The sequence below is a fragment of the Mobula birostris genome, chromosome 13, assembly GCF_030028105.1.
Source record: "Mobula birostris isolate sMobBir1 chromosome 13, sMobBir1.hap1, whole genome shotgun sequence".
In the NCBI taxonomy this organism is placed as follows: Eukaryota; Metazoa; Chordata; class Chondrichthyes; order Myliobatiformes; family Myliobatidae; genus Mobula; species Mobula birostris.
The window spans coordinates 68,991,594-69,063,682 of record NC_092382.1 but is presented as its reverse complement, the minus strand read 5'-3'; the positions used below and the strand labels follow the sequence as shown (position 1 = coordinate 69,063,682).

The window sequence follows — 72,089 nt, the reverse complement described above, 5'->3', positions numbered from 1 at the left end:
GCAGTTGGAAGGCGGGGCTGAAGGGCCTGTTTCCATATTATACTGTTCATCATTGATTGATAACACAGATATCTGGATTAATGTCTAAATAAATATCATAAGTTCAATTCTTCACAGCTGAATTCTCCCAAAATACTTTAACAGCGTGCTTATGTTGTGAAGTCCACTCAAACTGCCCACCTGTTGATCCCACACACTCCCTCTCGCCGATCATCCATAGATATTGTAATACACAAAATGATGGAGGAACTCAGCAGGTCAGGCAAAGTCTATGGAATTGAATAAAAATTCGACTTTTCGAGCCGAGACGCTTCAGAGAAATTAGAAATGAAGAAGCAACATTGATTGATCAGGAAGGTTTTGGTTGTTGTTCTGTGAGATTCGCAGCTCAGTGTCTCTGTGCAGTCAGCTGCCTGGACACGCAAATGTCGTTCTGCTGAAATCAAATCCACCGTCACCCTTGTTCAGTTGTGAATACTGTGTCTTTAATACATTAAACCATTTCTACTAAAGTGAAGACCGATAGAACTTTTAACAATCTAAAGAAGGTGACCAGGGCCCAGAAGCTGCATAGTTATTTTTAACCCTAATCCAATCATCCGCAGTTGTTTTAAAACATATTTTTTTTTGCCATTTGAACAAATCAGACCGTATCATCCTTAACCTTTGCCACCTTTTAACTGATGTTGCTGTGCGGCTGAGAGTGCGATGGGGAGTGCGGGTGAGGGGAAGGAAGAGGCAGAAGGAGAGTGCATGGGTGAGCATGGAGAGGGGATGGGGCACGGTGTGTGTGAAACGTGCAGATAGGGAAGCTGAAGGTGGATGAATATGTGGGCAAGAAGAGGGATTGAGAGTGTGTAGAGTAGAGAGAGAGAGGAGGGGGTGAGATAAAGAGATATAGACAGTACAGACAGAGCGAAATTGTGAGAGAGGGGGAATAGGAGGTAGAGTGCACGGATAAGTGAGACGTACAGAGCGTGGGATGTGGGAAAGGCTCACAAATCAACCAGAGAATTATAGGCCACACTAATATTTTGAAGCAACGACTTATATTTCGTTTTCGAAACAAAAGAGTGCAACAAGATTTACAAATAAATGACTCCGAATTGCTTTTACATAGACGAAAAACAAAATGGGCCAGTGACTCAGAATGTAAATCCGGCCCAATGTGATGACAAAATATAAAGCGTGGAGGTTTCTCCTTTTCCGCCGGGTCACCTGTGATATCAATCCACAAATAAGAGCAAAAGCCCAGGGCGAATACTGTACCATCATGTTTCACTGTTATCTTAATCATTCGTTGGTAAATATCTCCTATGAAATGTTTATCAGGTATAAGCAAGTCCATAACGTTATGTTGAAAAGAAATCCGGTTCACATCACTTCAGACATATCCCCCGGTGCAGGGCGCTTTAAATATCATTGATAACAGCACATTTGTGATAGTGATTCTGCAGTATGTCAGTTGTGACGGTTTTATTTGCTACAAATGGCGAGCACTAAGAAGTAAACATATGGCCAATATTTTCTGACAACCAGTGACAGTGTGGTGGGTTATGACTGGGCATTATCACTGGCAGTGTGATGTGCTGACGAGCATTTTTATAAAGATGTGTGTCACGCCCTGGAAGAAGACTTTATTGCTATTGTAATGGTTTATATGGAGAAACCGTGTTTATAGAACATAGAACATAGAATAGTACAGAACAGTACAGGCCATTCGGCCCACAATGTTGTGCCGACCCTTAAACCCTGCTTCCCATATAACACCACACCCCACCTTAAATTCCTCCATGTCCCTGTCCAGTAGTCTCTAAAATTTCGCGAGAGTATCTGCCTCCACCACTGACTCAGGCAGTGCATTCCACGCACCAACCCCCTCTGAGTGAGGAATCTTCCTCTAATATCCCCCTTGAACTTCCAACCCCTTACCAGAAAGCCATGTCCTCTTGTATTGAGCAGTGGTGCCCTAGGGAAGAGGTGCTATCTGCACACTCTATCTGTTCCCCTTAATATCTTGTACACCTCTCTCATGTCTTCTCTCATCTTCTTTCTCTCCAAAGTGTAAAGCCTTAGCTCCCTTAATCTATGATCATAATCCATACACTCTAAACCAGGCAGCATCCTGGTAAATCTCCTCTGCACCCTTTCCAATGCTTCCACATCCTTCCTATAGTGAGGCGACCAGAACTGGACACAGCACTCGAAGTGTGACCTAATCAGAGTTTTATAGAGCTGCATCATTACCTCGCGACTCTCAAATGCTATCTCTCGACTTATGAAAGTTAATACCGCATAAGCTTTGTTAACTTCCCTATCTAACTGTAAGGCAACATTCGTTTAGTTTATAGCTGGAGATTTCCGATACGTCGGAATGTGAGCCGTCCAATGAGCGGGGTGTGCTTTTCTGTTGTGTCCTGACGCTGTTGTGAGCCGGGGCCTTTTGTTCGGCGGGAGACGAAGAGAGAAGACGCAGGGGAGAACCAGTGTCGGATAGGGCCCGGTGGGAGACCATTTGTTCGAAATGGATTGCGAGCGACGATCGGAAGGTGGTGAGAGCTTCCACGCAGACCGAAGTCCAGCGCGTGAGTGACAGAAAAGTTCAAGATGAATTCCAACGTGTTCACATCTGACTGGTTAATTATAATACGCCCTTTTTCTTTCTGTATTTCATTTCTTTAATGACCTTTTAGTTAAGTAACATTAAGTAAATATGATTCCTTTAATCACATGCAGTGTGTTGACTGTTATTTCTTTGCACTGATATACAACAGCGTAGCAAATTACACCGCACCCACACAAACCAGGGTTTGGGGTGGCAGAGCCATCTCACGGGATTGACGGGAGCAGAGTGTGTATTTCGTAGACTGAAACAGACAAAGAAACAGGGTCGGTCAGTGATATTGTTATCGTTTTATGGGTCAGGGTTTTATATGTAGTTTAAACTTTGTCCATCGTGAGACTCGAGTAGCAATGGAATTACCAGTATACTAAGAGAATGTTCTGAATAAGAAATGGTATTCTCTGTGCGAGAGACCGGGTGACCGAATAAGCTGTGATAATTACATTGCAGTATTGATGGAACTGGATAAGCAATGACATTTTCTATGTTGCCGGTGGCATGTCAGAGAAAGCACTGATAACACCAGCGAGGTCTATGATGGCCCTGTAGGACAGTGACAGATTTTCTCATTGCTGTAATGGACCCATTGGAAGGAGGAACATACGGCACTCATCTCCTCACGTCGCACAGAAATCATAAAAGCATCTGTCTCATATCTCTTGTGTTTCTCAATCTATGGTGAAGTATCATTATGTTCTTTGGAAACGTCCTTCTCATTTGAACAATATATCTGTATGAATTATTGTTATTTTAAATGAACATGAACCGGCATAACAGAAAAAGAACAGATATTTTTGGGAGTACTCGACAGACATCTCACCGCCACTACTACTCCACTGCCCCTCAGTGATCATATTGGTTATTGTACCAGAGAAAGTGTCAGACCTGGTGAGAAAACACTCAGAGGATGCGCAATTCAAAAAAAAAAAAAAACGTTAATAACTTCTTAACGTTTACCTTTGACGCGTAAGGAGATGTGCAGAAGAATGGGAAAATATTGAATTTGGGGAGGGAAGGGACTATGCTATTGCGTAAGATCGTGAGATCATAAATTGGGAACAGATGTACGGGGAAATGCACTTAATTAATATAGAGATTGTTAATGGAGAACTTGTATTGGGCTTTTCATAGATTTGACTCAATGGAGAAGGAAAAGAATGATAGGATATGGAGACATGGCTCATAATAAATATGAAAACCCTACTCATGAGGAAGACGGAAGCGAACTTTACGAAGCAAGGGTCAGAGAAGACTCGAGTATTACAAGGCATCTAGGAAGGGAGCTGCAAATGGACTTAATATTGCTCGAAGGGAATAGCAGAAGGCATTGGTGAGTAGGATGAAGGAAACAATCAGGAGTTATAGACGCACATGAGAATAGGGAGGACTGTTCATGGATAAAACCGGGAACGTGCTGGAGTAACAGGGAAGAAGCAGCTCTCAGTAATGAATAATTTGCTTCAGTATTCACACATGGAAGGGGCATTAACCGCTGGGAAAGCCAACTTGTAAGGTGTTTAAAGCAGGCGTAAATAGGATCTGATTAGACTGGACGTCCAAGGGGACGGGAAGAAGCTGGCAGAATGGAGTTGTGGGAATGGTAAATCAGTCATGATGGAATTTTGGAGCAGAATGGTCCGAATTTTCTAATTCTGCATCAATTAGAGGAGGACTTGGAAGTTTTCAAGACAATGCAGAATAGATTTACCGAGATGCTACTCAGGTAAGAGATCAAGTCTAATGAGGAAACGCTGAGGGTTCTCTGGATTTTGGATTTTGTGCGAAGGAATATGGCAGAATTCATGATAGAAGAGTATAAGATGTAAGCGGTATTGAGGGATTGTGCAGCAAGACATTATCTTGGAAGTAAGTGGCTAATAGGAGGGACATAACATTAAGATAATCGGAGGAAGTTATAGCGCACTGTGAGATGTAACCATTGTTTTCTACACAGAGAATGCTTCGAGCCTGGTGTTCGGTGCTGAGACATTAGCGATATTTCAGACATGCATGAGTGAAAGCAAAATAGAGGACTAACCTATGGGATTCATTATGTTGAACTTGGAGTATGGTCTAAGGAAGGTGGTTTGCACCTGAACTGAAAGGGGACTGATATCCTTGCGGGAACAGGACTGCCCCAGAGCAGAGAGTGGAGAGGTTGTAGAGACAGATGTTGTTATGACGATAGTCAAAGTCAGGAATGAAAAGGTTCAGCATGGGTCAACAACTGTGCTCAGCTGCAGATGTTCCAATACAAAAAGCATTGCATGAAAGCCAGCTGAGCCCAGCCAGCTGAGGCCAGGACTCGTGTAACTACTGTATTTAACCATTAAGAAGCAGAGGGGGACGCATTAAATGAGATTGTAGGGCACTACATAACACCCATCAGTCACCCATCAGTTGATTTAGAGGATGACATTTGAAGAGAAAATGCAGAAAAATGCAGGAAACATAGGTTGTGATAACAGCTGATTTTAACTTTCCAATTTTTGACTGCGACTTCCATAACGGAAAAAAACTAGATGGAATATTGGTTGTGAAATATATTGTGGATAGTTTTTTTTTTTGAAGCACCAGATAAAAGTCCCAAATGAACGACTGGACGATACTTGATCTGCATTTAATGAACGAGACAGGGTCGGTGGCAAAAGTTTTTCTAGTGGAACACTGTGTATCCAGTCGTCCGCAGGCCATTAGTTTGAAAGTATCTAAGCAAAAAACAGGCCTTGTTCTTGGATTGCGATTTTGGATTGGACATATTCCAATCTTGCTGGTGTCAGAAACGATTTTGCAAGTGTCAACTGGGACGGGCCGTTTTCTGTCAAAGGTGTACGTGGTAGGTGGGAGTTCTTCAAAAGTAAATTTTGAGAGAACAAAGTTTGTACGGGCCTATCACAATAAAGAGTAAACCTAACAGGTGTCGAGAACTTGGAATTTCAAGTGATATGGAGGCTCAAGTGAAGAAAAAACAGGAGATGAATTACAGGTGCAATGAGGTGTTTATCGAGTGCAGGGAATGCAAGAGAAAGAGAGCAGAAGAGTCAAGAAAGGATGATTTTGCCCTAGTTCAATCGTAAGGAATACTGCACATAATTTCAGAGCAAAAGGATTTCAAGAGACATAATTAGACCACTGGAAGGTGAGAATTGGACAATAGCGAATCCAAATGTGGTGCCAAAAGTGCTAATTTTTTGCATCTGTATTTATCTAGGAGTCGGATGCAGTTTATCGAGGTAAAACAAAACTGAATCAACTTCCCGGACTCTATACAGATTACAAAGGTGGAGACGTTTGGATGAGGCACATTAGAGTGGATAAATCACCCGAACCTGACAAGGTGTTCCTTCGGACCTCGCGAAAGGAAAAACTTGCAGGAACCCTAGCAGAGGTATTTACATCATTCTTAAACAAGATAACTGGAGGGTAGCAAATGTTGTTCCGTTTGTTTAAGAGATGCTCTAAAAATAGTCTATAAATTTATTGTCTTGTGAGCCTGACATCATTAGTGGGAAAGTTATTGGAAGGCATTTTAATGGGCCGGATACATGAGTTTCTTTTTAGATATTGACTGATTAACGATAGTCTACATAGCTTCGTTTGTGGCAAATCCTGTCAAAGAAGTTACCAGGAATGTTGTTGAAGAAAAAATATAGGCTGCTGTCGACGTGGAATTTTGCAAGACATTTGACAGTTTCTCGCAATGTTGAGTCATTCTGCTATGAAAATGAGGCACTAAATTTATGAGACATTTGCTTTGTGAAAGGAACCAGAGATTGGTAGCAGATGGTTGCCTCTCTAACTGGATACCTGTGACAAGCGGAGAACTGCACAGACCGGTGCTGGTTCCTTTGCTGTTTACATCTGTATCAACGATCTGGATGATAATGTGCTAAATTGCATCAGGAAATTTGTGAATGCTGCCAAGACAGAGAGAATGATAGACAGAGAGGAATAGTATCATGGTGTGTGGTCGAATATAGAGCAGCTGGGAACAAATTGGTTAAGGGTAATACTGCCGTAAAGAAAGCTGTTGGCATATTATCCGTCATAAATCAAAGTGCAGAGTACAGGTGATAAAATGTCATCTTCAAGTTGGACAAAACATGGCTGAGGCCACACATGAATTATTATGCAGTATGGTAAACTTCCTACAGGGAATATGTACGTAAATACGTTGAAAAGGGTGCAGAGAAAATTTACAAGGACTTTGGCCCGACAGGTGGACCTGAGATACAAGGAAATCGATAATGAGTTTTGACTTCAATCCCTGATGCGTAGAAAATTAAAATGAGACTGCTTTCATTACTCTCTATATCTACACCCATCTTAATTTTATATACCTCTGTCGCTTCTTTCTTCTATGCTCCAGGGAATAAAGTCCCAACCAATTCAACCTTTCTCAGTAGCTCAGTTTCTCAAGTCCCGGCAACATCCTTGTAAACCTTTTCTGCACTCTTTCAACCTTAGTAATATCCTTCCTGTAATTTGGTAACGAAAACTGCAAACAATACTCTAAAATTGGCCTTACCAATGCATTATAAAACCTCACCATAACCCTCCAACTCTCATACTCAATACTTGGAATGACAAAGGACTTTGAGATAAGGTGGGAAGCTCTCTTTACGACCCTATCTATCTGTGACACCACTTTTAGGGAACTTTGTATCTGTATTCCCCGGTCCCTCTGTTCTACAGCACTCCTCAGTGCCCTACCATTGACCTTGTATTTTCTACTTTGGTTTGTCCTTCAAAAGTGCCATACCTCACACTGGTCTGCATTAAACTTCATCTGCCATTTTTCAGCCCATTTTTCCAGCTGGTCCAAAGCCCTCTGCAAGCTTTGAAATCCTTCCTCACTCTCCACTACACCTTCAAACTTTGTATCATCAGCAAAGGATACTTTAGATGTGTGGGTATGGAGGGCTATGCCGACTGAAGGAGGCTAATTTAAATATCTCGGCCGAAGGGCCGGTTTCTGTGCTGTTCTTTCCTAAGGGGCCATGACTACCTGACCACTGATTCATAACACAGAAACAGGTTGATTATATCGAAATCCGAAATGACTATAGTTTGATTTATTCACCGAGAATATTCTAACAGCGTGGATAATTTTAGAGGATCTCAGCAGGTCCTGTAACAACAACAAAACGAATAACATATAGAGGTTTCGTGCCGTCACACTTTAGTGCAACTGGAATGTGAGGGTTGTTTTTCTGTGAGAATCTGATCTAAGAGTCTGTCTACAAGCAGTCACATTCCTCAGAATAAGGAGTGTACGTTCTGTTAAAATGAAATCGAACTGGTTCGACATTCCAATGTGACCAAAGTAATTTAAATTATGCTCAGCGACAGCTAAGGTACCGGAGGATTTGAGTTCGCTTACGAAAGGCTCAGAGACTCAGCCAAGTACTTACAAGCCAGTGCTCCTGACATCAGTGGTGGGAAAGTTATTTGAAAGACCGAATTTGTGAGAATTTCAATAAACAGAATGGATTGGGTATAACTTTGTGTATTCATGGCAATCTTATAGAGTGTTTCGAAGAGGTTACGAATAATACTATTCGGAACTTTGATGAAAGCAAGGCAGGGTACATTTACCATAGGGTAAATGGAATAGGGGAGTGGAGAGAGAGGTATCGATGAGGGCGAGAGAGGGGATAAAAGAGAGGGAAGACAATGGAGCGAGAGCGAGATAAAAAGTATAGAGGTGTATGCAGCCGTTGAAAGAGGGGTGCAGGACGAGAGTTGGAGTGTGACAGGATAGTGTGAGGGACTTGAGCAGGGAGCGAAAGCGAGGGAGACGTGCAAGAGTGTGCTAACGAAGCTTACGGAGTGGCAGAGTCGGGGAGATGGCATGCAGATGGAGAACACAAGTGTGATGACTGTTTTAATCATCTTCTCCCTCTCCTGCCCTTCTCTTTTCACACTGAACCTTACCTAGATTCTGACTGCTCTCCCCTCTCCACTCGCCGTGCCCCAGGACAAGGATGGTGATTATCGACGCTGACCAGTCCGAAGGCTTGGCCCTCAACACCAGTTTGTCCAGAAAGCCAGCCAGCTACTCATCTTCCCTTTGATGCGGCCTGGTTATGACATCTTTCCAGTTCTATGGCCTGTAAGGGTCAGTGCTCCATTCCATCCCGGGTGCCATTTTAAAACCACGCGTTACTTCTACCCTGATAACCATTTTAAATTGGGATATCAATCCTTTGCCGACTCCCATTTGTGATCAGGACACAATTCCTTCCCTGGTGATCATTTTCAATTAGTACGTCATTCCATCCCAGTCGGACATTTTAACATAGGTGCAAGTCAGTGAAGAGAATACTTCAGAATGAAAGTAGAAGTGTCATCGAAGGCCTGCTGTTGCCTTAGCAGACAAGTTGAAGGAGAATCCTAACGGATGCTACAGGTATGATCAGAGCAAAGGGATTTCAGGGTCAGAATGGGTTCTCTGGAATACCACAATGAGAGTATAGCCAATCCATATGTGGAGACAAAACGGATGATTATTTTTTGTACATCTGTATTTACTCAGCAAACAGAGACAGAGTCTTTAGAAACACCGTTTTCACAGAATCTATACAGATTACAGAGAAGGATGTGTCTACTTTCCTCAGGCAAATTCCCTGGGCCTGGGGAGGTTTTCACTAGGACACTACGGGAGAAAGAAGTTGCCGGATCCCTAGCAGAGATGTTTAAATCATCCTTAGGCCAGAGGGCTGGATGATAGCCAATGCTGTTCAGCTGTTTAAGAGCGGCTTCAAAATAATCCAAGAAATTATAGGCCTCTGAGCTTGACATCAGTAGAGAGAAGGTTATTGGGATGTATTCTAGCGGACCAGAAGTATGAGTGTTTGGATAGATAATGTCTGATTATGGATACTCAGCAATTCTTCGTAAGTGGTAAGTCGTGTCAAGGAAGGTACCAAGAGTGTGGATGAGGGCACGGCAGTGGATGTTGTATACATGGATCTTAGCAAGGCATTTGACAAGGTCCTTCATGGAAAATTTGGTCTCTCGGCTTTGAGAATGAGGTAGTAAATTTGATGAGACCATTGGTTTGAGGATGAAGCCAGAAAGTGGTAACAGATGGTTATCTACCTGATTGGAGACCTATGAGTAAGGGCGCACTGCTGGGATTTGGAAATTTTAAACACTATGCGGAATAGATTTACCGAAATGCTACTTAATTAAGAGAAAAAAAATTGAGGAAACGATAAGGGATCACTGGTTTCTGTCCTTGGAGAAGACTACGATAAATTTCTTGATAGAAGACTATAAGGTAATAGGAGGTATTGAGAGATTGGACAGCCAGAGATGATCGAGGGCTGAAATGGTTAATAGGAGACACGTGAGTGAAAGAAAATAAGTAAAGGGTTAAACGGAGACAATGGTTTCGTTGATCTTGGAGTCGACTGCAAAGAAATGAAGGTACTAGTCGCTTTAGCGGGAAGGTTTACTAGGGCTGCTCGAGGTGGGTGGGCGGGGGTAGTGGGAGGTGGGAGGGTAAAACTCCATTGGAGTTTGGACAGGATCAACCTCTCTCTTCCTCACTGGGGGAGGGAAGGAGGGAGAGAGAGACGGAGAGAGAGAGAGAGAGAGAGAGAGAGAGAGAGAGAGAGAGAGAGAGAGAGAGATTGAGATTGAGATTTTCTGCCCAGTCGTTTTGATAGAGTCTGGATCAACTACCTTTGCGTCTTGACCTATTTCTCACATGGTGGGGTGAGAGAATTGCTGCTTCTGTTGGTGCGGGTGTCGGGTGGAGGAGGGTGTCATGCTCTGTGAAGGCCGGGGTGCGGTTAGCTTCGGAGATTTGTTCGTTTTATCATTTATTCTACTGGGGTTCTTGTTTCGTTAGCGTATATTGTACAGATACTCTGATATTAAATTGATTTTTGAAGCTTCAAACAATTTCTCCCGTCCCGTTAATTAGAAGCTCCGGGTAAAAATCCTACCTGTACTAATAATTCACAAGCAGAAGGATTTCAGCAGACTATATGTATTGCTTTCCTTACACAAGCAATGCAAAATTCAAACTATTCGGATGTATTGCAGCTTGGTCTGTCATTGCTCCACCCAAAGCAGCATGAAATTACAGATAGCTATGGTTACGTATATTCCACGAAAATCAGCCTCTCTTCTATTTACATAGTTTTTTTTTATTTTCTGGAGATCGAGCACGTAATAGGCTCCGCCGGATCACCAAGTGGCGCCGACCAGGGAGGCTCCAATTTAACCCTCGGCTATTCACAGGGCAATTTAAAGTGACGAATTAATCTACCGTCGCTTTAACAGTTACACTATCCTGCCGCTCTGTTGACCCTGTCTGCACGTTCTATTCTCCCTAAGTAAGAGCAGTCCGTTCACCTTGCTATTTCTCTCTTCAAACCCCCTTCTCCCCACGACGACCACAACCTTTCATCTGACAGATGACACAAAATGTCTGTTTCGCTGTTGTAAGGCACTCGGTTGGACGTGCTGTACGATGAAAATGAGCTCTGGGATCTCTCAATCTCCCTCAATATGACCCTTTCAGATTACTTATTCTCCTTCTCTACACATTCAGCTGGAACTCTCATTGTTTACATTTTGCCTCTCCAAGTGTCCGTACTCAATGCTTTTGACATTTGTGCAGGTTCATTTATCAGAAAAAGATAGAAGATTATGAGACAAGCCTTGATAAAAGGATGACCGATGACCTTGCATAAAAATTATGTGTCGAACCACTTCATGAAAATTTTGACCTCCGTTACAGAAGAACTTGAACCAGCCACAGTCACTGTGCTAGTGTTGGACACCTCTGAATATTTTTAATTCTTGAACTATGATAGATACCTGCAGCCTGCGCTATTTAGCCACTAGCGTCAATTCGTCACGGCAACAATGTGAAAAAGATTTCCGCCAGCGCTTCAAATTCAGATTGAATTTACCGTGATTAGGTTTGCAGAGGCCGGACAGTCAGTAAGACAAGGATCAAAAGCATTCGGGAAGCAATGCGATGTTGAGGAAAGCGAGGTAAACCTGAAGGATCTATCAGTTTTACTACTGAGAGGTGCTGAGCGAGCGATTGCATTTTTCTCTGATATTCTGTTGTATAAGTATAGGTGCTTCCATCGGTTTAAATATAAGCGTGCTCAGTACCTGTGAGAGGGTTTGGATATGTCCTCTTGGATTGACCACTTGCAATATTACAGTGAAATCTCCACTAGCATTCGCAGAGTGTTATCGTCACTCATGTTGGCAGAGGCCCCGACTCCATTGCCACTTATGTTGAAATGAACCGTAATTGATAATGTTAGGCAGGGACCAGCAGACAAAGTTAGGTTGGAAGCATAAGAATAAATGCTAGAGAGGATTAACCCTTTAAGTATAGAAGGAATATCAGTAGAAAAAAACAATTCATCACCGATAATCGCCAGAGTGTAAACCAGATCGAATTACAGAACGGGGGATTGAAGTGTTCATTCTTTCTGCAGTACACGATATTCTTTGAGGCCATGGCGTATATGATGCTCATCAGTCTGGATCTGTCAAAGTGGTACCAGCGCCTTCACTTTATGTTGCTATGTGTTGTCCAAAGTATAGCAGAGTGAAAGTTTTGAGAATGTTTTCAGCATTAATTCTGATCCTACTTTCTTTAGAGAACATCCCCAGTCTGTTTGTATATCAATCTCTGCGAATAACTGGAAACAGCTCATAAGCTGTTGGCTTTAAACTGGGTGTCATAAGCTCGCCAGAATTTGTCGCGTTCACCCGATTCAAAGCTTTCCTGGGTTCACAAGGTTCTATTTAATGGGTTGACCGGGATCCAGCGTCACAAAAGTGAAATTATCGTGACACAGATAGAGAAAGCAAAGGAAATTATATAATTTTACTCCTCAGTCTATCGGGTTGCTTCATATTACTCAGTTTAGCAACGGTTCTCTGATTTCAACATGCTTTCTGATCGCGACTATTATTCGTCCGTATTTGTCCCTGCTCACAACAAATATCAGCTCACCGGCCTGAAATCCTGTATAAGCACCTGTATTTATGCTGTGGACCAAACTAAATTCAGGGGGGAGCTGAATTTCGATAATGTCTCCTTGTAGGATTATTCTGGTATTGACCAAGAAGCTGTAAGGCAAGCCAAGCCAACCTGTCGTACGTTGTACTCGTTCTCATTCCAAGCTCGCTGTTCCAGCAGGCAGAATTCTGAACGGAATGGAATTTGTTATCAACAAAATGGGTTTAATGTCACGTTCTGCAGTTAATTGACATTTTTTTTGTATTTTAAAATTCAAATGGCTGAATGTGCAGAATCGCATGATTTTAGACTCTAGACCAGAAGTTCCATCAGGAATTTCAGCTTTTATATTGTAAACTATTTGAACCATCTCACTCTCTGGACAACAGGGCCGTCTGTCCCACAGACTCTGTCGTCATTTATTTATAAAAAAAACACAATGATGTGTGGTCCCAGTTGCGTAATGGTTATTGAGAAAATAATCTCGTTTTCCATTTCAGAGTGTTTCAATATTCCTCGCAATTATATTCTGTGAATCAGATCTGGAGAACTGGCTGCCTGATTTATTTCCCCGTCATTGGAGTAAGATATGACGTGTTATAGCACTGAAATTGACACTTCACACCAATCGTCCGTCCAACAAGATACGGTATCTACCTGTTGAGTCCCGTATGGTTGCATTTTACCCAAGTATTATCCAGACATTCCTGTATATGTGCATGTCCGTATGTCTACTAACCTTCAGCATTTTGTTCTGGTGACGTATTCCGCAGAATCACGATGTCTGCGTTGGGGAAAAAAAAATCATCTTGCACTTCAAGTTCCCGTTACTACCTTGCCTTCTGAACGTAAATGTCTGGGCGCTTGTTTTAGACATCACTGTGTTGAATGAAATATTTCACTTTCTAACCTATGTACGTCCATGGAATATTATAAAATTATTAATATCCACCTGCCAGCCGCCTTCGCTGAGATGAAAATAGCCCCACCTCCCCTTGTTCTACGAGACTTCCAGTCCCGGCAATAATTCTGTGATTCTTTCGGGACCTGCACAAGTTAACTAGATCTTTTCTGGAATATTTATGAATGAGATCTGCCGATATGCTACTCGTATGCCACTGGGACAGTCCGGGTTCCCTGTCCGCCGCGAGTGGAACTAAGTCGGCCGTTCCACTGAAACTGTGCTGTTCTGTCCGATGTGTTTCCCTCTGTCAGAAAGACCAGATGTAAGCGTATGAAGCAGTTTATGATCTATATCCCTTTGATCCAGAACATTAAAATGTCCCTTGTCCTCCAGCTGTGAGTTCAGGTTTGGGAATGAACGAGTTTGTTGTCGCGGAATGCAATTGACCACAGCTCACTGATGGAAGAAAGAAAGTTTATCAAAGAATCGAGCGACGAGAATGGATGGATTGAGAAGGACCAATGATAGACAGTCAAACCCAGAATTCGGAACCAAATATGCAACTGATGGAAGCAATGATGAAAATTCGATTCTGCTACCTTCCCCGTCCGAGAACCACATTAACCACTACCAGGGTTTGAAGCATAACAGAGTTACAGGCAGAATTCACAAGAAGCCGATGATACGCCTGTTTTCTGGCTGACTTGGCATATGAACAAGTGAATATGGGCATTTTGTTTCGGATGTCTGAGTGCCTTGAGAAAAGGCTCGCTTTGTAGGACGGATTAGATGCCACCACCGGAACCCACACTCTTTGGGATTAGATTACACGGGTCAGAAAATACCGAGAAAACATGTCTATGTAACATGAGTCAGAATGCAGCTCTGGCGCACCGCACTAAATTCTTCGTAGACAGTGTGTATGGGTAGCGAGTCGCCGTTCCCGATGCCTAACGATTCACTACCGACAGACAGTCGTTTCAGAATAAATTGATTCTGTCTTTGCGGGAGTGTACAGTAGGGATAGGTACATCTGTGCCAGGGCGGACATGAGGAATGACCGTTACGGAGGCTGTGAATACACCTGTTCAGCTGGTGGACGAGTACAGTTTTAAGCTAAAGGCCCCAAGAAGCGAAATCAAATGCATGGTGAATGAATAATAGGAAATAGTACAGATAAAAAGTTAAATTTCCAGCAGGGAAATGTTCATTTTTCTGTTAAACGCCAAGGCAGACAACAATAAAATTGGTCGCATTCTGATTTGGACTATATATACCCACTGAGGAAAAGACTCCGGACGCCGACAGTGGTGGAGAATGAAAACGAATCGGCTCAATCAGAAACCACGAAGGTGAGGGGACGTTTATCCATGGATTTGCAAAACATTATATGTAAATGATGTAATCCTTGCATAATTCTTACGTCACAATGCATTAATTTGAATATTCTGCATGCAGTTTACGCAAGTACTGATGTGCTTATCTTATCCCTGTGCCAAGACAGGGAGTTCGGAATAATTAAGGGCCACCAACTATCCGTGCCACTCAGCGACATATAGTTTAGTGTGAACTGTAGTCAACAAATCAAAGTGGCGCAATGTAATTCAACAATTAAAATGACCTGTCTTCTAGCATCTCCTAGGCCGAGAAAGCAGGCTCGCTTAGGAAACAAGTAGATCGTGAGGCTGTGAATTACATAATCTGAAAAATGCGTGAATGCGTTCGGGTATGATAAGCGTGTTTACGGCAGGAAGGTAGTTCTGACCGACGTTGTCTCTGTGTGAGTGAAGACAGCTGTTTTCTTATTGTAATTGCTAGATGGGTGTGTTATTAAAAATGATTCAAGTACAGGCCGTTTCAATGTATGTGCGTAACCTATAATCGAGCTCACGGGACTTCAGCTCCGCTGCCCCGTTCCTCCAGGCTAAAGAACTTTTTAGCGCCTACGTTGTTCGAAAAGCAACTACAGGAGGTAAACTTACCTTCAAACACCGAGCCCGCCGCCCTCAAGTCAGAGCTCTTCAAGAGCATTTCTCACTGTTGTCTAAACGTGACGGAAAAATCAGCCGATGTGACCTTCATGGACGCATGGTTCCACCTAAAATCTATTCCCAGAATTTCCTTTCCAGCTCCAACGTTTCCATTAACTCCTCGGCTCTTCTGATTTAGTTCCTTAATAAGCTCAAAGGAACCAGATCTGTTTTGCTAACGAGCTCACAGTGTAGCGAGGACCCAGTAATCAGTCCCAGGACTAGCAATAACGCATCATTTCAACTCTGACACAAGCACGAGGAAATCTGCAGATGCTGGAATTTCAAGCAACACGCATCAAAGTTGCTGGTGAATGCAGCAGGCCAGGCAGCATCTCTAGGAAGAGGTACAGTCGACGTTTCAGGCCGAGACCCTTCGTCAGGACTAACTGAATGAAGAGCTAGTAAGAGATTTGAAAGTGGGAGGGGGAGGGGGAGATCTAAAATGATCGGAGAAGACAGGAGGAGGAGGGATGGAGCAAAGAGCTTGACAGGTGATTGGCAAAAGGGATATGAGAGGATCATGGGACAGGAGGCCTAGGGAGAAAGAAAGGGGGGGAGGACCCAGAGGATGGGCAAGAGGTATAGTGAGAAGGACGGAGGGAGAAAAAGGAGAGAGAGAAAATGAATGTGTGTATATAAATAAATAACGGATGGGGTACGAGGGGGAGGTGCCCTCAACTTTACCTGGACCATTTCCGACACCTCTCTCCACTTTCTAGAGCTTTCTGCCTCTATCTCTGGAGGCAGCTTATCTACTGATATCTACTATAAGTCCACTGCCTCTCACAGCTATCTGGACTATTCGACTTCTCACCCTGTCTCTTGCAACAATGCCATCCCCTTCTCGCAATTCCTCCGTCTCCGCCGCATCTGCTCTCAGGATGAGGCTTTTCATTCCAGGACGAGGGAGATGTCCTCCTTTTTTAAAGAAAGGGGCTTCCCTTCCTCCACCATCAATTCTGCTCTCAAACGAATCTCCCCCATTTCACGCACATCTGCTCTCACTCCATCTTCCCGCCACCCCACTAGGAATAGGGTTCTGTTGGTCCTCACCTACCACCCCACCAGCCTCCGGGTCCAACATATTATCCTCTGTAACTTCCACCACATCCAACGTGATCCCAACACTAAGCACATCTTTCCCTCCACCCACCCTCCTGCTTTCCGCAGGGATCGCCCCCTACGCGACTCTCTTGTCCATTCGTATCCCCCTCCCCATCCCTCCCCACCGATCTCCCTCCTGGCACTTATCCTTGTAAGCGGAAAAATTGTTACACATGCCCTTACACTTCCTCCCTTACCACCATTCAGGGCCCCAGACAGTCCTTCCAGGTGTGGCGACACTTCACCTGTGAGTCGGCTGGGGTGATATACTGCGTCCGGTGCTCCCGATGTGGACTTCTATATATTGGTGAGACCCGACGCAGACTGGGAGATCCTTTCGCTGAACACCTACGTTCTGTCCGCCGGAGAAAGCAGGATCTCCCAGTGTCGTACTCGATCCGACCTGATGCAATAGCAATTGTACCACAAGTACACTAACACGCGTAATTCTTTTCAAACCTTCATTCTTTACTCAGAGCGTGCTATGGGGGAAGTTACAGACTGATCTCCCAAAAGAGTCAGTCCAGACACTGACCCCGAATTACACAGTTCTCCACAATCTATAACATTGATAAGGTAGCAGGAAATCTTACGATTACAAGTTTAGATAATATTAGAATCATTTCAATCACATGCTGAGATACAATTAGATGTAAGATAATTAGTTATAATTGCTATAAGCCAAAGCTAGCCCATGAGTTCCTCATTCGGATTCTTCCCCTTTTCTCCGGAACATTCTAGCCCCTACACTATACTTCCCATATTTAGCTCTACCTTGAGCTGCTTCTGCAAGATCAGATAGTTCCTGATTTGAGCCTTTGCCTGTCTTTAGAGGACAATGACTAGTACGTCACCGGTTGCTGGGTAAAGCTTATTTTTCACTGTCCAAAACACTAAGCTAAGGCGCCCACAAGGTGATTGACCATTAATTAATCATTGCCTCTGTTTTTCTCCCATTTACCTGTCCCTTCATTCTATCATTCCTCCTTTTTATTACTTTATGATGAACAATTAAACAGGGACCAAGCGAAGCATCATCAGTCTCTCCGTGCAAAGTCAGCAGCCAGCATTCAGGCAGGTCATCATCACACAGCAGGCAATAACTATAACAATAAGAATAATCAGCCCATGCAGCAAATAAGATGCCCATGATCCTCCCTGTAACCATCCTAACCAGCCGTCCCCCTTCCCCGAACCTTGGCTGAAATCATCCAATTGTTTCTTCATTGACTAAATGGCATGGGTCACGTTGTATGATTCGTCAGTGACATGGGTGATACATTTGTCTCTGACTATGGCGCACACCCCTGCCTGTGGGGGCAACTGATAGTCCACAGCATACCTGGTCTGCTGTGCGTAAAGCCGCAACTCTACCAGTTCTCTGTTAACAACCTCCAGACCTTCCATTGTACTGTTCCCCAATGCCGCCAGCCAACAAATGATGTATTTGCGGTTCATCGTTGCCATGGTTCCTGCCGAACTTCCTAGAGAGAGAGAGCTCTCAGGAACCCATAGCCCACAGAAGAGCCCAGAGCGACGGGACTCCTCCAGTCAGCACAGAATTCCTTACTCACGGCTCGAGCTGTCAGTCGCCGTCGAACGTGGGCAACCTGAGGGCAGGGAACAGAAAGTGGTCCGATCGTTCCCATTGCAAAGAGGTTAGGCAGTGTGATGGTAGCTGGAGCATAGGTGCCATTGAACAATAACACATATCCTCTCTTGGCCCTGTAGCAAGTAATTCTGTAACTTACTATTTTATCATACGACAAGTGCTTCTGAAGATTTAGGAAAGATTATTCAAAAGTCTCTGAACCTGCTGACACACGAGTCCCATTGCAATATCCACACACAAACTGAGTTCCCTTAGAGAGGGGCACGCATTGTTCGTGGATACATTCACAAGAAAATATTCCCTGGATTATCTTACATCGGCGGTCCGAACAATGTTTCTTCAGGCAAGGTATCTCCCTGGGTACCCTGGCAAGGACGCATCCCTCCCCTTCTCCTGCAAAACAGAAGGGATAATTCCCAATGCCCTTACCCGCATTCTTATTCCCCACTCCCCAACGACACTTTCCCCTGAACCCCCTTTAGATCCAGCCCCTGATCTATCCTCCACTATTAAGTCATCTTCTGCCCAATTTAGCACTGATGGGTTATCAACAAACAATGCTTCTCCAGATTGTACCAAAGGATAACATGCAGTACGGTTTCCATGCAAACTCATGTGAGCTTTATAAAAGAAATGTCCTCCAGGCTTCATGCCACGGAGGCAATCATACCAGCGAAAAGTCGAATAACAGTCTTTAGTCCACCTGCGGAGCCCATCGTTTGCAATCACTTAGGTGGATCCAGCGGCTGTGCTTTCGAACCTTAACGGCCGTCGGTGTTTGCAGTAGTATCTGGAATGGCCCTTTCCACCGGGGTCCAAGCTTGGAGCGCTCCCAATGCCGGATCAGTACCGAATCTCCAATTTTCAACTCCGGCCACTCTGTTCCCTGACCTCCAGGCTCATTAAGGGTATTCTGTACTTGGGAGTGAAGAAACTTTAGAGAGGATATTAGTTGGCGAAAGTACTTCTGCAATTCGTCCCCCATGACATTTAGATCAATTTGGGCGGGAGGCTGCATGTCAGCGTCCCACGGGGTCCTCCTTCCAGGACGCCCATAAACAATTTCAGCTGCAGATACCCCTGTAGTGGAGTACGGGGTAATTCTCATATGGTATAAAGCCAGCGGAAGGACCTTCAGCCAACTCAGTCCGGTTTCGGACATTAACTTAGACAGCTTGTTTATCAGGGTGCCGTTGGCCCGTTCCACTGTTCCTGCAGCCTTCGGGTGGTCAGCACAATGAAACTGCGGTTCGATGCTCAGCACCTCGCATAGTTCCTTATTTATATTTCCTGCAAAGTGAGAGCCATTATCCGAAATTATTTGCCGGGCACTCCGAATCTCGGTATAATCTCTGTCAGCAACGACCTTACCACCGTGGAAGCTTTATTATTGGTGGTCGGAAAGGCTTCAATCTATCAACTGAACGCATCTACAATCGCTAAACAATGCTTATAACAGTGTACACGCGGTACTTCGATAAAATCAAGCTGAATACATTCAAAAGGACCACTTGGCAAGGGGTTTTCCCTGCGGCACACTTTACTCCCCTTCCCGCGTTTGTCTTTTGGCAAATCAAACAGGCTTGTATTTTTGCTGCAGCAGCTTCCCCCAGCCTGGGGTGTCACCATGTACGGAGCAAAATATTACTCATTCCGTCCTTGCCAAGGTGGGTGTCCGTATGCAAGCAATCGAGCATCATAGGCAGCAATGCATCAGGAATACAGACCTGGACAACTGGGGTACGCCAGAAGCCCGTGGACACCGAATGCGCACATCCCTGTGTCTTGCAAAGTTGTTTTTTTTTTCTGAATCAGGGGCGTCCCCCTGGAGTCTTTGAACTGTAGCCCTGTCTGCAGAACACAGCGCTCGTGGTGTTTTAGTCAGGGTGAAGGCCAATCTCTCTGCAGTTAAAACTATCGCAGTTGCCTCCTGCGCAGCCTGCTTGGCTGCCAAATCGGCCCTGTTATTTCCTTTAGTCACTGCAGATTCATCTTTTAGATGAGCAGAACATTCAATAATGGCTATTTTTTCGGTGGGGGGGGGAGTATGGCCTGAAGGAGGTTCCTTACATACATGACATTCTGGATGGGGGTCCCGGAGCGGGTGAGGAACCCTCGTGGCGCCCAGAGCTGTCCAAGGTCATGGGCCACCCCAAATGCGGAGCGGGAATCTGTATAAACATTGGCCTTTTTGTCCTTGGCTAAGATGCAGACTCGTATGACAGCAACAAGCTCTGCCTTTTGGGCAGAAACTGGGGGCTGGAGAGTGCCACTCTGGAGCGTGCGGTCGTCGTCGGCAACGGCGTAGCCGCAGAGGCGCTCCCCTGTCTCAGAGACCGTGAAATGTCATCCACGTACAAAGTGAGCTGTGGCCCCTGGAATAGCTGCATCTGAGAGGTCGGGACGCGGTTAGGTGAGAAAATAGTTCCATAGCAAATAGTCATGAGGAGGCTCAGTCAACGCAACGGAGGCCGTCTCTAAAAATGCAGCAGGGTTTACGGTATCACAGTATGCAAAGTTGAGGAGTGGGTGATTAAGTAATGCTATTTCATAACGGCTTAGTCTGGACTGAGTAAGATGTTGGGTTTGGTGGGTGGTCAGTAGCGCTACAATGGTATGGGACGAGTACACTGTAACTGGCTGTTGGAGGGTGATGTTGGAAACAGCCGTAACTAGGCAGTGAACGGCCGGGAGCGTCTGCGAACAGGGGGGTAATCCCTGCGCTACGGGGTTTAACTTAGTGGAATAATAGGCACCGGGCCTGCGTCTATCTCCATTAATCTGAGTGAGCACTGCGGTGGCGCAGCCATCAAAAACATTCACAAAAAGCTGGAACGGACGAGCCGAAGCTCTCGAGAGGGATTTTTTCAATTCCTCGAAAGCCTCTCTCTGTTGCTCAGTTAGCCCTAGGGGCCCTTTAAGCGTACGGGAAGCCAGAGGACTCAAATGTTTTGTATACAGAGCAACATTGGGAATCCACTGTCTGCAAAAGTTTACCAGCCCAAGGAAGGCACGCATGACTTTCGGCGTAGATGGCAGGGGCGTCACAGGGATTGGGGTTACCCTTTCTGGGGTGAGCTGCCTTTCGGTTGCACTCAAAAGGGTTCCCAGAAATCTCACTTGCCGCTGGGCTCTCTTTACATTTTGGGACGGGATCAGGTATCCTCATGAATGCAGAGCTTTCAGAAGCGTATTGGTGTCCTGCACGTTTGAGGTTTCTGACGGACTTGCCAGTAGGAGGTCAGCTACGTACTGTGTTACCGTAGAGCCCCCGGGTAATTGTAAATCTCTAAGCTGCCTGTGTAATACCTGTGAGAAAAATGGTGGGGGAGTGCACAGGTCCTTGGGGTAACCTAGTCCAAGTGTACTGCTGGTCTTGAAAGGTAGATGCAAAAAGGTGGTGTGACTGAGGAGCAAGGGGTATTGCAAAAAGCGCATGCTGCAGATCAACTATAGTGAAAACTTGGTAATCCGGTGGAATATTGCTTAAAATCGTAGGGACCACCGGTTATATAGGCTGCACAATATCATGCCTTCGGTAATCATTCTCTCTCTCCGGGTCATCTTTACAAAGTTTAAACAATGGCGTGTTATTTACAGACCTATCTAATGTTTGCCCCATGTTTCCTAATCGGATGGTCAGCCGCCTCCTTTTCTCACTCCCATTTCAGGGTCCTGACCTTCGCGTGGGGGATTTCGTCTCTTAACAACCGGTCTGAGGCTGCGTGCTGATACTCCACAGTGCGGTTATACCACCTTATAATCTATAACCCCTACTCCCCGTTAATCTTGTGCTGTGTCTCTCTGCATCCACTTCAACGTCCTGACCTTCGCGTGGGGTATTTCCCCTCTTAACAACCCGTCTATAGCAGGGTGCTGAGACAGGCAAATTGTCACAATGTTCCCCAAAACGTATTTACAGCATCCGGACAGATTGCAGAGGAGAACCACTTCCCCTGTGTTTGACCAAACGTCCGCTCTGCCCTCTGCTGGTCAACTTACTGCGCTACACGCCCCGCACCCACCGCCCCCGCGCCAATTAGAATGGTTACCAGCTCCAAAACGTAATAGGTTACTGCCACTAACCCGCTGACCAATTTGCTGTAACACACTCAAAGAAAATGTAACAGATCACTTCCAATGATCCGCTGCCCAATTTGTTAGCACCGGCAGGCTTTAATATTCTCAATACTTCTTTGGGGACTCTAGCCCCTTACCTTACCTTTGTCGGGGACTCTAACCCCTTACCTTACCTTATACCTCATCGGGGACTCGAACCCTTCTTTTAAACTGTGGTACTCGGACGATCCTCAACTCAGGTTTCGAAAGGATTCCGTCAGATGATTAGCCGCCAGATGAGGGGATCGTCAGAGTGGGCAGTTAATGAGAGAGGTCAAGGTAAATCTTACCTTGTGGGCCCACCTGTCTCACGTCACCGCCACCGAGTCGACCGCTGACGCCGTCTCACGAGAGCTCTGATCTCGTCTTGGACTCCTGGCTGGCTCGCCAAATTGTCGTACTCGATCGGACCCGATGCAAAAACAAATGTACTACAAAAAACACTAACACACGTAATTCTTTTTCAAATCTTTATTCTTTACTCATAGCATGCTATGGGGGAAGTTACAGACTGATTTCCCAAAAGAGCCACTCCAGACACTGCCCTCGAATTAAACAATTCTCCACAATTTATAACATTGATAAGGTAGCAGGAAATCTTACGATTACAAATTTAGATAATATTAGAATCATTTTAATCACATATTAAGATACAATTAGATGTAAAATAATCATTGGTCAGTTAGTTATAATTATTTTAAGCCAAAGCTAGCCCCTCAGTTCCTCATTTGGACCCTTCCCCTTTTCTCCAGAACATCCTAGCCCCTACATTATACTTCCCATATTTAGCTCTACCTTGAGCTGCTTCTGCAAGATCAGATAGTTCCTTATTTGAGCCTTTGCCTGTCTTTAGACAACAATGACTAGTACGTCACCGGTTGCTGGGTAAAGCTTCTTCTTGACTGTCCAAAACAGTAAGCTAAGGCGCCCATAAAGTGATTGATCATTAATTAATCATTGTTCTTCGTCTATACCCGTATTTACCCCTTCACCCCAGCAGAGGGTTGTTAGAGATTACAGCAGGGCATTGATAGGATGCAGAATTGGGCTGGGAAGTGGAAGGTGGAGTTCAACTCAGATAAATGTGAAGCGGTTCATTGCGGTAGGTCAAATTTGAAGAAAACATATCATTAATCATAACAGTCTTGGCAGTGTTACGGATAAACGAGAGCTTGGACTCCGTGCCCATAGGACAGGCAAAGCTGCTGTGCAGGTTGTCAGTGTTGTTAAGAGGGTGTACAGCGTGATGGCCTTCATCAACCGTGGTATTGAGTGAATTCAAGAGCCTTGGGGTAATGTTGCAGCAAGAGACGTCTATAGTTGGATCCCACTTGGAGTACTACGTTCAGTTCTGGTCACCTCACTACAGGAAAGATGTGAATACTATGGAGAGAGTGCAGAGGAAACTTACAAGTCTGTTGCCTGGATTGGGGAGCAGGCCTTATGAGAACAGGTTGAGTGAACCCGGCCTTTTCTCCTTGGAGCGACGGAGAAGGAGAGGTGACCTGATAGAGGTGTAAAAGATGGTGAGAGGAATTGATCGTGTAGATAGCCAGAGACTTTTTTCCCCCAGAGCTGAAGTGGCTACAACGAGTTCGCATAGTTTTAAGGTGCTTAGAAGAAGGTACATGTGTAATGTCGGGGGTATGTTTTTCCACACAGAGAGTGGCGGGTGAGCAGAATGCACTGCCAGCAAAGGTGGGAGATGCTGATGAAATAGGTTCTTTCAAGAGAGATGAGTAGATGAAGCTTGGAAAATAGAGAGCCTTGCGGCAGGGAAATTCTCAGCAGTTTTTACAGCAGTTTATATGATCGGTACAACACTCTGGGCCAAAGACCCTATAATGTGCCGTAGATTTCCGTGTTTCTCTGTCTTTATCAATACGTCCGTTAGAGGGAATAGAGCAATAGAAAATAACAATATGAAAATCTGCAGATTTATCTTTCTGGATAGGAGGAAATGACATGCTATCAGGTGTTGTTCGTTTTATTTAATGTAAAATCAATACTCTCAATAGTAGAAGAAGTTGTGCACTTTTTTATAAATTTGACCTGACAAATACTTCGAAGTTATTTCTTGTTGTATAAAAGGGATTGCAATTAAATGCCAACACCGATAAGAATATTGTTTTCGTGAATATATTAAGGTATCTAGATTTTAAGTAGCAAAGTAATCGCACTGAAAGTAGCAATCACTTTAAGATGGATTACAAGCATCGCCAAAGTATGCTACCTCAATATAAATGTACAATTTAATTCAAAACAATCATATGGAATTCTTCCCGCATTTATTATATTAGTTCCATAGTCTGCTGCTAATATTTGAGCACCGCACCCTTTATTGTGTATATATTGAACAATTCTACAACCGCGTACTTTACAGACAATAACATATAGAAAGTGCAAGCAAAAGAGAGCACATTTAGTTTTTTTTTGGTCTTCAACGGGCTGATGTGAAGTATGGGAATGAACCGTCGACGATTCGAGCTGCAAGTGATTTGGAAATCCTGGTGTGCTGTCGGTCATTTCATCATTGCTGTCAGTCGAAGAGAAAACATGGAAAGCCAGATGCAAGCGAATCTACGACTGGGCCTCTGTTCGAGCGAAAATGAGGGGCATCAAATTGAATAGAAAAACACAGTTTCACCAAACAAAGTAACTTTTGGAACAATGTTCAATGTGGAGTCAAAACAAACAATTTCTTTGAAACATCCATTGTTGGCGACAGATTGTCTGCAATATTTCTGGCTTACACAACCAGTCCGCTTCGACTTTTAAAAAGTAGCATATTAAAAGAACATGTGGAGTGTGCAATGTCACAAAATTCGCTTTAACCTTGGAAATCATATTCTGCACGCATAAAAACAGAGCTTCTCATAGGCCACTGACGGAAACTTGATGTATTTTTGGAAACAGAGTGTTAAACAGACACAAAAATACATCAGAAAATACAAAGCAACCAATGAATATATATTTCTGGTTACTGTGGATAGGCTAGAAGAAAGGAAAGAACTCGTCTTGTTCGTTCTGAACAATATCGGCAATTCAGGGTAGCAGAATATCAACACAACCACTGTCCGTCACGTTCACACAGTCTGAGCAATAAATTATGTCACTCACAACATCATTGCGATCGTCAGGAACCAGATCATGGAGCGATCATATATAAAACTTTATTTCTGCCGATTGCCGCTGTACAACAAATTACTTGGGATGATGAACTATTTTCTCATACTCCGAACATGCTCATTTATTTCATTTTTAAAGGACTATAATTCAAAGTAATTTAAAAGGAGGAAATCAATGATTTATTAAATTGAATGCTGACTACAGACTTCATTAACACTCTTCCTGTAACGCAAGATCCTCACAAAACCACGAGATTGTTCAATCACATCAATACACACATAGAAGGACAATTTTCTTTGCTGGGTTATGATTACAGACTGATTGAACCAAAGTAGAGCAAAATGAAAATAAGTGGACTGACCATGAATATTGGAAAACAACCCTTCAGGGTCTTGTAGATCATGACATGCACTATATAGATAGTCGTTGGTGTAATATTCGGCTTCATTAATGGAAGGAATGGATCCAGTAACTAAAATTCAATGAAAGAGATCATCAAGGTATTTGTTTGGTATTTTTCTTGTTTTTGTAATGAACACATCATTCAATCATCGCGTCAATGACTGTATCATCTTTACCTTAAATGGCATAATCGTTGAATACCGTTCAATAGAAAGTGAAAAGGAAGATGCGCGTTCCGCCTTCAATTGCTAATGAAACAATCGATATGTGTTTATGGAATCGATTTTATTGCTAACTCGTTTGTGTATTGCTCTTGTTAACGCTTTCATTGACGGATGAAGGTGACTAAGACAAGCCTGCTGGAGGAGAATGAGGAAATATGTAGATAGAAAGACAGATAGATTGATAAAGTAATACAATGCAAAGGTATTTATCCCGGCCTTCCTTTAAGTGGAGACAGTTAATGTTATCGGTTACAGTTCAGTCGATATATTAAGCAAAAATAAAATCAGCTGAAGTGACTAAAGTCGTCATCCAATTAGCAGAACATTTTTATAGGGAAAATAGTTCAAGTTCCTAGTTAAATGTCTTCGTGCAAGAATGTGAGTCGGTACGTCCTTGGAAAGTTTGGTAGAGTGAACCATAGTTCGTGGTGGGTAAAGTATTGGAGAGGATAGTCAGCGACATAATTTACCTGCTTAAACCACACTCAGAATATCACGCTCAGTTCTGGTCAGCTCATTTTAGAAAGGTATAAATCCTCAGAGATAGTGTAGAAGAGATTGAACACAATGATTCCCGAACTAGGGGCAACAATTTATAAGTATAGATTGTTCGAGCTGGACCTTTCCTCCTTAGAGGCTTTTCCCAGATCGGAAGTGGTTAATATGAGGAAGCTACCTTTAACCTGATTCGAAGAAAGAACGCAGTGTTGTCAGTGGTAATTTTGCTAGATAGATAGGGGTGAAAGCGTGGAACGCCCTTTCGCGCTGGTATTGGAGATAGATATATTAGGGCCATTTAAGAAACTTTTATGTGGCCACATGTGGTCCATTGCTTTATGTGAAAGCAACTAAAGAATGTGTAGGAAGGGAGAGCAAAATTGATCCCGTGTAAGTTAACAGGTCGGCACAACACCGTGAGCATAAGGAACCGTACTGTGCCATATTGCTCGATGTTCAATGTTCTCCGTTCTGCATTCTACTGGCGAACAGGGAAAAGTTCAGAATTCGGAATTGCTGAGAAAAGTGCGAGTTATTTCAGGAAAGAAGAAAGGAAATGCCTCTAATACTCTGAAATATTGGAGACTATATCAGCAGATGCTGGCAGAGTATGCTTCAGATTTCTATTATCCATTGAGCTTCCGTACGTTGATCGTGAGTAATATCATACCACTCCAGACTCCACACTCAGACAGCTGATACCTGGTTCTCAGCATCCTTCATAATTCATATCTATTGTGCCGTCGAACAATCTATATGGCTTTTCATCATCTACTTACCGCATCTACTTATGTCCTCGAAGCTTCTGACTTAATTTCTCACGTGCCATAAGGTTTCCTTTCCCCTCATCCGGTCTCGCCTATCACCTGCCAACCTGTACTCCTTCCCCATGCTCCATCTCCTTATTTTGGCTTCTGTAACTCCTTTACAGAGCTAATAAAGTGTTTTGGTTCGAAACGTTGACAGTTCATTCTCCACCATAGGTGCACCTTGATCTGCTGAGTTCCAGTAGAACATTGTGTGCTTTGCTCAAGATTTTCAGCATCCGCAGAATCTCTTGTGTTTATTGTATGACATCACACTATTATTTTTCTTGTTACAATTTCATTTCTGAAGTTCCTATACAGCCATGTGTGTGTGTGTGTGTGTGTGTGTGTGTGTGTGTGTGTGTTTTATTATTATTGCTTGATTTTGTTACCAATATTGGATGAATTGAGACGGTATCAATTTGTGCATAGCGGATTCCGTGTCATACTACACACCTGAACCTTGCATCTCAGTAAATTTCTTGAATGGTGGAATATTCTCAATTTCCTCGTAAATTGCTTGGTAAAAGTCAACAGGTGATCCATAGCCACTCATTAGTGCATCTAATAAAGAGAGAGTGGGGATGAACATCAGCATAAACGAATTTGTACATGAACATTATGCTTAAACTAAAATTAATTAAAATGATCTTAGTCAAGGTGAAGAGTTAGTGAACGTGATCGTTGAATCAACCGATGTGTGGATGATGCCTCTGGCCAATCAACCGAATAAGTTTGGCATCAGAAAGATGAAAAGAAGGGTACGGAATAATGAGCATATTTCCGATTATTGTTTAATAGTGAATACACATCACATTTGAATCGATGACAAGTTTAATATTATGATTAGATAGATGCGAATGCCATCATTAATGGTAGTGGATGAAGACAGGATGGAAATTTAGAGGTCACTCCAGAACATGACAGAGAAAGCCTGGCTGTGTTGAAGAAATATAACAGCATCGTGAATATGGAATGATGAAATGATAAGATGATGAAGAATGGGGAAAATGCCTCCTCTTACTTCGATTGGGAGAACCGAATCAGAATATTCGAGGATACAGAGCAGATTCTTGAAATTTATACTTCCAGGTGTTCAGAGCATGGATGTATTACAGTGAGATACACAGTAAGGTAGCCACTTAACAAATCAGATTTAACCATTTTCCATTACTACATAATGAAAATTTATCATAACTCCACGATCACTAAGGGCCAGTGAAAACCACCATTACAAATGTCCCACGGAAGACAAATAAATTCCCAACAAAAGCGATGAAAACATATTTAAGTTTAGTCATGTTTGCACAAAGATCATGTTTTGGGAAACCCCAAAAAAACTGAAAACGTCGATGTGAAGATTGGCCCTCACCACTGATTGCTGACCGTCTCCTTGCTATCGTCACCAGTATCAATAACTCAATGATGAATACAGATCCAAGGGTTATGCAGACAGTGACCATGATGGATGGGGTCCAGTTTCCAAAATCTTAAAACGAAAAATAAAAACATGTATTTCGATAAACACGAAACAAACACTATACATCCAATGCAACGAAATTTTGAGCGATCTTTAATGAACTTAATCATACATTCAGTTATCACGATTTTTAAAAGTTATATCCCTATGTATTTCAAGACAGAAAGAGCGGAGCGGAGACACAAAGACTATTTCACAATAAAGCCTGATATGTCAAAAGTATTTCCCAGCACAGTAAACCTTCTCTCCTCCACCTGGTATCAGATCAGGATAAACACCCCAAGTAACGTCGTGTTCAAATTCCATTTCCCCGCACATTGCTGGATTGAAACAGCAAGAAGGAAGGTGAGTTTAATTATAAGAAAACATTTCCAGGAAAAAAAAATATTTCATCGTACTTATCCTTGCATTTCTTGTTAACCGCCTCTAATCAGCACAGAGAGATTTAGCTAGTAATGGTGCACGGTTAAGTGTACACTCAATGAATTCAGAAAATATTGGAAAGCTGCCGATTATTATCACTGACACTCTGTTTGTAACCAGCAGCTGCGGAATTATTTTCATTCCAATTATGCACTTATACGCCAGGCCCACATAGCGAGATTGGTCTTTATGAAGGCAGAGCAATACTGAGGAAATGGGATCTTATACCCTTACTATTTCTTCCTGCACGGGTGCATGCAGGGTCCAAAAATAAGACTGAGCACTTGCACTGTTACAAATCGTCACCAAATCTCGAATACTATTTCGGGTCCGACATATTATTCAACTCTATTGCCGTTGAGCACACATTATATGCAGCGCCTTCGCAGGATAACTAAATAATCATCAGACCATGCTCGCTTCTCACTGATGCGATGTACCGGAGCCTTGGGTCCTCACAACTGGGCTCAGAAATAATTATTACCTCTCAACCACCATGCTCCTGATAGGGTGCATAACTTCAATTATTCCAGTGGTAAACTGATTCCACAACCTATAATTTCTTTCAAGGGTTACATAACTCTTGTTCTCAGCATTAATTTTTACTGATCAACTTGTTGACATTTTTTTCTGATTTTGCATTTGCGTACTTAGTTGCTTTTTGCTATTTGTTATTTTTCCGCGCTTGTTTCTGAGTAGTTCTTTAAAGATTCTGTTGCGTTTCTATACATGTACAGTGAATGCCGTAAGAAAATGAATCTCAAGGCAGTATATGACGATATATGGATATTTGGTAACAAATTTCCTTTGAACTTTAATATTTAGTATCTGCAAACACCAAAACTTTCTCAAGAGTATTGGACGAGCAACTAGTTGATTCACAGAAAATGTCTGACCGGGAGTGGAGATCATGTTTTTAACAATTCTGCATATTCCTGCTTAAAATATTTGAGAAGACGATTAGGATCCCATACAGTTTCTAAAGTATCCATTGTGAACTCAGCAATTAGGAAATACGAATAATCAATTCTTGATATCTGCAGCATAGATGCGAAATGTAAGCGTCAAAATCCATACCTGAATTGTTGCGTTCAGTAGGAGTCAGTCCGGAACCTGTGTACATATTGCAAAGAAGTTTCAGAAAACGCATCTCTATTGGTGTTTATATTGGATATTTCTCATTCCGAAATTAACAAATCATTTGGAGGGAAATTGGAAATGTCAGTCAAAGCATAGAGCATACCAGAACAAAGAACGATGACATCTTCTTTGTGATCACAGTCATGTTGACCAAATGATGAGGAACGACAGCTGGACAGAAAAGATTCACTTCCCGTGCATTTGACTTCATCAAGCCAGACAGGACCGGCTGCCTGGGTCATTTTAACATCTTCTGGAGCCCAGAGAGCAAGGCCACACCTTAGCTGTCTGCAGACGACATTGGCATCAGCCAGATCCCAAGAGTCGTCACACACCGTGCCCCAGCTGTCATTAAACCAGACCTCAAGCTTTCCGGAGCAGTTGTGATTGCCGTTAACAAGACGCAATGGAACATCTAGGTATGAAACAATAAAATTGAGATTTATTTAATAATTAGTCTGGGAATCAGAAGTTCGTCAGAGAGAAAATAGAACTAATTATAGAACGCAAGGGCAGGCACCTCGGCCCACCATTTCTTTATACAACACTGCCAAATTATACCACCTCTCTTCTGCCTCACATAATCGATATCGCTCAAATACTTACACTTGCCTACTCCAGCTGAAAGCCTTTTAATCACGATAACTGTAAATATTTCTATTATCACTCCTCAAAACCTGCTCCAAGCAATATCATTCTCAATTTACCAATAAAGGTTTTCCTCTACTACTTCATTTAAGCCGTCATCTGTCACCTTAAATACGTCCATTAATATTTGATTTTTTTTTTTACAATGGTTCAGACTCTCTACCTGGCCTGTCTCACCTAATGATACGTATCTATTAGGACTCATTTTAGGTGCAGAATGAGTCCCAAGTGTTTCCATTCCTTCTTATCCAGGCAGACTCTGAGTAAATCTCTTTTATAAACCCCACATGCTTCTTGAAATGCGACGAATGGAAATATAAATGATATAAAAGCATTGCTTTTCATATCCACAAATAGTTTATGAAGTCCATTCATTGTTGATCGAACAGGCAACATATTTTATTCTTATCACTAGTGTCCGATTAATGAAGGCATTACGTCACAGACCTTGCTCTTCAACTCATACTTCATCATGAAATGCTGAAAGACATGATGAAGGACAAAACCAATTTCACTGTCAGCCAGTTTGTTTTTTGTCTTCAGTTCATACCGGCGAAACAAAAAACACTCGAATACAGCTCATGCACATCTTTCAACTCCAACCATAAATTGTGGGCGTTATATATACGTCGTCCTATGTTCTCTCTAGTTAACCACTTGTGTTATTTTGGTTAAGTAATACAGAATGCCTTGCTCTCTCATTTTCTCATATTTCCAACGAAATAGATATCTTTTATCTATTGATCGTAGCCTTTATTCATCTTTCTATATTGCCCAATAGCCCGACCGTCTTTATGTATCCTGCGGTTTAGATATATTTACTTCATTTGTTTTATCCAAATCAACAATGTCTCTCGCCTTTGACTATCTCCATACTTTCCCTCGTTCACTTCCCTCCTTCCAAGGTAATACCGATTCCCAAGTCCGTCCAGCTGGTCAGAAGACAATTCCTGCATATCATTTATAATCTTGCCTGATAACAAATGTTCCCGAGGAATTCCAATTAACTCCCTCTATCTTCTGTCTGGACATGGAATTCGTCACAATTCACTCCCCTTTGGCAGTGCTCAACAGAGTCGTGGGAAACCAGGATTCTGGTCAATGCGCGCCCAATTTCGTAGAGGGCAAGAGGAACGAAATTTATTTTTCTGATAGCGGCATTAATACAAGGTTTTCTGATTTCAGCAAAGAAGTTTTCGAATTCGTCACCTTTTAAAGGGAAAGAGGAGAATGCGTTTTCTTGCAAGCAGCCTCTTTCAGTGATTCCTTCCGTCATATTGGTTTCTGTTGACAAAATAAATATTTTGACGAATTTATACATAAATATGTAAAACGTAAATAGATATAAGACTGTCTTATTTACCTTCGCAAGCAACTCCTGCATCCTCAGTATGGTCACACTGGTGTTTTCCCCACGGTTGCGACTGACACTGCCAAAGGGTCGATTCGTGTGAAGTACATTCAATCTCATCCAACCATATAGGTCCACGTCCCTTTCCAAATTGATATGAGCCAGGATAAATATTATTCATTGGTCCACATTTCATTTGTTTGCAAATCACTTCTGCAGACTTGCCATAAAGGTTCGTGGAACAGACTGTTCCCCAGGTCCTGTTGTACCACACTTCAATTCGTCCTTTGCATCGACTACCTCCGTCCTGCAGGCGCAACTTTTTGTGCTCTGATAAGGATGCATTTGAAGACAAAAGTTGTCGCAAAATTAGCATACAATGGGAAACGCGTTTTTTTTCTACTTCTGCAACAGAAATTAGCCGTGTGTGTGTGTGTGTGTGTGTAGAACAAAGATAAAAAAATAAAATGAGCACATTCAGTAGGAAGTTATTGATTAGCAAAATTAAACGAACCCAGGAAGCACGGAGTGATATATTGTGCTGAATTACTGAAAGGAGGGTACGGGTTAGTGACGGAACATTGAGGAATAGAAGATCGAGCGTCTGATACTGGAATCTTATCGGATTCACCAACAATTGAGAATGGTAAATATTTGAATTCATTTAAGGAAGAAGTATGATGAGCAGGGAGAATCTGTCCATCCTCTGTCCTTAACGAAAAGTATGAATTGAGACATTGGAAATATGTTGACCGACAGAAACCGCCACTTGCTCTTCAGGGCAAAAAAAGACGTGGTTAAGTGTTTTGACTGTCCCTCAGTACCTCATTCTTAAGACCGCACCTACTAAATCCAGACTAGTAACAGACTGTGATGAAATAAAGGCGAAATTACAATATTATTTTCATTTATTCTATCCCCCGATTCGATAAGAGTGTTTAAAACTGATTTTAGGATTTATTTGTGTATATATATAATATATATTCCAGGCATTATCTTCGGAGATTCTAATGTAATCACCTACACTATTTAATCGCATGCAAATCACCTTGTTTTGAATTCGGAAAAGCTGACCTCACATTAGCTTCTGGCTTTTTGCCACTTCATTTAGCCACAGCTACTCTGATTGTGTTATCTGTCTTTTATTCCTTTCTGCGGCAATACAACTCAATAGAATATTCGTCTTCTCTGGACACACTACAGCCTTCTAGTCTCGGTATCAAATTTCTACCGTTGGCTCTTTTAGTTGATTTTGTTTACAGATATTATTTTACTCCTGACTTTTTTCCCAATTAATTCAGTAAGTGAGAAGAAGAGGTAAAGAAACATGGGGAAAAAGAAACAATGGGAATTGAAAGACAATGCTATGTTTTTGAATCTTTTTTTTTTGGATTTTATTATACGGAATTTCCATCGATCCGATTTGATAAATTGTATTATTCTGTCTCTCTTGATTTGGACTGCTATGTTATTTCTAGTCACTAGATGGCCCTGCTTACTCGCATGTTCACAGCAACTTACTACTGCTTTGCTAAGTAATTGAATTTCATCATAAGATCAGGTATTTAAGAATCGCTTGCATATTTTAGTCTGAAACACTTTGCTACGGGTCGAAGGAACTTGAATCAATATTTGAATCTATCTTTTGTAAGAACGCCTAGCAGTATTTTTTTTTTTCACAGCTCCTCGAGTAGTGTAACGAGTTGGTGAACAGTCAGTCAACCATCAAACTACACCGATACATAGACTGGAGATTATTTATTTGCCTCGCTTGAGTAAAGAAAACGGGGAAGCACTTGAGCGACGGCAGAAGAATTATCAGGCAGAATCAATACTGAAATCAGGATGATTAATGTTATGACATTAGTAATGGGAAATATAAACATTCCAGATACATAGGGAATAAGTTTAATGTTTCTGCGTACGTGTGCTCCACACATTATAAACATTTAGACAGTTCATTCTGGCCCAATCGTCTCCTGTCCAGTTTTACATTATTTATTACATCTCTGTAGTCATGGCGTGCTGCACAGACAAAGAAAAGTAAATTTAAAGAAAATTGAAATGTTCTTTACCAGAGCATGTCAATGTCACAGCTTCTTTTTGACTGCAGTCATGTTCGGCCCATGGTGCTGATGGACATTCCCAGAGAAATGTTTCATTACCCGAGCATCTCACTTCATCTAACCAAACTGGGGGAGGGCGTCTTCCGCAGTAACCGAGAGTTTTATACTCCAAAGCATATCCACAACCCAGTTGTCTGCAGACCACGTTAGCGTCGACCAGATCCCAGGAGTCGTCACAAACCATGCCCCAAGATCCACGGTAATAAACCTCTAGCTGACCAGCACATGGATCTTCACTTCCGGAGAGTCGTAACTGCAAGTGGCCTATCGAACAGTAATATGGAAAGTAAATCAATACATTGGAAAGTAGAAACATCACCGGCTTCTCGTTTCTAAGGATGATTCTGAGATTATTATTATTGCTCTTAAAAAGAGCTGTGCCATGATGTAACAATTATTCCAGAATTTGAAAATGTTTGAAATCCAAGTATAAAATGTAAAAGTTTGGATGAATACAACATATCAAGAAACGCAGAGTTGCTTCTATCATTAAGGACGGAACTCAGAGGCTGGTAGTTGGACGTTTTCCCACATCTGCTATCATTCCATTTTCCTGCCTTTCGCACAAACGAGGAAACTACAAGCGAGTTAGCCGGATCTCAGTGTTTGTAAATGTATTGGGATCTATTATCAATGAGAATGCAGAAGACAAACACATGTCTGACAAATGTACTTGCCTGACAAATCTGTTGGAATTATTTGAAGAAATAATAAGTAGGATCGACAGAGGAGAAGCGGTTGATTTTGCGGTACTTGGATCTTCAAACGGCCATCGTCAACCTGCCGCACATATGGCTGCTTAACGAGTTAGAGCCCGTGGTATTAAAGGAAATATTCTAGGATGGACAGAGCAGTCGCTGATTGGCTGCAGGCAAAGATCGGGAATGAAGGGAACCTTCTCCCGTTGTCCGCCGGTGACACGTGGTGTTTTTAGTGGTCTGTGATTGGACCAATTCCTTTTACGTTATGCGTCAATGATTTGGATGATTGTGTTGATGAATTTGCTCAGAGGTTTGCAGACAATACGAAGGTAGCTGGAGGGACAGTCAGATTTGTGGAGGTGATAGGACACAGAAACACAAATATAGTTTAGGAGAGTGGACAAAAATGACAGATGCAATACAGTTTTGGGTAGTGGATGCTCATGCACTTTGGTAGAAAAAAAAAGAAAGGTTTGACTGTTTCCTAACTGGAGAGAAAATACAAAAAGAAAAGAAGCGCAGAAGGGCTTGGGAGCCCCTGTGCAGGATTCTCCAGACGACAGTTTACTGGTGTGAGCCGGTGGATAACAAGACAAGTGTAATGGATGTAATTTTGGGACTATGTGAAGCACTGGTGAGACCTCACAAGTAGTAATCAGTGCAATTTTGGGCCCCTTATCTTAGATTGGATCTGCTGAACAAGGAGGGCGTCAAAGGAGGTTCACTAGAATGTCTTTTCATAAGAAGACCGTTTGATGGCTCTGGGTTGTGTTCACCAAAATTCAGAATAAATACCATGCCGAATCCTCGAAACTAGATTAGATTAGATTAGTTTCAATTTTATTGTCATTGTGCCGAGTACAGATACAAAGCCAATGAAATGCACTCAGCATCTGACCTGAAATGCAAAGAATAGTGTTATTTACAAAATAACTGCGAGTAAAATAATTGCTACAGCACACAAATATAAAAGTACTGAGACAGTACAATATGGATTCAATACTGCTTAGCGCCGTGATGAGAGGTTCAGCAGTGTCACAGCCTCAGGGAAGAAGCTCTTCCTGTGCCTGCTGGTGCGGGAGCGGAGGCTCCTGTAGCGCCTACCGGTTGGGAGGAGAGCGATAAGTCCATGGTTGGGGTGAGATGCATCCTTGATAATGTTTTTCGCCCTGCCCAGGCAGCGTTCATTGCAGATGTTCTCAACAGTGAGCAATTGCGTGCCGATAATCCGCTGGGCAGTTTTGACCACACGCTGGAAAGCTTTGCAGTCCGATACACAAATCTCCTAAGAATCTCTGGACTCCGCTGTGCTTTCGCTATAATTGCAGTTCTGTGTTGAGTCTAGGACAGGTCGTCAGGTAATTGAAATTGCTGACCCTCTCCTCATCTGATGCGCCGCTGAGGCCTGACTCATGGACCGGTGGTTTCCTCCACCTGAACTCAATACCTCCTCTTTGTCATGCTGACTTTGAGAAAGTGGTTGGTGCTGTGACACCGCTCCTCAGGATGTTTAATATCCCTTCAAAATGCTATTGTGTCATCAACTTTGTCAGTGGTGTCGTCAGCAAATCTGAGTATGGCAGAGGTGCTGTACTTTGTCATACAGTGTAACGCGAAGGAAACACGGAGCTGTGCTCGCAACCATTTGGAGAACCTGTGCTGATGGAGATTTTAGAATAGATGTTGTTGCCATTCGGAACATATTGACCGGGTCTGCAGTCCAGGATACAATTGTATAAGTAGTTATTGAGGTACAGACTTCGAGTTTTTGATCAGTTTTAAGGGGATGGTGGCATTTTATGCTGAGCTGCAGTGAAGAAACAACCCTGCAATGTGTGTATCTTTGCTGTCCAGATGATCCTGGATAGTATGAAGAGCCAGTGAGATGACCTCTTTAGTGGACCTATTGCTCCGGTAGGAAAATTTGGGCCGGACAACTCTCCTCTGAGGCAGAAGTTGATATGTCACATTAGCAAATTCTTAAAACACTTCCTCATTGTTGCTGCCATTGTAACTGACAGATAGTTATTCAGACAGATCATCAGGTTCTCCTAAGAAACCAGTATGTGAAGTATACTTGAAGTTGGTGGCCACATCAGACTGCCGAAGCAAGATGCGAAAGAGCACGATAGGCAGTTGATCAGCTCAGTTCTGAACTGGTTGGCCAGCCATCCCTTCTGGGCCGTATGCTTTTGGTGAGTTTACCCTCATGAACGCTAATTGCATGTCAGCCTCACAGTCTTGAATCACAGAATTATCGGGGGCTCCGGGAATACTTGATGGCTCGCCCATGTTTTGACAGTCAAAGCGGGCATAAAGTGGATTGAACCCATCTGGAAGCGAAGCTTTTTTCCACTACGTCGCTTGATTTTACACTGTGCAAACCCGTCCAAAATGGTCGAGCTTGCTTCATGGATTTCAGCAAGGCATTTAAAAAAGTACACGATGAAAGGTTTAATGAGAAAATAAGGAGACAGGGGATCCAAGGGGACATTGCTTTGTGGATTCAGTGACCAGCGGGGTGCCTCAGGGATCTGTTGGACCCCTACTCTTCGTGAATCTTATAAATGCTGTGAATGAGGAAGTGGAGGGATGGGTTAGTAATATTGCTGATGACACAAAGGTTGGGAGTGTTGTGGATAGTGTGGGGGGTTGTCAGAGGTTACAGCGGTACATTGATAGGATGTAAAACTGGGCTGAGAAGTGGCAGATAGAGTTCAACTTAGATAAATGTAAGATGGTTCATTTTGTTAGGTAGTTCGAATACAATAGCAGAATAAAGTATTAATGGTAAGACTATCGGCAGGGCCGAGTATCAGAGGGATCTTGGGGTCCGAGTCCATTAGACAATCAGGGTGCTGGGCAGTTTGACTCTGTGGTTAAGTAAGATTACGGTGCATTGGCCTTCATAAATCGTAAGACTGAGTTTGGGAGCCGACAGGTAATGTTGTGGCTATATAGGAACCTGGTCAGACCCCTCTTGAAGTACTGTGCTCAGTTCTGGTCGCCTCACTACAGGAAACATGTGAAAAGCATAGAAAGGGTGCAGAGGAGACTTACAAGGATGTTGCCTGGGCTAGTTACAGAGGAGATGACATGGGTAAATGGTTTTTTGTTTTTTTTTAACGCAGAGAGTGGTGAGTGTTTGGAATCGGCTGCCGGCGACGGTGGTGATGACGAAAAAGATAGGGCCTTTTAAGAGACACCGAGACAGGTACATGAAGCTCAGGAAAATAGAGGGCTATAGGTAACTCAAGGTAATTTCTAGGGTAAAGACATTTTCAGCACTGCTTTGTGGGACGAAGCAGCTGTTATTATGCTGTAGCTTTTCTATGTTTCTATGTTTCTATGGTTCATGCTTAGTGTGGAAATCCCCTTCACCTTTTACATTTCTTCCTGCATAAAGTACCACGGCCACCTGTAACTTTCTTGTTCACCGGTCTTGTATGCCTCTTTTCTGGTCCTCGCCAGATTGCGAATCTCATGTTTCATCTAATTTTTCGTTTTGCGAAAGATTCTGAGTGATTCTGTACGTCCACACTCGTCTATAATTAATTATATGAAGTATGTGAGAACCTCGGTGTTTTCATTCAGATACATAGATATGTTCTTCAACTCTGCTCAGTCCTCCGAAGAGAAGCATCCGATACCCGTCGCTTTTGTCTTCCCCGACGTCCCCTTTGCTGTCCAAATATATAGAGCTTGTCTGCTCGTCTGCAGGTACGAGAAGGGCGACCAAGAAATCAGATTTACCGAAATCCGGTCTGGTCATGCAACGACAGTTTTCCTCAGTTATGCATCCGGATATATAAATTACACGAACGACAAATTAAGAATTGCGCAGATGGATCGGAGGAATGTTCTGGCGGCGATGACAGCAGATGAGAAAAGGCTGAAATTTCAGGGCAGGACAGCCAGGATAGATATATCACACAAAGGAAGAAATACTCAATTCGCAGGAGTAGGCAACTGTGTCTGGCAAAAAGAAGTTATAGACTGCATAAAAGCCAAGGAAATGGTATATGAAGTAGAAAAATTGAGTCGGAAATTGGATGATTGGGAACTCTTAAATTCCAACAAAAGGCACCCAAAAAAGCTTGAAATATGAGCGCAGACTAGCCAATAATATGAAAAAAATGGATACCGTGTTTTTTTCAGTTGTATGAAGAGGGAAAGGGAGCTGAACGCTCGTATTAGACCACGGGAAAATGACACTGATGAGGTGGGAATTTGAGATAAAAATTGGCAGATGAGCTTAATATGTACTTTGCATCTGGGGTGCACTGTGAAGGCAGCAGCTGTGAGCTAGTAACCTGTGAATATCAGTTCGCAGGAGAGAGTGTTATTTCAAAGGAAAAATGCTTGGCAAACTCAAACGTCTGAAGTCACCTGGACCAAATGGACTAAATCCCGGAATTCGGAGACTGGTTTCAGAAGAGATAACAGATCCTTTGGTCCTGTCCTTTCAAGATTCACTTCATCTTATATATATACATATACATATATATATATATATCAATAATTTAGACGATGGAATTAAATGCAGCATCTCCAAGTTTGTGGATGACGCGAAGCTGGGCGGCAGTGTTAGCTGTGAGGAGGATGCTAAGAGGTTGCAGGGTGACTTGGATAGGTTAGGTGAGTGGGCAAATTCATGGCAGATGCAATTTAATGTGGATAAATGTGAGGTTATCCACTTTGGTGGCAAGAACAGGAAAACAGATTATTATCTGAATGGTGGCCGATTAGGAAAAGGGGAGGTGCAATGAGACCTGGGTGTATTGTACACCAGTCATTGAAAGTGGGCATGCAGGTACAACAGGCGGTGAAAAAGGCGAATGGTACACTGGCATTTATAGCGAGAGGATTCGAGTACAGGAGCAGGGAGGTACTACTGGAGTTGTACAAGGCCTTGGTGAGACCACACCTGGAGTATTGTGTGCAGTTTTGGTCCCCTAATCTGAGGAAAGACAATCTTGCCATAGAGGGAGTACAAAGAAGGTTCACCAGATTGATTCCTGGGACGGCAGGACTTTCATATGATGAAAGACTGGATGAACTAGGTTTATACTCGTTGGAATTTAGAAGATTGAGGGGGGATCTTATTGAAACGTATAAAATTCTAAGGGATCGGACAGGCTAGATGCAGGAAGATTGTTCCCGATATTGGGGAAGTCCAGAACGAGTGGTCACAGTTTGAGGATAAAGGGGAAGCCTTTTAGGACGGAGATGAGGAAAAACTTCTTCACACAGAGAGTGGTGAATCTCTGGAATTCTCTAAAACAGGAAACAGTTGAGGCCAGTTCATTGGCTATATTTGAGAGCGAGTTAGATATGGCCCCTGTCACTAAAGGGATCGGAAGTATGAAGAGAAAGCATTTCTGAGTTGGTTAATCAGCCATGATCATACTGAATGGCGATGCCGACTAGAAGGGCCGAATGGCCTACTCCTGCACCTATTTTCTCTCTAAAGTATCTACCTTGGTATGGTCCTGGAGGACGGGAAGTATCACTCTGAGAAGGGAGGAAGGCAAAGGAAAGAGAATTATAGTCCAGTTTACCGATCGTCAGTGGTTTGGAACGTGTTGGATTCTATTATAAATGATGTTGTTCCCAGAAAATCTACAGAATATAACAGACAATTAATCTTGAATTAATATCACAAAATTGATCTCTCTCCGACACTCCTGGTGACTAGACTTACTGATGCAGAGAAAAAAAAAATATTACATGAAAAATGGTATTAGTGCACGGACGAAAATATCAGTAAACTACTTCATTAAGAGATGTAGCGAAAAATATTAGAAGTAAAATATAATTATTTCCGTTCTATTTGAACATTTATTTGAGTCCTTATCCCTAATGGTTCCGATCAGAAATACTGCCAGGCGTCAGTACCATCGCCTTGTTTTACACTTCTTTGCAAATTTCCTCTCTCAAATTCCCCCTCCAGAATCCCTTCCTTGTTCAACTAAATGCTCAATTTCCTCTTTTTAAAGCACAGAACGAAGAAAACAGTTGTGCCTGGCATGTAACCTTCTCTATAAACTACCTATAAATGCCCTAACACATAGCACTCTATTTTACTAAACTTAATGTACCTATCTAAGAGTTTCTGAAAAGACCCTATTTTATCCGCATCCATCAGCGGCAGTGCATTTCATGCATCCATCACTCTCTGTAAAAAACTTACCCCTTCCACCCCCTCTGTATCGACTTCCAAAGAACCTTAAAACAATACCCGGTTGTAGTACAATTTAACTCCGAACAAATGACCCAAAATATATGTCCTTTAATCTTTGTATACACCTCTATCAGGTCACCTCTCATCCCCCGTCACTCCAAGAAGAAAAAGCCGGGCTCACGCAGCCTATTCTCACAGGGCACAGTCTCCAATCCAGGCAAAACCCTCGTAAATCTCCTCTGCACTCTGTCGATAGTTTCCGCATTTTCTCGGCAGTATGGTGACCAGAACTTAACAGAATAGACCAAGCGGGGTCTGGCCAAGCTGTAACAGTACCCCGCGGCTCTTGATTGTGCCATCGCTTTAACTTAAATCATCATATTTTCAGACCTGAATGGAAGTCTGATTTTGAAAAGGATAAACTAGGAGACTAGCAATAATACGGAGGGAATAAGCAAGGGGCGGGGGGGGGGGGGTAGCAGAGAGAGAGCGAGAGAGAGAGAGAGAGAGAGAGAGAGAGAGAGAGAGAGAGAGAGAGAGAGAGAGAGAGAGAGATAGAGAGAGAGAGAGAGAGCGAGAGAGAGAGAGAGAGGGAGAAGGCAGGTAGAACTCCCAGTATTTAATTGTAATCAATAGCAAAATTGTCGAACTGCCAGGACGATCCCTTTCAGTATATATCCTAAATTATGAATAAATCGTTGAAAGCCTATGAAGTAAATTCGTAGTTCCAGCGAAGCAGAATTAATTTTGCACATTTTGCCCGGGTAAATGCGTTTTTATTCATCGTGTTCAGTTTTCTATGCACCTTCCCACATTGTACTAGCTAGTCGGTTAATTGATTACAATAAATTCGCTCGTATGTTTTAGGAGCGGAGCTGCCGTAGGAGCTGTGGTTGGGGAAATAAATTGGAAGCCCTGCAAGAGGAGATATGATTGATAACGCCGTTTTGATGAGAGAAATGGAGATATAAATACCTGCAAGTCTCAGTATTTCTAAATTTATCTCTCTAAATAATTAATAGCCACACGATATTAAAAATTACAATTTCCACTTTTCCATGCTATTCACCTGAACACAGTACGCCAACGCCGATGAAGTCAGAGGAAGACCGATTGAATATGGATGTCCTGCAATTTTGGAGATGAAATTCGTTTCCTTCACACTGAAGGTCGGTCACCCACACGGGCCCTTCTTTCCCTCTGTACCCCGAGGCGATGTAGGAGGATGTGGCCACACCGCAACGCAGTTGCTTACAGACGACGTTGGCTTCATTGATAGTCCAAAAGTTATCCTGTATTCTGCTCCATCTGCCATTATCATAAACCTCTACCTGGCCGTCGCAGCGGCTTCCCCCTTCGGTCAGCCGCAGAGACCAAATTTCATCTACAATGTGGATGAGATTGTGTAAAACAGTTAATAATTACTCAATGTATCCCAGATACTTTCAGCTATTAGCGGCAAATATTAGTTTATACACTAATTTCCTACAAGGCAATCTCCCCAGAAGCCACTTAACATCGCTTCTCCCTCCGCAGGATAAAAAAAGACACACACGTAGCGGTCCCAGGTATTATTCTTGCTCGCCGAACATAAAGAGAGCCATTTAAAGTTTTATTATAATTCATTGTTCTTTTTCAACTGTTTATAATATGACTTAACTCACCTGCAAACATTACATCTTTATTTTTGCAGATTTTAAAATGGTACAAAAATTACTATCCTGAAACACCATTTGACATAATTCTCTGCACTTTACAATAATTTCTCCTCAAATTTTAGTTTGATTCACTGTAGTACTCAAGGTCTGTGTATCCAAAATAAAACGGTGCAAATTGCAAACACAGACTGTAGCCACAAAAAAATTTAGATTTGTGGCATATTTTTGCAGAAAACTTTGGATGCATTCAATTGTTCTTTTTTTCTTTTTTTTTTTTTTTTGTCTCTGTTATGGATACCTTTTCGACCAAAGAAGGGTTTCATTCAGACTAATGTTTCAACAGCTCACCGGTGCAGATCAGGCTGGCGTCATTTCCATGCGAACAGCTGATCTGACTCCACGCTGAGACTTGGCAATCAGCTAGTCGGGACTCATTGCCCAAACAAATGTAGTTATCCTTCCACACCGGCCCGTTTCCTGTGCCAAAGTATGCATCTCTGGGAGTTTCCTTTACTGCACCACACTGCAGCTGTTCACAGACCACGGCAGCATCTTCCAAGCTGAAGTACTCATCACAAAGTGTTCCCCACTGGTCGCCGTGCTGAATTTCCACCCGGCCAGAACATCTGCTGTTCCCATCAACGAGTCGTGCTACAGAATTCCCTGTTTTATTAATAATTGAATTCAGTTAATTAATCTCAACATAAACTAATTAAAAGAACTTGCACAGGATCGGACCGCTATCCAGAGCATCTGCTCGGCAGAGCTTCGCGAAAGTAAGAGTATGGCACAATGTACACCAGTATATCTTTTATCTGATTGACACACAATCATTTTTTTTTCCCAATTCATTTTTAAGTGTTGTGAATAATCTGCATACACCACGACAGGAACCTCGCGTTTTTGTAGGTTTATAACAAAATCAGTGCTATTGTTTCAAACATTGGGCCGAGCAGGTAAAAAAGTGTTTCCTTACCTGATTTCTATACAGTACTCCTGATTTTGTTGATCGTTCACAGTTTCATGCCCATCACTCTAAATGTTACATTTTGTCGAAGTTGAAAATACCAACACCATATTCCACCCATGCTGTTCTTGCCCACTCAGTGGACGATATGCATATGCATCATATTTATCTATCTATCTATCTATCTACCTATCTATCTATTTACATGTAATATTTGAGGATACTTCCTGCAATCAGATAGTGTGCACTCAGACGGGGCATTTTCGATTTTCTGTTTCGTTATTGGCGATTAAATTGATGTTAGTCTTTGCTTGTGATGTATATTTTCTTTGCACTTTTCCATTATCTATTTTCATGTTTGTTTCTTTCACTGACGACTCATTTCTTAGGTTCATAAGCAACTTCCAAGCTGTCCTTCACGTTAGGCCCCCTAAAAATGTCCGCTGATGATTATAAATTACGGGGAATTCACAAGGCATCTGTCTTTGAACTAGCAGCTATATAGTTGATGTTTTATTTATTCTTCTGCTGAGGTTTTTATCATGTTTACAATCGTTATGCAATGGAATGGAAGATCAGCAAGTATGTGAAGAAGTGGCTTAGCGTACCGAGCAACCTCACCAATTCTGCAATCCATAGTAGCCAGACAAAGCTTACCATCCCAGTGTAATCCCATGTTGAAGAGTTCAAGGTATCCAAGATAAGATATTCATGATGCCTCGAGACTCAAAAGACCCTGTCATCAACAACACCCAGCCGGTTGTGAGATCAGGCAGGAAGTTGTCAGCCCATGCAGCAATTGATGAGGCAGAGTCTAGATTGAAGGACAAGGAGGTGGTTGCGGCTACCCAGCTAGGCCGCCAGGGAATTGGCTGGACAGCCCACAAATGGTGGTTGTCCTCTACAGGTGAGGAGCGCCGTGAGCTTGTAACACAAGAAATACGAGAGGTAGAAGAGGAGAAGAGGTTAGCTAAAACCCCTGGCCTGGCCAAACAGGGGGCTTGGACCTGATGGGAAAGTGTTGAACAACGACATCTATCCTGGAAAGTTCTGTGGCAGATGGAACTGCTCCGCATTTCTGTTCTGTGCAGAGCAGCATACGATCTGCTCCCAACACCTGCCAACCTCAGCACCTGGTATGAAGATAAGACAGACAGATGCGCTGCTTGCGGCGAGAAGGGAACACTTCAAAGTATTTTGATTGCATGCAGAGTCAATCTTTCCTGCGCCATGTACACTTGGAGACATGACACCGTTCTCAAAGTTGCAACAGAAGCGGTTCAGCAGAGAGTACTGCAGCACAACTTATCTCATGTCCCATGCTGCACAGAACACCGCATATCATTTGTGAAAGAAGGCTCCAACTCAAGGGTGTACAGCGCAGGCCCACGATCAAGCATACTTTATTCAGCCAATGACTGGTGTGTCAATGCCGACCTGGATGGGAAAGGCAATTTCCCGAGGCAAATAGCCTTCACCACATTGCGCCCAGATATAATCGCATGGTCGGACACCAGTGGAGAAGTGGTTATTGGTGAACTCACAGCCCCCTGTGAAAACAACATCGATGAAGCCCATGAGCACAAGTTAACCAAGTATGCAGAATTAATGTCAGAGTGCAGCGATAGACCGGGGAAGGTCTCATGCTATCCATTCGAAGTAGGTTGTAGTGGCTTTATTGCGTTCACTTTCCAGAAGTGGTTGCGTGAGCTCGGCTTTACTAGAAGAGAGATCAAGGCAACCAGCAGGGCTGTAGCTGAGGCAGCAGAGACAGGATCAGCATGTGTGTGGACCAAATACGTCCAGAGGGGCAGACAGTCGGACAACGTATCTATTCCAGTCGGTTTTTATTCTTTGGAACGTAGAAAGTTGAGGGGGACTTGGGAGAGGTATTTAAAATTATGAGAGCGATAGATAGAGTTGACGTTGATAGGCTTTTTTTCCATTGAGAGTGGGGGAGATTGTAACAAGAGGACATGAGTTGAGAGTTAAAGGACAAAAGTTTAGGTGCAACATGAGGGGGAACTTCTTTACTCAGAGAGTGCTAGCTGTTTGGAACGAGCTTCCAGCAGAAGTGGTTGAGGCAGATTCGATGATGTCATTTAAAGTTAAATTGGACAGCTATATGGACAGGAAAGGAATGGAGGGTTACGGGCTGAGTGCAGGTCGGTGGGACTAGGTGAGAGTAAGAGTTTGGCACGGACTAGAAGGGCCGAGCTGGCCTGTTTCCCTGCTGTAATTGTTGTATGGTTATATGGTTATATGTTATACATCTTTTGCAAACCCTTCGGTAAGTTACGTAGGCACCCGAAGAGTAGACTATCTGTTGGATGGAACAACTCTGATAGAGGCAGATGCCAAGTTTTTAAGCAACACACATCAAAGTTGCTGGTAAACGCAGCAGGCCAGGCAGCATCACTAGGAAGAGGTACAGTCGACGTTTCAGGCCGAGACCCTTCGTCAGGACTAACTGAAGGAAGAGTGAGTAAGAAATTTGAAAGTGGGAGGGGGAAGGGGTTATCCAAAATGATAGGAGAAGACAGGAGAGGGAGGGATGGAGCCAAGAGTTGGACAGCTGATTGGCAAAGGGGATACGAGAGGATCATGGGACAGGAGGTCCGGGAAGAAAGACAAGGTGGTGGGGGTGGACCCAGAGAATGGGCAAGGGGTATAGCCAGAGGGACAGAGGAGAAAAAGGAGAGTGAGAGAAAGAATGTGTGTATAATCCTCTCGTATCCTCTTTGCCAATCACCTGTCCAGCTCTTGGCTCCATCCCTCCCCCTCCTGTCTTCTCCTATCATTTTGGATCGCCCCCTCCCCCTCCCACTTTCAAATCTCTTACTAACTCTACCTTCAGTTAGTCCTGACGAAGGGTCTCGGCCTGAAACGTCGACTGTACCTCTTCCTAGATATGCTGCCTGGCCTGCTGCGTCCACCAGCAACTTTGATGTGTGTTGCTTGAATTTCCAGCATCTGCAGAATTCCTGTTGTTTGCCAAGTTTTTAAGTTCACCAGTGAGAGGTGGTGCTTTAGCACTGCTGGCCCACCACCTCGAGGGAGTCTTGATCATAAGCGGGCCGAGACTCCGGAAGACAGGTGGCAGATCAACTGATGATCCCACTGGTGACAGCACAGGACAGTTAACATCTTAGTCCGAGTGTATTTTCAATTCTTTAAATTCTGTTTGTCTCCTTCACTGACGACTCATTTCTTAAGTTCATAAGCAACTTTCAAGCTGTTATTCACGTTAGGGCCAACAAAGTGTACACTGATGATTATAAACTATGGGGAATTCACAAGCCATCTGTCGTTCAACTAACAGCTATATAGTTGATATTTTATTTACTCATCTGCGGGGGTTTTTGTCATTTTTACAATCGTTATGGCTAAATTTGTAGCAGTAAATTCCGACGCTATTGCAACAAGTTATCTCGCTATAATCATGTATATTCTATACTGGTGCAAATACATGCTTGGAAGTTGTGCTGCAAAAACAATGGTTTGTATTTATCTACAGTTCCGCACCAATTCATCTGTGTGTTTCCTTAAAGAAGAAAGGGGAAATGTTTCGGGCAATATTCAATAATCCATCAAAGTATCAGTACGGAAATAAACAATATTTGATTGCTTTTTGTTAATCGAGATAGCCATTATATAGCTACAAAGCCTGCTGCGCATTTTAACGTTTAATCAGTTTTATGTCTGTATTTAGGCACATGACAAAATTCAGTATCATTAAATTTCTTCGAATTATTAATTTTCACGTTAAAGTGTATGATATAATTTGAAAGGAGTGCTGAGAAAATTTCCGGCATGTACTTCACACTCAATTTCTCAAGGAAACACCATTTTTCATTTTTTATATATTTTCTACTGCAAAAATGATTGTTTAATTTATAATAACGCTGCATGCTACGCTTTTGTTGGTGATTTTTGTTTCAACTTATTGAAATCTTCAAATATGTTAATTTCTTTCGTTGAAACCCAAATTGAAGTCAATCGTTATTTTATTCTTCCAGCAATATCACCCTCTTAATCTGTCCGTCAATGTCAGATGAAAATCATATGAAAAAGTACTCTGCTGATGGAATTTGCAAACCGCTAATGGGAAAAATGTCGAAAAGAAATACCTGGATCCTAGGTACTCACCAGAGCAGATCACACTGACATCATTCTCATGGGTGCAACGATGAGCTCCTGAAGAAAATGGACAGTCCCACAGCCCCGACTCATTACCCTGACATTCAAAGGCATCAGTCCATATATGTCCTGTTCCTTCTCCAAAATAAGCTCCTCCCCGCACCGCAACAGCGACTCCGCATTGAAGCTGTCGGCACACCACGCTGGCATCATCCATATCCCAGTGCAGATCACACACCGTGTTCCAGGTTTCTCCAAACTGCACTTCCAGTCTTCCAGAGCAGTCATCATTTCCGGACACCAATCTTGGAACTCGGTGGTCTGAGGAAGATATGAAGCACAGTTAGGAAAAAGAACATTTGAGAAATATGCAGCGAACTCCTCTTGCTTTCATTGTATATAAAGTCCCAATTGGTTCTCAAACAGATGACATTGCTTTCCACGTCCAAATTTCATAATGGGATATCGGAACTGAGTATCAAAATTACTTTCTCTCTTTGGTGGTTAATTAAGGCCAGATAATAGATTCTTAACACGTTTATTCCTATTATTTTTATATCCTCTTTTAACCAGAGGAAATTATATTATCTTTCTGATGGTATGATACCAAAGGCATGAAATATTATTATAATTAAGGAAAAAAGTAAGATTATTGTTATTATTATTATTATTATTATCATTATTATCATCATCATCATCGTCATCATCATCATCATTATGATCTTTAATTCTGGATATGGTGACGTTTGCATCGGAATCCCAAAAGCATCATTCATTTTTCTCAAAGGGAATACCGGGAAAAAGATTTATAAAAAAATACTTTTACTTCCCCATCGTCACTCCATGGTGGAGCCAAGTATTCACTGAAAAACGTGCATAGAAAAAAAAAATGATGTAATCATTCTATATAGAAGACAAATACTTTAAACATGAAATAATTCTGATGAAATTAAGTCAAGATTTTCGACGAAGAGACCATGGCTAAAAATAGCAGTCCACTTTCAATATTTCTTATTTAGAATTCTACAAAGGTAATGAATGCAAACACGGTAATTAAGTTAAGTCAAGACTGATTGCATTCGATTAGATTAGATTATTGTATTAGATTATGAGGACACTCTGTCTTCGTTTATTGTCATTTGGAAATGCATGCATGTATTAAGAAATGATACAATGTTCCTCCAGAGTGATATCACAAAAAAAAAAAACAGGAAAAACCAAAGACTAACACTAACAAGACCACATAATTATAACATATAGTTACAGCAGTGCAAAGCAATACCATATTTTGATAAAGAGCAGACCATGGGAACGGTGAAAGAAGTCTCAAAGTTCCTATCGACTCCCGATAGTCCCCGATAGCAGGCGGAAAAAGGGAGAAACTCTCCCTGCCAGAAACCTACAGGCACCGACAACTGTCGGCGCATTGGAAACACCTGACCACAGCCGACTCTGAGTCCATCCGAAAACTTCGAGACTCCGACCAGCCCTTCGACGCCGAGCACCGAGCACCGTCTTTGCGCAGAGCTTGGACCCTATCCCGGCCGCCGAGCAATAAGCAAAGCCGATGACCCGGGGCCTTCCCCTCCGGAGATTCTGGATCACACAGTAGCAGCGGCAGCGAATAAGACATTTCAGAATTTTCCCCAGATGTTCCTCCGCTCTCTCACGTCTGTCTCCATCAATTAACGATTGTGCACGGCACCCTACTTGACAGACTACAGATATCATCTTCCATCTCTAAAGGTCCCTTAGCACTAAATTAATTTTATGCCTCCCGTTCTAAGTAGGTGCATGGCTCTTTCCACAGACATCGTCCCGTCTGTAGTTCCCTTCTCCAGTTATCCCTCCCCTCTAATCTTTCTCTGGGCATTTATCCCTGCAAGCAGCCAAAATTCTGCACTTGTTCATTCACCTCCTTCCTCCCCTCCATTAAAGGATGCAACGAGTCCTTCCAGGTAAGGTAACATTTCACCTACCAAATGCTATGGTCGTCTATTGTAACTGTTGTTTCTCTGCTGCCTCCGCTACATCTGTGAGACCTCGTCAATGTGCAGCTCATTTTTCACTCTCACAACAGAACTTCCCGATAGGCCAACAATTTAATTCTAACTTCCATTGCAACATGACCCTATGTGGACACATTCGGGGTGAAGTAACAAAACCTTGTCTACCGTTCTTGTAGATTTTATGCCGAAGGCATAAATATGGATTTCTCCTTGGAGTTAAAAGAAGTCGCTTCCCCTCCCCTCGTCTTCAGTTCCCCATTCTAGCCTCTTATGGCTTCTCACCTACCTAGCGCGTCCCTTGATATCCCTCCTCTTTCTTTACTTTACTTTACTTTATTTTCGCCAAACAATTGATACTAGAGCGTACAATCATCACAGCGATATTTGTTTCTGCGCTTCATGCTCCCTGGAGTACAAATCGATATTAAATATAATAAAAAACAAATAAATTATAGATAATAAATAGAAAAGGGAAAGTAAGGTAGTGCAGAAAACCCGAGACGCAGGTCCTGATATTTAGAGGCTAAGGCCCAGATCCGGGTCAGGATCCGTTCAGCAGTCTTATCACAGTTGGAAAGAAGCTGTTCCCAAATCTGGCCGTACGAGTCTTCGAGCCCCTGAGCCTTCTCCCGGAGGGAAGAGGGACGAAAAGTCTGTTGGCTGGGTAGGTCGTGTCCTTGATTATCCTGGCAGCACTGCTCCGACAGCGTGCGGTGTAAAGTGAGTCCAAGGACGGAAGATTGGTTTGTGTGATGTGCTGCGCAGTGTTCACGATCTTCTGCAGCTTCTTCCGATCTTAGGCAGGACAACTTCCATTCCAGGTTGTCATGCACCCTAGAAGAATGCTTACTATGTTGCATCTATAAAAATCAGTGAGGGTTTTAGGGGACAGGACAAATTTATTTAGCTTTCTCAGGAAGTAAAGGCGCTGGTGGGCCTTCTTGGAAGTGGACTCCGCTTGGTTGGACCAAGTCAGTTCATTTGTGCTATTGACCCCGAGAACTTCCATTTCTCTGAAGTGACGTTTCCCTTTCCTGTCAGATTCCTTCTATGCGTCTCTATAGTTTCCCCACCCATTTGCTCTCACCTATCAACTTCTAGCTGTGTTTCCTCACCACCTCCCATCTTTCCATTCAGGTGACTGCCCTTTCCATACTCTTCCATGAAGGGCTCGCCGAATCGTTTACTCATTTGCATGGACGCACAGACCATGTGCTTAGTTACAGCAGCGTTTCTGTTGGAGACTTTAGATTTCCCTTATCTTAATGGGTACGTTTAATGACACAGAAATATCATCAGTATACATCATGAAATTATTTTTTCTTCGCAAACATAGACGAAAACAAAGGAGTGCCCCAAAGTATGAGTAGCAGTTAAAAAGTTCGAACTCCGAAACGCATCCAGCTCCCCCTCCCACGCACAAGCTGCGGCAACGCAGCGATAACCCCCACCCACCAGCAAAAAAACATCAGCAGCCTCTACCGACCAGTCAAGCGTGCAGCGAACTATCAAAGACCCAGACTTGCAGTATCTCAAAAACGACGTGCACCCGATAATATGTCATATCACAGGCTCGCTTTCTCCCTAATAAGGGAACAAGAAGTGTCCCCGTTTCACAGTGAGAGGGGGAACATAAAACAACTCGCTGACTTAGGATTTTAAAAGTTTGTTGCGTCGTTCTTCCCGAGCTGATTCGGCAGCAGAAAGGCGCTGCTTTCCAGACAGACAAGCCACGGCAGTTAACTCGCTGCCGAAGTTCTTGTCTATGCAATGAGTCATTATTTTTTATATACGCTATAAGGTAACATCTCAGTCTGCTTTAGTGAAAAATAGTTTTATCTATTGTTCACAGATCTCCAGCTGCCCGTGCAATATCATTCCGACGCTTTTCTACACCCTGTCAAGTTTAATATTAGTATTCACATATCACGTCGATTATAATTGCATAAAATTTTAAATGCGCATTGGCATGAAGATTGCGTACAGCCTTAGCTCAACAGAATCACGCTCGAATCCTTGGCCAATGATGCAAATATACTCCACCAATTTTAATTGGCATGTCATTGCCGGTAAGCAAAGTACTCACCCCGGGCTCTCTATGCTCAGTAAAAGACCTCAAGATCTATATAATAATTCTTTCTGTTCGGATCTCTTCTAATTTCGAAAAAAAATATAACACCATGCATCTGAGTTAAATTCTTAAAGGCATTCCTTTCCGCACATTACCATTTGATCAAATTCCAGCCGTAACTGCAGGCAATATTCTTAACAAACCAATGTATCAGTAATTTGATGTCATCGACAGACCTAGTAATCATTATATTTGGATTGCAACACAATTCTTCAACCGATACGACAGAAGCAAGGAAAATGATTTTCCTCGGTCGCAAAACTGAAAGACAGAAACAGTACCTCAGTTTGGCTCTCTGTTACTATCAACAATAAAGTTTAGTATTGAAATAGCTACCCCAAAAGCAATACCACGTGAGTTAATTTTGTGGACCAAACTTCCATAAATTTCATGGAGGAATCATTTACCGCATTGCCTCGTCACTTCTCTTGTTTAGCTTTACTAAAATCTCAGTTTCATAGAATGGTACAGCGCATTACAGGCCCTTCAGCCTACAGCGTTGTTCCGATCATCAAACCCCGCCTCCTATATACCCCCCCACCTTAAATTCCTCCATATACCTGTCCAGTAATATTTCAAATTTCACGAGTGTATCTGCTTCCACCACTGACTCAGGCAGCGCATTCCACGCACCAACCACTCTCAGAGTACAAGATCTTCCTCTAATATCCCCCTTGAACTTCCCACCCCTTAGCTTTAAGCAATGTCCTCTTGTATTGAGCAGTGGTGCCCTGGAGAAGAGGCGCTGGCTGTCCACTTTAGCTATTCCTCTAGCTATATTGTATACCTCTATCACGTCTCCTCTCATCCTCCTTCGCTCCAAAGAGTAAAGCCCTAGCCCCTTTAATCTCTGACATAATCCATACTCTCTAAACCAGGCAGCATTCTCGTAAATCTCCTGTGTACCCTTTCTAATGCTTCCACATCCTTCTTATAGTAAGGCGACCAGAGCTGACAACAGACAATAGGTGCAGGAGTAGGCCATTTGGCCCTTCAAGCCAGCACCGCCACTCTCTCTGATCATGGCTGATCATCCACAATCAGTATCCAGTTCCTGCCTTATCCCCATTACCTTTGATTCCGCTATCTTTAAGAGCTCTATCCATCTCTTTCTTGAAAGCATCCAGAGACTTGGCCTCCACAGCCTTCTGGGGCAGAGCATTCCATATATACACTACTCTCTGGGTGAAAAAGTTTTTTCTCAACTCCGTTCTAAGTAGCCTACCCCTTCTTCTTAAACTGTGGCCTCTGGTTCTGGACTCACCTATCGGCGGGAACATGCTTCCTGCCTGCAGCGTGTCCAATCCCTTAATAATCTTATATGTTTCAATAAGATCCCCTCTCAGCCTTCTAAATTCCAGTGTATACAAGACCAGTCGCTCCAATCTTTTGACATATGACAGTTCCGCTATCCCGGGAATTAACCTTGTGAACCTACGCTGCACTCCCTCAATAGCAAGTATGTCCTTCCTCAAATTTGGAGAGCAAAACTGCACACAACACTCCAGGTGTGGTCTCACCAGGGCCCTGTACAGCTGCAGAAGGACCTCTTTGCTCTTATACTCAATTCTCCTTGTTATGAAGGCCAGCATGCTATTAGCTTTCTTCACTGCCTGCTGTACGTGCATGTTTTCTTTCAGTGACTGATCCACAAGAACACCTGTATCTCCTTGCGCTTCCCTTTTTCCTAACTCGACTCCATTTAGATAATAATCTGCCTTCCCGTTCTTACCAGCAAAGTGGATAACCTCACATTTATCCACATTAAACTGCATCTGCCATGCATCTGCTCACTCACTCAGCCTGTCCAAGTCACCCTGCATTCTCATAACATCCTCTTCACATTTCACACTGCCACCCAGATTTGCGTCATCGGTAAATTTGCTAATATTACTTTTAATTCCCTCATCTAAATCATTAATATATATTGTAAATGGCTGCGGTCCCAGCACTGAACCCTGCGGTACCCCACTGGTCACCGCCTGCCATTCCGAAAGGGAGCCGTTAATCACTACTCTTTGTTTTCTGTCAGCCAGACAATTTTCAATCCAGGTCAGTACTCTGCTCCCAATACCATGTGCCCTAATTTTGCCCACTAATCTCCTATGTGGGACTTTATCAAAGTCTTTCTGAAAGTCCAGGCACACTACATCCACTGGCTCTCCCTTGTCCATTTTCATAGTTACATCTTCAAAAATAAATTCCAGAAGATTAGTCAAGCACGATTTCCCCTTCGTAAATCCATGCTGACTCGGACCAATCCTGTCACTGCCATCCAGATGTGTCGTAATTTCATATTTTATAATTGACTCCAGCATCTTTCCCACCACCGACGTCAGGCTAACCGAGGTATAATTCCCTGTTTCCTCTCTTCCTCCCTTCCTGAAGAGAGGGACAATATTAGCCACCCTCCAATCCACAGAAACTGATCCTGAATCTATAGAACATTGGAAAATGATTACCAATGCGTCCAAGATTCTAAAGCCACCTCCTTAAGTACCCTGGGATGCAGACCATCAGGTCCCGGGGACTTATCAGCCTTCAGACCCAACAGCCTATCCAACACCATTTCCTGCCTAATATAAATTTCCTTCAATTTATCCACTACCCTAGGTCTTTTGGCCACTATTACATCTGGCAGATTGTTTGTGTCTTCCCTAGTGAAGACAGATACAAAGTACCTATTCAACTCGACTGCCATTTTCTGGTTTCCCATAATAAATTCACCCGCTTCTGTCTTCAAGGGCCCAATTTTGATCTTAACTTTTTTTTTTTCCTTTTCACATACCTAAAAAAAAGCCTTTACTATCTTAGTTATATTCTTGGCTAGTTTACCTTCGTACCTCATTTTTGTTTTCTCTGCGTATTGCCTTTTTAGTTACCTTCTGTTGCTCTTTAAAATTTTCCCAGTCCTCCGGTTTCCTACTAGTCTTTGCTATGTTATACTTCTTCTCTTTTATTTTTATACTATCCATTACTTCCCTTGTCAGCCACGCCCTCCCCTTACTCCCCTTAGGATTTTTCTTCCTCTTGGAATGAACTGATCCTCACCTTCCGCATTATTCGCAGAAACACTTGCCATTGTTGTTCCACTGTATTCCCTGCTAGGGTATTGTTCCATTGAACTTTGACCAGCTCCTCCCTCATGGCAGCATAGCTCCCTTTGTTCAACTGTAATACTGACACTTCCGAGTTTCCAGTCTTCCTCTCAAGTTGTAGATGGACACTGGCCACAGTACTTCAAGTGTAGCCTAACCAGAGTTTTATAGAGCTGCATCATTACCTCGAGACTCTTAAACTCTATCCCTCGACTTATGAAAGCTAACACGCCATAAGCTTTCTTAACTACCCTATCTGCCTGTGAAGCAACTTTCAGGGATCTGTGGACATGTACCCCCAGATCCCTCTGTTCCTCCACACTACCACGTATCCTGCCATTTACTTTGTATTCTGCCTTGGAGTTTGTCCTTCCAAAGTGTACCACCTCACACTTCTCCGGGCTGAACTCCATCTGCCACTTCTCAGCCCACTTCTGCAACCTATCAATGACTCCCTGTGTCCGATCAACAATAAAGTTCACTATTGAAATAGCTGCCACAGCCGTGATACCAAGTGAGTTAATTTTATGTACCAAACTGGATGAAACATTTACCGCGTTGCCTCGTCAATTCTCTTGTTTAGTTTCTCGAAAGCCTCAATTTCATGATAGATGACTCCTCGTGGAAAAACGGCAAATCGCATTATACGAAATTCATACAAACCCTCACATTGAATCTACTTCCAAAATTGCACATGTAACACGCTGTACGGTTTCACTGCTAAGGCTTATGTAATGGCGTCTGTGTAATGTTCCACTGTTAAGGTAATGGCTTCTCTGAAGCAGCAATGTCTGTGTTCTGTATAGAGATAACGGGACTTTGGAATTCAGTGGCTAGCCAATAAGAGATTGTTGTTGTGTCTTATGATTCTGGAAGCAGCTGTTTTCGCGGTCTTTTGCCAGAGGGAGATCGAGGGATTAAGAGAGTGGACGCAAATGGAGAGATTCGGTCGGCTGCCAGACGGAGTGAACTCCGAGCGGGCGTTCGTAGGTGGGCGACGCTCGGAGAAGATCGATTGGTGGAAGGAAGGCTACTAAGTGAGGGCCAACGATTGTGCACACACTGTTTAATATGACTGGCGCCCTTTTTCTTCTGTATTTTGTTTCTCTACTAACCACATAGTCAAAGTAAGAGTTATAAAGCTTAATCATTTAATCGCGTATTGTGTACTGCTTGTTATTTCGGGGTACTCACTTGTAACAGGGGACACATCGCGCAGCTTCCACCAAAACGGGTTTCTTAAGTTTGGCCGGGCAGGGGGGTTATCACCCCTGAGATCAAGCCGCTAGGCGAGGCGAGTGTTACACACCTTTCATACAGTTTATTGTTCTGAATACTCGATGGTCATTGCAGTCAACATACATAAAGGCTTTGCATTAAACTCCCTGAATCTTCAGCTGCATCTCCTGTAGCTAACAAAAATGCATTGATCTTTGCCAGGGTTCGATATTTCTGAATTTGTTTACCACGACGTCGAGGGATAGCATTCTGAAACTGACCCCAAAACATAGTTTGCAAGATACAAGCAGATCAGATGAGGTAGATTCTTTTTTTCAGACAATAGAGGTTATCTGGAAGAAACGTTCGCAGGTTGATACTTTCTCTTTGGCCGTACATTCAAGATGTCATTCAGAGTCTGTCAGGCAAAACATGCCCCCATATTCATATAAGATTAAATATTTGTCGTTATGTATTTTATAGCATTGTAAAGACCAACTCTCTTGCTCTCTAATGATTTATATGCATTGATCAAGCCATGTTTCAACTTGGGACACACGTTTCCGTAGGATTTACTGTAACCCTGTACAGCGCCAGTGATGAAGATTGAATTCCCTCCACGGTCTGTAAGGTGTTTCGCCGTCCTGCCAAAGACCGCGTAGGCTGCTTCGGGGTGTTCCGGCTTACTCACATTCAAAATATGTTCAAGTTATTCGGGGTTAGTGAGTGGTGAACATGCTGTATTGAATCATGGCCGATGTTCGTCTTCAACTTATGAGACGCGTTTCACTGAATGTTTCTATGATTCAATGTACAGATGATAAACAAACAAACTCTTCATTCTATTTTTAACCTAATTTTACTGAATATAACTTTTTCACAGGTTACCCACTCTGTCTCCTTCACTAAGTTACTCAATTTCCAGCAATATTTTTGTATCACAAGTGTGGATTAACCACAGCTGTATAAAATTCAAATTAATGAAAATATTCTCTTTTTAATCTATATCCTGTTGTATTATATATTAGATATCTAACAATTTCTTTTCATCTATACAATTGATAATTATACGACAAGCATTTATTTCCTAGTTATTGATACACATCGTACACAACAGAAGTTGAAGCACCGCCCTTTGGATGCAAAATCGGGCACAGATTAACAATAAGACAAGTATTGTTCTGTAATTGGATTCTGTCTCCTGCAGTGCAGCGTAATTTCAAAATTATTCAGCTTGCCTTGCAACCCATATGCCTCACCTTTACGAAATCCCGTTATGCGAATCCTTGCGCAAAATATTTTAATGGGCACTGCTGTACCATCAAGAATATTCACAATTACTTGAACAATTAATCAAGTTTATTAGAAACACGAGGTTACCGCATCACAACGTTATGCAGACTATGCAGAATCAGACCCCGCCTTTCCAGTAATCTTTTGTTTCCCTAGTGAATACAAGTATCGTCCTGCGGAGTTCCTGCCCGTTGACGACGTTAAGAAAAGTCAGAAATAGTTCCAGACGATAGAATCCCAGCAAGCCTATACAATTACCTGTTTTAGTAAAAGTTATTTAATTGTTAAGGACTGTTAAATTTAACTAAATAGAGGTTAGCAAAATCGAAGAATTACATTAAAAATATTATCGCTAGGTGTTATATTAATATATATTAGGTATGCTGTCTGGATTTTATGACAACAGATTCTCCTCGTCAAAGGCGGAGAAATCAAAGCTAAACCAGAATATGTAAACCATAGTACGGCTCAGTTGTATAAATTGCTACTGTGTAAACCGATTTTGCTTCATGGGATTTGACGGAGAGAGAATTGCTTGACTGCAGTCATGAAGACTTGATTTGAGTAACTTTCGAACCAGTAAGTCCTTCTCGCCGTCTGCTACAGCGAGACAACTGCAAGGATCTCGTAAGCTGCAAAAAGTTGTAAATTTTGCCAGTCCCATCATGAGAACTGGTCTGTGTAATATCCAGGACACGTCAAGGAGCGGTGCCTCAAAGAAGCGGTCTCAGTCATTAAAGAGACTCCCTCCAACAAGGACATGCCAATTCTCATCGGTAACATCAAGAAGGGGGCACGGAAGCCTGAAGGCACTCGCTCATCGATTCGTGAACAGCTTCTTTCCATCTGCCATCCGATTTCTGAATTGACCTTGAACCCATGATCAAGGCCCCACTATTCTTTTTATCTGTTTTTGCACCCTTTATTTAAATTAGCTATTTCACACACACACACACACACACACACACACACACACTCACACATATGCCATGTCATATATATATCATGACATATATGCAACAAATGGACCAGCATTGATGAAGTGACGGAGTGAACCTGATGTGCCGAATGGCATTATGTTGCTCTGATATCTATGGTCATATATATATATATATACACCTAATGCAATTCACGGTTGTTCTATATTTTCCCGTATTGCATTATCTGGCTGCTACAATGTTAACACACTTCACGCCAAATGCCGGTAATATTAATTCCGATTCTGAGTCCGGAAACCCGATGACCGAAGCAGTAGCCTCTCTAGAAACGGCAGCATGTACTACGGTGCACTTCTCTTTTCCGCTGTTAGTAGAGACCCCTTTCGGCCGTATCTCCAATTTTATGAGGTAGAGAACTCACTCTGAATCCCTTGCTCTCTGTTTCCCGTTCAGGCAATCTACAACATTGTCCCGGAATGGAACGGTGTGCTTCATATTTTCTCTATACAGGACTGGTGATTAGTTCAGTTCATCCAGAGGTTTAATTTTATTCAAGTTTCCTGCAGTCCCGATAGCATTTCATCCTTTCAAGTGTGAAAATGTCTGGGAATAATTTTATATGAAACAGTAATTTCGGAATTGCATTAACCTTATTTTTTCCAGATTGTTTTCATACACTGTGGGTTCAATTACTGGTTCTGCGAGACAATGGGAGTTACATAACGGCAACATTTGCTTGCATTTGATACTTAAAATGCAACGCTGCAGTTAACAAAAATCTGAAACAAATAGAAAAGAACACAGAAGCACACAGACCGCATTATCAATTCAAAGAGTACATGCACGTTCTGAGGTCGAAGTTAGTTCGTTATAACTAAAAATGCAAACGATTCTATGTAATGATACCAAGCATTAGCGATGATCTGAAATCATGTTCATATTTCCTCACAAAATGAATGTGGAATCTAATTCGGAGGGAGGTTGGCATTCACAATGCCATCAGTGTGACCATAAGAACATAAGTTATGAGAGCAGAAGTAGCCATTCGGTCCATCCAGTATGCTCCACCATTCAGTCATGGCTGATCCAATTTTTCCAGTCATCCCCACTCCCCTGCCTTCCCCCCAAACCCTCTGACGTCCTGACTAATCAAGAACCTATTTACCTCTGCCTTAAATGCACTCAATGACTTGGTTTCCACAGCCGCTCGGGGCAACAAATTCCACAGATTTTCCACCCTCTGACGAATGTAGTGTATCCGTATCTCTGCTCGAAAAGGTCGCCCTTCAATTCTGAATTCGTATCCTCTTGGCAAAGACTTCCCGTCCATGGGAAACATTTTTTTGCCGTATCTAATCTGTTCAGGATTTTTAACATTTTGAATGTTTCTATAAGACCCTCCCTCATTCTCTGGAACTCCAGGGAGCACAGCCAAAGGGCTGCCCATCCATTCCTGGAATCATTCTCGTGAATCTTCTCCGAACCCCAATGTCAGTATATCCTTTCTAAAATAAGGTGGCCAAGACTGCACACAATACACCGTGTGGTCTGCAACCTCCTTATAAAGCCTCAACATCATATCCCAGCTCTTACATTCTTTACCTCTAGAAACGAATGCCAACATTGCATTTGCCGCCTTCAGCACCATCTCAGCCTGAAGGGTAACCTCATGGTATCCAGCACAAGGACTCCCAAGTCCCTTCGTATCTATGCATTTTGGATTATCTCCCCATCTAAATAATAGTCTGCCCGTTTATTTCTTTTCCATGCACTTTCCAACGTTGTATTTCATTTGTCACGTATTTGCCCATTATCCTAAACTATCTAAGTCTCTAAACACTGCAGGCTTTTCCACCTATCTTTGTATCATCGGCAAATTTAGCCACGAGTCCATTAATTCCACAGTCCATATCATTGACATTCATCGTAAAATGCAACAGTCCCAACACCGACTCCCGTGGAACTCCACTGGTAATCGGCAGCCAGCCAGAATAAGATCTGTTTTCTGCCGAACAGCCAATGCTCCACCCATGCTAGCAATTCCCATGTAATTCGATGGCTCTTATCTACCATATTGGTCGCCAGCGTCCTTCCATATTTCATCTTTATTCCTTATGACCATCTTTGTTTCCTTCTGCAATCTTGATCTTCCTGTAGCTTTGACCTCTTTTGTTTTTACTTTGGCTCCCACTTCACTTGTCCGCCACGGTAGTGTCCTTCTTCCATTCGTAAATCTCTTCCTTTTTGGCAATATATCTGTCTTGTACTTCTCTCATTTTTTCACAGAAACACCAGCCATTTCTGTTCTGCTGTCCTTCCTGCTAGTGTCCCTTTCCAATCACCTTGTTCTGTTCCTTTCTCATGCCATTGTAATTTCATTTACTCCACTCAAATACCAGCACATTGGGATTTAGTTCCTCCTTATCAAATTGCAGAGTGAACTCCATCATATTCTGATCACTTTTCCCTGAGGGTCCTTTAACCATGAGCTCTCTTATCACCTCCAGATCATTGTGCAACACCCGATTCAGCACAGCCGATCCCACAGTGCGCTCATCAACGAGCTGTTCTACATTGCACAAATTCTCTCTCGAGGTTCAGTACTGATCTGGTTTTCCCAATCCTCTTTCATGTTGAAGTCCCCAACTAATATCATGACATTACCCTTCTGACACTGTCTTTTTATCTCCTGCTGCAATTTGTAATCGACATTATGGATACTGTTTGGAAGTCTTTATGAAACTGCCAGTAGGTTCCTTTCACACTTGACATTTCTTAACTCACCCCAGAGAGACTCTACACCTTCCAATCCTATAACATCCCTTTCCAATGATTTAACATTACTTCATATACAGAGGACCACAACACCTGCTCTGCGTTCTAGCTTATCTTTCCGATGCACCGTATATCCTTGAGAAATGTAAGGACAAATTCCTAATCCCTTACTTCCTATACGACTCATCACATTTTATTGACACTTCGCAAGTAGCTGAAGTTTACTGACAACTTCGAAGTAAAACCAGTGGGGCCAGCAACAGCTGTGGTGCAAAAAAAAATGCTAAAATATCGAGTTTGGTCTATATTAGACCTGACGACAACATTCTGCATTTTCTTACTCACAGATGTCGCTTGATCCGTTCAATCGTTCTGGTGGCTGTGCCGGCTGTCACATATTTACGATTTTATGTAGGTGCTTGAAATCAGAAAGCTCTCTCAACATGGCAGGAATAATCTCTAAATAGATAGATTTATTAACAGATCTCTCGCAGCGAGCGGTAAGTTTGTGTTATTCTAATTCTAAGACAGCCCGGATCAATAAAGACAGGGTGTATCCAGAGAAAAGGGGCTCAGTTTACCTGCGCAGATAACGCCGGCATAGTTGGGTTGAGGATGGTTGTAGAAACTCCATTTTTTTGTTTCACATTCCCGTAGAGCAGCCTCGGCCCCGTTGCAGTTAACATTATACGTTATAACGTAGTCAAAAACCTTTCCAAAGTGATATTCGTGTGGGGCTTTCAGCGCGGCGCCGCAGCTCAGCTCTCTGCACACCACAGTTGCATCCTGCAAATCCCAGCCCGAAGCATAGACAGGTCTCCAGTATCCCCCGAAGTTCACTTCCAGTCTCCCGGCGCATGGACTGCCTCCTTTTTCCAGTCTCACCTTCAAACTTTCTGGAATAAAAAAAAAACGATTAAATGTTAACACAAGAGTTTTTGAACAAACTAGAAACTTTGAGCAACAGACACGAAATGCTGACGGACCTTTGCACATCAGTCAGCATCCATAGACAGAAGCAAAGCACCCAAAATACGAACATTGATTATTAACGCTGAAGAATGGCCTGATCCCGATTGTGTGTTGATTTCCATATATGTCTTATTGAGACACTGTATATATTTATTAATTAAATAAACAAACAAACAAATAAATAAACATATAAGCAGTTAAACTGATAAATTAGTATTTTATATACACATTCATTGGTAAGTTAGTTTATCTAGAAACAGGCTGAGTGAACTCGGCCTTTTCTCCATGGAGCGACGGAGGGTGAGAGGTGACCTGATAGAGATGTATAAGATGATGAGAGGTATTGATCGTGTGGGTAGTCAGACGCTTTTTCCCAGGGCTGAAATGGTTGCCACAAGAGGACATAGTTTTAAGGTGCTGGGGAGTAGGTACAGAGGAGATGTCAGAGGTACGTTTTCTACGCAGGAAGTGGTGAGTGCGTGGAATGGGCTGCCGGCAACGGTGGTGGAGGCGGATACGATAGGGTCTTTTAAGAGACTTATAGATAGGTACATGGAGCTTAGAAAAATAGAGGGCTATGTGTACGCCCTCATAAGAGAGGAAAAAATATCAGAAGCACCTAAGGGACAACCTCTTAAACCACATGGTGACAGGTGCACCAGCGAACTGCGAGAGAAAGTAGTTGAAACAGTTAAAGAAACGTAACTTTAAATCCACTTCGACAGATATAAAGATAGAACATGTTAGCAGAGATATGGGACACCGTGTGTCAAATAGGATCATATTATCATGTTGGTTTCTTGTATAGGTTAGGGGAAAAGAACTGTTGCGGTGCTGAATTACACTACAATCAATGGCAGCAAATTGTGGAATTTGGAGCAACTGAAAAAGAAATGTGGACGAAATAAGAAAACGATCATCATCTGCTGCACATTGATTTTGTCTTTGATCATCAAATTCTAGACATTTCTGGTTCGAGTCTGTGCAGTCTGGACATCGACAAATTAATGCACGGCTGAGCCGCTAGTGCAGGGGATAGGGCTTCAGGTTCTTGGGTCATTGGGATGACTGCTGGGAGAAATATGACTTATACCAAAGCGACGGGTTGCACCTGAACCCGAAGCGTGCCCATATCCTCGCGGTTGGGTTTGTTAGAGCGGCTGTGCAGTGTTTAAACTGTTGGCAGCTGGTGACAACCAGAGTGAAGGGACTCAGAATAAGACGGATGGTATAAAACCAAATATAGCGTATAGTAAGATTGTCACGAAGGTCGTGTAGATGACAGGATAAAATTAAGGATGCAGTATCAATAAGGGGAGCTAATACAGTACACAAAGTGTTTTAACAGTGCACGGGGTACAGGAAATATGGTGGATGTTCTTGTTACACCATTGCAGATTATCAGGTATGATGTTGTGGCCATCAGCGAATCATGGCTGAAGGATAGCTGTAGTTGGCAGCTGAATGTCTGAGGGTACACGTTACATTGAAGCGATAAGAATGGCTGCAGAGAGGGTGGCAGGGTAGGGTGGTAAAGGATGACATCAAATCTTTAGAAATATGTGACATAGAAACAGAAGTTGTTGAATCCATGTTGGTTGATTTCAGGAACTGCAAAGGAAAAGACCCTAGTTACAGTTATATACAGGCCTCCCAACAGGAGTTCAGATGTGAACCAGCGGGACATAGAAAAGGCGTGTCAAAAGGGCAAATGTATTATAATGATGGAATACTTCAACATGCAGGGTGACTGGGAAATCGGATTAGTTATTAGTCTCAAGGCAGTGAGTTTATTGAATGGTGCAAGATGGCTTTTTCGAGCAATTTGTCGTTCAGTCTACTAGGGGATCAACTATACTGGATTGGGTGTCTTATAATCAAACGGAGGTGATCAGGGAGTATGAGGTAAATGGACTGCATGCAGTAATCACAATATGATTAAGTTCAACTTAAAATTCTACAGGAAAAAAATAAAATCTGAAGCAGAAATATTTTAGTTGAGTAAATGTATTGCCCCAGCGTGAGAAAGGAGTTGACCGAAGTAAATTGGAACGAGCTGCTGGCAGGGTTGAGAGCAGGGCCGCAATGGCGTGCGCTTCTGGGGGCAAAAAAATGAGGAAAGTGAAGACGAGATGTATTTGAAAAAAACGAAGAAATACTCAACAGGCAAAACAGTACAGCCGTGTCTGACAAGGCAAGTGAAAGTTAAAGGAAAAGGAACGGCAGACAACACCGCAGAAATTACCTGGAAGCTGGAGGAAGCGTTTCGAAATCTACAGACAGGAACTCAAAAATCATTTGGAGGAAAAAAGGTGAAAAGATGAAAGCAAGCTAGCAAACAAGTTCAAAGTCAATAGTATTTTTTTCAAGTACGTAAACAATAAAATCAGGATGAGAGTGGATAAAGGATCGCTAGAAAATGAGGCGGGAGAAATAATAACGGGGCACAAGGAGATGACAGATGAGCTAAATGAGTTCCTTGCATCAGTCTTCAATGTTGAAGACAATTGAAGTGTGCCAGGTATTAAAGGGAGTGAGGGAGAAAAGTGAGTGCAGTTACTATTACAAGGGAGTATGGTGTTCAAAAATCTGAAACAGCGAAGGGTACATCAGTCATCCGGTCCAAACGAACAGCATCCTAGGGTTCTGAAAGAGGTAGCGGTAGATATTGCACAGGCATTATTAATAATCTTCCATAAAACATTTGATTCTGGAATGGTGCCAGATGAATGGTAAATTTCAGAACTCACTCCACTCTTTAAGGAAGAAGGAAGGCAGCAGAAAGGAAATTATGAACCAGCCAGCGTGACTTCAGTGGTTAGAAACATGTTTGATGCAATCGCTAACGATAAAGTAATGGAGTACTTGGTGACACAGGGCACGGCAGGCCAAACTCAGCTTGGACTCCATAACGGAAAATCTTGCCTAGCGAATCTGCAGATATTCCTTCTCGAGATTACAAGTAGGATTGATAAAGGGGATGCAGAGGATGTCGATTATTTAAACTCTCAGAAGAGCTTTCACAAGGTGCCATATATGATGCTGCTTAACAAGGTAGAGGCCATGGTCTTACAGAAAAATGGTGAGATCATTGGCTGATTGCTAGGAAGCAGCGAGTGGGAAAAGTCATTTCAGTTGGCTGCCAGAGTCTAGTGGTGTTTCGGAGGGTTCTGTTTCGGGATTGCTTCTTTTCATGCCGTATGTCAATGGTTTAGATGATGAAATAGACGGCTTTGTTGTCAGGTGTGCAGATGATATGAAGATTGGCGTAAGGACAGGTAGTGTTGTGGAAACTGGCGAAGGACGTAGACATGTTGGGAGAATAGGGAACAAAGTGGCAAATGAAATACAATGATGGAAAATGTATGATCATGAACTTTGGTAATAGATATAAAGGTACAGACTACTTTCTAAAAAGGGAGAAATTCAAACCAAAATCTGAGCTGCAAAGGGACCTGGGTGTCCTGGTGGAAAACACCCGAAAGGGTTAACTTGTAGGCTGAGTCGATGGTGAGTAAAGCAAACGCATTATTTTGCTCTAGCATTTTCATTTTCAAGACGACTAGAAAAAAAGTGATGTGGAGGATTTATTCGCCACGAGTGAGGCTTCACCTTGAGCATTGTTAACAGATTTGTGCTCCCATTCTAAGAAAAACATACGCCTGTATTGAAATAGGTTCAGAGGATGTTGTAACGATGAGTCCACGAATGAAAGGATTCTCACAGAAGAACGTTTAATACCACGGATCTGTACGCGCTGTAACTTACAAGGATGGGGAGGGGATCGCGGTGAAAATTTCGAATGTTGAAAGCCTAGTCAGAAAACATGTGAAAAGGATGTTTCCCGTGCAGGAGGATTCTTGGACAGAAGGGAACAGCCTCACGAAAGAGGGACGTCCATATAGAACAGAGATGCTGAGATTTTTTTTTTTTTTGCCAGAGGGAGGTAAATTTGTGAATTTATTACGAAAGACTGCGCTGAAAGTCAAGTCGTTGGGGATATTTAAGACAGAACTTGATAAGCTCTTGATGGGCACGGCAAGAAAATTTACAGAGGGAAGTCCGGGGAGTGGAGTCGAGGAAGGGGGAAATGATCAGGCGTGACTGAAAGCGTTGCAGACTCATTGGATCAAGTAGTCTAATTCTGCTCCGATGTCTCATGGTCTTACGGAGAATCTCTCTCCCACCACAGATGCTGTTCGACCTGGTCATATGATCGTGTAGTTCTGCAGACTGACAAGTATGTTTACCGTGGTTAACATCAGTGCAAGACACGATAACACGAATAGTAATTCCAACATGACGAAAATAATCCCGACACAAATTGGTTTTAGTTTGACACCGGGGGCATTCTATTCGAGTATTGGCATTAGTGATATGCAGGAGGACATCAAACTCGCGGCACCGCAGATATAAAAACCTGACTTTTACCTTTACAAATAACGCCAGCATCCTCACTGTGTGAATAGCCAGTGTCACCCCATGGCTCTGATTTACACTCCTGGAGAGCGGCCTCGCTCCCACCGCACTGAACATCCGTCGTGAAAACAGGTCCGGATCCTTCCCCATACCTAGCATAATCGTAGGCTCTCAGTGCAGCGCCGCAGCCCAGCTGCCGACACACCACATTCGCGTCCGGCATATCCCAAGAACGACCATTCACAGTCCCCCAGTTTCCTTTGTACTGAATCTCCAATCTCCCGTCGCATCGACTGCCGCCATTCACCAACCTCAACTTCACGCTTTCTGGAAAATAACAGAAAATAACGATCCAAGGTAAACAGCGGTTTAAGCTGGAGGCCATTCGTGCTCGGCGCATCGCGTACGCTACCAAACGGCGCCTGAAAGTTCAAAATTCTTCACGCAAAACGTTTGATCAAGCGGGAGGTCAGGATAGTGAAACACCTTTTGAGCCGCTTAACGTGACAAAAAGACAAGAAACTAGTGGACGGCTGAGAACTAGAGGAAGCCTGTCGACCCAGGAGAAGAATTGGGTAGCTCTCCAGAAGAATAGGTTATATGCATTCTTCGGAGAGCGGCAGATCTGCCATTCTGTCATTGTCCTACTGCACACAGTCCACATTCATTGGGATATCGAAACCAAAATTTGTTGGAAAGAGTCGAACTGAGCCTTCGCGTGTCGTCAGCATCAGCAGTAAGAGGATGAATTTAACAATGAAAGCTTACTTAAGCTTGGAGAAAACTAAGGTCAGGGAAAGTACTTTCTCTGCTATCCGCCCTACCTGAAGATGACTGATTATCGTTCCAAGTTGAAATAAAATCCTATTTTCTTACCGGAAAGATACCGGCATGGGCAGAAGAATGGCTGACAGGCAGGAGGCAGCGTCTTGGAATAAAGAGTGTCTTTTCTTTTGGCTGCCAGTGACCATTGGTGATCCTCGTCGGTCACTATTGGGGCCGCTACTTTTCACATTGTTTTGCAAAGAATTAGATAATAGAACTTATGACTTTACGGCAAAGTCTTCCGATGATCGGAAGATAGTATGAGGAGCAGTTAGTGCCGAGAAAGCAATGCGATTGCAGAAGAACGCAGACAAATTGGAAAATCGGGCAAAAAAAAAATGGCTGATGGGACATTATGTTGGGAATTGTATGAAAATGCATTTTCGTAAAATGAACAATGGTGCAAATTATTATCAAAATGGTGAGATAACTCAAAACTCAGTGTTTTTTTCAAGACTTGTGCAAGATTCCCAGAAGGTTAATTTACACATCCAGTCTGCGGTATAGAATGCAAATGGGCCTTTATTTCACGGGAATTAGGATAAAAAAAAAACAATGAGATAATACTGAGTTTTTACAACACACTAATCATGCCGCACTTGGGGTATTGTCAACAGCTTGGGCCGCATATCTCAGAAAATACGTGTTGTCATTAGGGAGAGTTCAGATGAGGTTCACGAGGGTGATTCCCCACGAATGACGGGGTTAACATATGAGGAGCGTTTGGTAGGTTTCTGTCTGTACTGACTGGAATTGAGAGGAATGCGGAGGGGCAGAATCTCTTTGACTCCTATCGAACGTTGAATGGACTGAGGTGGACGAGGAGTGGTTGGTTGCTGGAGTGGGCTTTCCAGAACTAGAGCGCACAGCCTCAAAATTGAAAGGTGACGTTTTAAAAGAGAGGTAAGGGGAATCTTTTTAGTCAGACAGTAGTAGATCTCTGCGATGCTCTGCCACAGACTTTGGCAGAGGATATTCATGGGTATATTTGAAGCGGAAGCCGATAGTTTCCTGAATGGTCAGGGCATCAAAGGTTATAGCGAGAAGGCAGGTGTATGGGGTCGAGTGTGATCTAGAATCAGATATGATGGAACGGCAGAGCAGGCTCGATAGGTTAAATTAACTAATTCTGCTCTTAAGTCTAATGGTGCAGTCACCTATCAACTGGAGTTTCAATAGCAATTAGTTGTAATTGCCCAGTCCGCCGCGCAGTGAAAAGTTAACAAAGTTACCTGACGGTTCTGGCTGACAATCCCCGAAGCGACCTGAAATGAGAAATGCAGAATTAGATTTGTTTGTGAAGTACTGGGATTAGGTTGTGTGGTCATAGGATGTTAGGCGGGATATTCAACAGAAGAGAAATAAAGTCAAAAACGCAAGACCGATTAAGCTGTATCTGCGGACGAGAGCTATTTGTATTTCTTGTTTTTATTTATTTTCATAGATATTGCGCATTCTGCCTAAATGTTAAGTGAATTTCCCATTTCTTTGCTGTCCCTGATTCCCTGGATGTTTCCATTTCATACAGCAGTCAAGTATTAAACATTTTATCCAGATACTTGAAAGGAGATAAAAAAAATCGTCCCATTTTCCATTAGAATCTAAATCATAATATAAACCAAGACAGGGAATAAGAATATAAATTTCAACATGTAACTAACTGTGATTCGTCGCATCCATGCACTGGAACACAGGAATATGGACTGCAAAACAAAATGTTTAGTTGCATTTCTCCTGACGTGCAATAAAAGGGAAAGTTAAATGTAAAATTAGATATATAATGTAATATAAGATCATAGATAACGAATCTCATTCCATCACTGTATGGTGTATTAAAACTAAAAATCTTCGGATGATTGAAGAATAAAACCAAAATTATTAGTAAATATTCACAGTATTGCAGAATGATTTCAAAGATGTAAAACGTTTCCAAAATCTAAGTCTAAGTACATTTTTCAAATTCCTTCACTTGAATATGCCACATGGTGGCAGACAGAGCTGTAACTAATAAATAACAGCAAGGAAGTTGTGCACAAGCCTTCAGCCAGGAGCAACTGCAGCTATGGGAGCTACGCACATTCACTGAGTTATTCATTCTGGACGCCGATGTGTAGATTCCTAACATCAATTTATCTCCAGTTCTAGTCAATTCCAATTTATAATCTGTTTGGAATATTCTTTGACAACAGCCGCTGATTTGCAGAGGGATAATTTCTGAGTCTCATCTCCCTTAGTGTAGGTGCAATTTCAGAGTGACCGTTTCACAAAAACCTCAATAGGAGGTTCAAACGTGTAAGTCCATGTAATTAATGGAAACAGTTCTCTAACGTCAGCGATTCAAACGAGAGCTTGCTTAAACAATGCAATAAAAAAAACATTTTCAATGAAACTGCAAGGTAAACAAATCTCAGTGTTCTATTTTCATCGTCATGAATTGCGAACAAATCTGCCTGATTCCTCATCCATTCAGCCAGTATACTCTAATCATACAAACAAATCAAGCTTTCCTTTACACGGGAAATTCGTAGGGGAAATATATGTTTCAATATTGCATAATCATAATGTAATTTCTGTGTTCTTCTTTCCAGTAAGATTGTAATATTCAGCGAGATTGCAATAAACGTGCGGAAGTGAACAGGTTATTAATAATTTCTTTTCGCTGCCCAATAATTTCCATATTCTTAATATACTCACTGGTCCAGATATGCATCATCGTCAGTGCCACGACAGTGTGCAGCATTATAGCGGTGGTCATTTAGAAAGGTTTCTCAGGAATGTTAAATGAGCTGGTACTGCAGACAGCCAAGAATCTCTCCAAAACCTTCTCACGCTCCACTTGATCTGAACATTTTTTTTCCCCGAGTACTCAATATTTCTCTCTGAACTGTCAAATTTCACATATTGAGTTGTGAACCGCAATTCACTGAAACGCACCAATGAGATACATTTTGCCCTTTAATGGACATGATGGGGCCATCTTCTCTCATTGGCTGTGAGAAACCAATGAGCGGTGAGAAACTGGAAAGGCCATGAATCACCGACCCGATGTGTGCATCGAAACATATCCTATCCTGTAACTTTGTTTAAGATCTGGTGAGCTTTCTCTGAGACCAGATTTTTCAACTCCCATTTTCCCAACATCATGCTGTTCGGCTCATTGATAATTTGCTCAGCGATCCTGTCCCGACTCACACTATCATTAGTAGCATGACAGCATCGCGCCTTGTTGAATGCTCCTTTAATTCATGTTCCTTGCTGATCAGCTTTCGGTGCGGAAATGCGGGTAGGGGTTTGCAATACAAAAATACTTCATGCTGTCGTCAATTTGTCCATCTATGTCTCTCGATTTCAGGCAGAATATTTTATGTTATTTCCACGCAAAATCAGCAGAGAAATAACAAATGAGTGCTGTATACCATTCTCTGATGAGACATGGAATTATCTGAAAGATATCTCTCCAGGAATTCATAAATCTCCAGGAATATTAGAACGCACTCCAGAACTTATGTTTTTTTTTTCACGTCTTAAAATGATTGTCAGTCCCCTGATATTCCCTCCTTTTTCGCAAAGTGCTTTATTTCCCGATAGTTTATTTCACGGATATAGTCTCGCTCAATCTGTCACTCACCCGATTCAAGTTTCTCATATGCCCCAGTTCATTGACTTAGTCCAGAGGTCAGATAAGGCACGTTCAGTGAGATTGAAAGATAAAGATGGTAAAGTAAGGGATCTTAAGTGACAGAAGAAGTTGTAGTTCTAGTCACTAAAGGGAGAGAAAGAAAAACATAGCTCATGAAATCGGACAAGGTATTTAGAGATATATAGAGAACTTTATCAAGGAAGAGAAACTCCAAAGGTTTCAGAACGATCTTAACAACTTGCTCAAGAAGAATCCTAACTACATATGTTGCAGTTTCAGAACAAGAGACAGACTATGGAGGAGCTATTACTGCTGAAGGAGCATGGAGCTAATTTGTGTCAGGAGTCAGAGGATGTCGGCACAGTACTAAATCAGTTTTCTGCATTTATATTCACGAAGGAGAAGGATACAGGGAAAGTGAGATCAGAGTGTGCTATTAGAATAAGCTGCTGAATTGTGAAGCAAAGAGGTCGATGTTATTAAATGCTTT

The 72,089-nt window shown here is 42.6% G+C and overlaps 1 protein-coding gene across 1 annotated transcript; it reads right to left on the bottom strand.

The window, feature by feature from the left end:
- Window positions 1-22,928: 22,928 nt before the first annotated feature.
- Window positions 22,929-70,733, bottom strand: LOC140207984 (scavenger receptor cysteine-rich domain-containing protein DMBT1-like). The gene is made up of 17 exons (XM_072276516.1): window positions 70,654-70,733; window positions 69,192-69,224; window positions 67,147-67,461; window positions 64,730-64,813; window positions 62,325-62,639; window positions 48,291-48,602; window positions 43,523-43,837; window positions 42,586-42,900; window positions 34,581-34,895; window positions 32,518-32,835; window positions 32,364-32,438; window positions 30,610-30,921; window positions 30,444-30,479; window positions 28,836-28,952; window positions 27,920-28,027; window positions 25,895-26,005; window positions 22,929-24,998 (listed from the first exon to the last, which is right to left on the bottom strand). Exons 1-17 carry the CDS (start codon window positions 70,712-70,714, stop codon window positions 24,985-24,987), a joined length of 3,156 nt encoding a protein of 1,051 aa, XP_072132617.1. The 5' UTR covers window positions 70,715-70,733; the 3' UTR covers window positions 22,929-24,984.
- Window positions 70,734-72,089: the final 1,356 nt, after the last annotated feature.

What these genes read in the sequence shown, in the direction of transcription:
- LOC140207984 (XM_072276516.1), bottom strand. Translation starts at nt 70,714, where the DNA reads ATGACCACCGCTATAATGCTGCACACTGTCGTGGCACTGACGATGATG. An exon ending in TTGTCAGCCAGAACCGTCAG is followed by an intron (nt 67,462 to 69,191) that starts GTAACTTTGTTA and finishes GTTATTTTCCAG; the next exon opens with AAAGCGTGAAGTTGAGGTTG. An exon ending in AACTCCTTTCTCACGCTGGG is followed by an intron (nt 62,640 to 64,729) that starts GCAATACATTTA and finishes TTTTTATTCCAG; the next exon opens with AAAGTTTGAAGGTGAGACTG.